Source organism: Hetaerina americana, unplaced genomic scaffold (genome assembly GCF_022747635.1).
Source record: "Hetaerina americana unplaced genomic scaffold, ioHetAmer1.1.p SCAF_6, whole genome shotgun sequence".
NCBI lineage: Eukaryota > Metazoa > Arthropoda > Insecta > Odonata > Calopterygidae > Hetaerina > Hetaerina americana.
In genome coordinates this window covers 72,554,849-72,615,796 of record NW_027287205.1, presented here as the reverse complement: position 1 = coordinate 72,615,796, position 60,948 = coordinate 72,554,849, and the positions used below count along the sequence as shown (strand labels likewise).

The 60,948-nt window shown below is 37.1% G+C and overlaps 1 protein-coding gene across 1 annotated transcript; it reads left to right on the top strand.

The window, feature by feature from the left end:
* The first annotated feature begins 4,928 nt into the window (after window positions 1-4,928).
* On the top strand, window positions 4,929-24,227 carry LOC139695352 (collagen and calcium-binding EGF domain-containing protein 1-like). The gene is made up of 8 exons (XM_071594068.1): window positions 4,929-5,163; window positions 7,150-7,335; window positions 11,094-11,219; window positions 12,786-12,934; window positions 17,685-17,968; window positions 19,637-19,963; window positions 23,073-23,239; window positions 23,988-24,227. Exons 1-8 carry the CDS (start codon window positions 5,150-5,152, stop codon window positions 24,076-24,078), a joined length of 1,344 nt encoding a protein of 447 aa, XP_071450169.1. The 5' UTR covers window positions 4,929-5,149; the 3' UTR covers window positions 24,079-24,227.
* The last annotated feature ends 36,721 nt before the right edge of the window (window positions 24,228-60,948 follow it).

The following is a 60,948-nucleotide window of genomic DNA, read 5'->3' as shown; positions in this document are numbered from 1 at the left end:
AAAACTCGCAAATCTGACCCAAAAATTCAGTTTATTTATTTCACAACGATCCCTTTCCACCGGATTCCTCAGGTAAAAACTTTGAAAATTACTTTATCTGGTTAAAAACTAGGGTGAGAAATAAAAAGTGATGTGGGCTAAAACAAGTTCGTGCATTTGGAGGCTATGATATTCTTACGGAGCAGGAAAAGAAATTAAGTATGAAAGTAAGGCCAAAATTAAATTAGGGGGGGAATTCAGTAATTTTGGCGGTAATTTGAACGATAATCGCCCTTAGGCCTTAAGAAAGCGTAAGGGAGGTAAATAAATGCTCACAACAGAAGATAACTGACGACCAATGCGGGGAAAAGAGGTCAGCAAAGAACTAAAGTATAAATAGCGGTACCCTGCAAATCTTATATCACCACCAAGGTATTACGTATATCACCAGCATTAGAATAGCTGTTGAATATTTATTAGGCATTCAGCAATAACTGAGAGGGAGGCACGGTATGAGTCGGTACGCTCGGTTTTCATGAAGGAGGATGACAGTTCTTTGAACTTCTTTAAGATGTGAGTTTGGAACAGGGTAAAATAAGTTAGCTGGAAGGATATATTGGCACATGAAGTGTTTGTTGGTGAGGAGAGAAAGTCGGCAGATGGTATTCAAATAAGACGGAAAAAGTGGATCGATGAGGCACTCAAAGGCAGCGGAATGTTGAAGTATGTACTAGAAGGGAAAATTTTAGCTAAACAAGGAAGGGAAGTGTACGAGAATAACGCGGAGCACTTGGTGTATGGTGGTATTTACCAGATACAAGTATGTATATTCTTACAGCCGGATAGTAAAATTGCACGTACTTCATATATTCAATTATTCCCGGCTCAACTTAGTGGAAATACATGTTAATTAAATGAAGAATGCATTGTATCTTTCCACTGTCCTTTTTATCTTTTTTTTGCCTTTGTCCGCTTTTTCAACGATACATTGTATTCTTCATTTAATCAATTTTGCACCTACTACCTTGATCAAAAAGTTCCCGGAATAACCACCGTGTGGCGCTCCCATCGTTCCGATTTGAGTTCTGTTTTTTTTGTTAAATTGGTACATCTGTTGTTGATATTCCCTTTAAATCTTAGTGTCATAACTTGACATTTGCAAAAGTTACGTAGCCAAGAGTACATCTATCTCTGTGTGTGTTGGCGATTTTTTACAATTTCAAAAATGGATTTAAATTTGCAACAACGAACTTGTATTAAATTTTGCGTAAAAAACGGATTTAGTGGCGCACGGACGTTGGAAATGTTGGAAAAGTGTTTCGGCAACGATTCTCTAAAAAAAACGGTCGTTTACCAGTGGCACGAGCGGTTCAGAAGTGGTCGTGAGTCAATCGAAGATGATGAACGCAGTGGCAGACCATCGACATCGAAAGTCGGTGAAAAAATTGATAAAGTAAAAGAAATGTTGGTCAATAACCGCAAATTAACCATCAGAGAAATAGCGGAGGACTTGAACATTGCCTATGGATCCGCCCAAGACATTGTGGTTAATGATTTGGGTTTCCGACGTGTAGCAGCAAAGTTGGTGCCAAAATACCTCAATTTCATGCAAAAAAGAGACCGTGTTGACGTCGCAAAAGACATGATTTGCGAGGCTGAATCCGATCCCACATTCATCAAAAGGATCATTACTGGAGACGAGACGTGGGTTTATGAGTACGACACGCAATCCAGACATCAGGCAAGTGAATGGCGTTCACCAAATGAGCCGAGACCAAAAAAACCACGTCGTTTTCAGTCAAAAAAGAAGGCAATGCTGACGGTTTTCATGGATTACAACGGTGTAGTGCATCATGAATTTTTGCCAGAAGGCCAGACAGTAAACAAAGAGTATTATTTGGGCGTTATGAGACGTTTGCGTGAAGCAATTCGCCGAAAGAGACCAGAAATGTGGGCAGAAAACTCGTGGATTTTGCACCATGATAACGCACCGTCGCACAGTGCTATCATTATTCGTAATTTTTTGACGAAAAATGCAACAAATACCATCCAACAGCCACCGAATTCACCTGATTTGGCTCCCTGTGACTTCTTTCTGTTCAATCGAGTTAAAAAACCATTACGGGGAACGCGTTTTAGCAGCCGAGAGGAAGTAATGGAAAAATCGCAGGAAGCACTGATGGACATACCGAAAACCGAATATAAAAAATGTTTCGAGGATTGGATCAAGCGCTGGCATAAGTGTGTTGCAGTCGATGGGGATTACTTTGAAGGGGACAATATAGATTTAGATGAATAAACTTGTATTTTTAATTTTCTGAATAAATTCCGGGAAATTTTTGATCAAGGTAGTACTTTGAAAAAATTAGACATTGCATCAGTTTAAAAGGGCTGTCCAAGTACTCAGTACTCAGGTACGGCAATGATATAACCATTTTAACTATTTCTTTCCCCTTAGTAAAATTCTTGTGACTTAATATCCTGTTTTGCCATGTTTGATTCACATAGTCATCGGTGACCCAAGGGATAGGGAAGGTTAACGACAAACTTTACAATCACACATCCTTCCAAATATTCCACCATGTGCTTGACCAATGCACTCTAATACTTGTATGACGGACATGATAATTTTTGCGCTAGGTGAATATGATGAAGTAGTGCTTAATATTTCATGAAAAAAACATTTAGTGAATTCATTAAGCTGATCTACTTTCAAAATTCAAAGTAATTAAATCAAAAACTTGGGTATTAAAAATGCACATGATTTAGATACAGTACAAGTACACATTTTTATGGTACAAAGGCATTCATCATAGTAGGAAGTATACGTCAAGGGTATTTAATTATTGCTCCGAATATTAGGAGCCATGAAAAAAGAGACAAAACGAGATATTAAGAATGAAAAACCATATGGTGTCGCATTAAATCCGTGAAGACGAATAAACTGAACGCCCTTACGATATTGTTTTTCTGATGAAAGCTAATGGTTCCGGGGAGCCATATGAAGTATGGGGTAGTAGACTAAATGTTAGTCCACCATTAACAAAAATTTGTGAATCTCCACCTAGGCCTGTCTCGCCACTGGGGGAGTGGTTCCGGAATTGTTTCTCCTCACTCTATCAGAATAATTTTCACGTCTACACCTCCTATGCCCCAAATGAACTGCCCAGCCTGCCGATCGAGACATAATAGCATCGCGCTTCCAAGGCGATCACTCTGCATATCCCGCGGGGAGAGGAGCAACACAGTTACACGAATCCTCGCCCGCGCAGGCTGATAAGGCGTCCAATTCCGAGGGTCACTTGAGAGCCAATGATATTTAGATCACCAGCTGAGTCTGCTGAAGAACTGCTGTCAAGGGGGGAGTGAGCGAAGTTTGTTAATACCGATCCGCAGTGCGAGCGTCTCGTCGCCACGTGTATGGTGCCTCGGCGCGCCTCAACCCTTTGAGCTGGAGCTACGGACTAGGGTAGTCGGACTGATGGTACCGCAAAGAAATGTCTGGCACCGGCCCCGATATCCATCACTTCGACCCAGCTGATGTCCTTCCACCTTCACCTTGAATTTCGGAGCAAGTGGGTTGAAGTCAAACCGCCCAATAAAACAGGTGAAAGGAAGCAGTGAGGGCCATCAGGGACAGCATCCCATCTACAAAGACCAATGCACAGAGGATCGGGCGCGCTGTCCATAAATGGAGGGAAGCGAATTCGTTCGGTGTCGCTCTCGTTTGACTTTCTCTCTGATAATGATTCCGTTTTGCAAAATGTGCATTTTCTTTTGCCTTTCCCTGTTTTCACGAGCATACCTTGGTGGTTTGGATGTGCACCCTACTAAGATGTTTTACTTCGCCACAGATGAATGGCCACCCCATTATTTGGCCCACCTAGTTGATTAAATACCTCATTCATGGGCAATTTTCGTTCAGTTGGATGCAACGACAACACTTTCAACTTGTAAGAGTACTGCGGTTACTGCATAGCAACTCTACTCTTATCTGAACCTTACTTCCTCCCCCTTCGAACCGTTATTCCAGTCTTTTCATGACCCTACCATCGGTTTTTTGTTTAGGTTCGAGAGAACTTTGGCGATCGCTATCTCTGCTACGTCCTTCACCCCAAAAATTAGCCAGATCACCCAAAAAGATGGCCAAAAATTCAATTTTCATTTAATTTGCACAAAGATCCATTTATATCATCTGGACCGAAGCTACCCACCCATATGCTGATAATGCAATTCTCCAACAAATATTAATTTCCACTATACTGGAATGATCCCGATTCCTTTCTCAACCCTGTCTTATAAAGTATTCATTCTTAATGTTCTTAACATCCGCGTGCATTATTCCAGACGTAAAAAACGAATACAACTTCTCCCCACACGGCGGGGAAAAGGCTTGTCTGAGAACTCATGAAGCCCCAAGGAGTCAAGAAGAACCTCATTCATGAGAGAACCTTCTTTTTATCTCCCCATCTATCTCCAGCATCGTCGTAGTTTCAGTTAACTGTGATTCAAAGCTGGAACTAAATTAATTAAATCCAATCACGGTTTATGCACTCTTACCCTTCCCCCACCCTCGTCTTTTTTTCAGCTGATTGCTTTTTGTGCCCCTCGGTTTATCCCATCCAATCATCAGAATCCCAATTATAAAAAAAAATCTCCTCTTAACTTTTTTCCACGTCCACCGACTTCTTGGAACCTCTTGTTATTTTTTTTGAGCGACAATTTTTTTCTCTTCGCTGAGTAGCAGACTGGCGCCTTGGGTTTAAGTCTCCCCGTGGCGTCACGGGGCATAAAAGGATCCCCCCTCTTCTCGCTCCCTTACTCCCCCACCCTTTGGGTGGGTGAGGAGAAGGGACAGGAAAAAGTGGAGATCATCTCTCAATGAATGGTTCGAGTGTTTTCCCCCGGAGATGCACGGGAGAAGAGGAGAGAGATGGCCTCTATGGCAGCTGTTGCAACTGATGACTATAGGGTTGTCCGGCTTCAGTGCTGGGAGTCGCGAGCTATGCGTCCAGAGGAAATCTTAACGTCGGGTGGAGTGGGGAGTCCGCCCTACGATCCGAGACACAGGCAGGCTCTCTGTGCTCACACGGGAACGTGCTTCCATCTTTACCATAGAATGATGTAATTAGGAGTACCTAGTATAATATCGTCGAAACATCGTGAACCCATGTTGCTGAAATCGTGAGTATCATGAAAATATTTTTGTGGTTTGAGAATTGTTTTCCACCGTTGAGTTATCTTAGCAACATAAACAAAGGCGTTACTTTATGTACACGGGGCTCTGAACTTCTGCGAAAAAGTTTTGGAAGGGATCAGACAATGTAACTATAAGGTTTTTAAGTTTTAATGCGCTGTTCTCCAACCGATAGTTTAACTCGTTAATAAGGTTATCGCTATGGATTTTCATACGAACACATCCAGTTTTCAAATGAAACCACCTACCCAATTACTGTTTCACACTGATTCTTTACCTACCCACCGTAGCACCTAGTAAGTATAGTAATTCAAAGTGACTGAATTCCGCCGATAAAATTTCCTAAAATCTATGGATATATTGCTGAAAGTGAGGATTATCAGCGCGTTCCTGGCGCGTATCGAACGGTAGAATCCAAAAAGCACTCGTACGACCACCCTCGTCTACGCAATTTTACTGTTTCTGTCGCCGCTTATTTTGAATATTGGATAACTTCAAAGACCGGTATATCCCTGTTATCTGCTCTACACTTAACCGTGTGCCCAATTTTGTTTTCAACGGAGAAGTAAGTTGAAAAGAAAGGAGATAAAAATACGACGCAGGAAAACGTTTTAACTAATTACGTTTTGCGTCGTAAATAGAAGATTATTTTTTGGAATGGAAGCAAAACGTGTTTCTTCATCGGAGGAAGTGGAAAATGAAAGGGCTTGAATTCATGAAATAAAACATGACATTACTCAATTTTGTCCATTGTAAAAGCAAAGGTGCAATGATGCATAATATTCACCAAATGAAGTTGTTTTAAAAATAATGATGATCAAAATTCAAAGAATTTACATACTCTTGAAATACATCGCTAAAAATATATAAAAGTAAAAGCGTTTTTGAAAAGGGACAAGTGATTCTTTGACAGGCTTGTGGACCGAAATTGATTGTAACTAAATCATTAGCTAAAGAAATACTATTGTCTGTGTTTTCTGAACACGAACTCTCACACTGTTAGTCTCGAAACAATTACTTCAACAAATAATAGCCCTGTAAAATTAAGCGATAGTATTGACCTATATATGATGCCCGCCTCTTGGTATGCAACATTTATTTTTACAACGCCATTACAAACTTTTTCCAAATAATATATTGTTGTAATATTGATAAATTTGAGCTCTTACGGCTAATAGTATAGAATGAATGTAAAACTCCAATAGCCGTAAACAGTAAAAAGTTAAAAACTCTTAACGGCTATTGGAGTTTTACATTCATTCTATTCTATTATATTCTACAATTTATTGTTGGTTTGAATTATTAATGTTTATATAAATTCTCATTAAAAATATAATCGTAGGTAATACGTGCCAGCAAAATAATATAGTCTCAATTGAACATTTCCACAGGGTTCGTGAAATTGTCGAATGCAAACTATAACAGCACCAGATTAAGTCAAGAAGAAGGCAATATTTGGCGCCATATTAAAAAACTAACCCCTTCGTGCTTCGTTGAACAATAATATTTAGTATTTTTTACTTCTGAACGAATTAATCCCAGAAAAGGCTGTTTATTTAATTTAAATATATTTATGAAAAAATTAGTTTTCGATCCACAGCCATGCTTGAAAGAGATTTCGCTGGAAAATGATATACATATTTGGAGTCCTGTAAATATTATGTTCATCATAAGGTATTCAGGATGCTCCTTTTTCCAAGCACCTCTAGCGAGAAAACAAAACCAGAAGGAAAGAGATATTATATGGTTAATTTAGAATATTTGCTATTATATGACTACTTTTTGCAAAAAAAGCCCTTGTACGAATTCCCACATTTTTTACATCTTCCTGCCATTGTTAAATGTGTCCTGAATGAGACAGGGGCTCCAGAAGAGTGTTTCAAAATACTTTTCAAGATCGTCCTTGGTCATTTTTCTAATACTTGCTTTTATTTCACATTGTGACATTATTTAAATCATTTTATCCAATTTAGCACTACTTGGGTTTTGGCACTTATATTTCTGCTACATGATATTGTGCACTGCAAGTCTAAAGAAAAGGGAACGAGCCTATCATCCAAGGAAATACGCACAACAAAAGTATCAGACTATCAACTGTGGGTTGAAGAAGAGGGATATGTTTACAAGGATTCTCTGGGTGCAGCACGGCCTGTGACAAGGTACAATTAGTAAATCTTAGTTTGAAAGATTTTCTCTTTAGATAATATTTGTGGGCAATGGTTCATAGTTTTTATTTTACATAAATACTTTTTTGAAGCGCTCAACTTGAAACTGCTACATATAGCAGGTTAAACTTGATCATCTGGGCTAAACATACCACATTCTTCTGTTCACGGCAAAAAGGGTTTGGGTTGGAATTTTTTTAATGTTAACCTAAATATTTTTCATGAAGATTTTGGTATTAATCATGCCAGTCTACACACAATATGATCGCAGTATATCTCAGTGGTTTTCATAGGTATTACATTAGTAATGAGCAAATGTAATTTGCAATTAAAGAAGTGAACATTTTTTGAAGAATTTCATGGTTTTTCACTTACATTTTACTTAGCACTCGAGAAGTAGTATAAGATAGAATTATGCACTCTTTTGAATGTTTCCTTTGAAAATGAAAGTTCCTGCTATGACTATGGTGAATTTTTTTTGTAATTGTAAAAATGAAGCCCTTAAAATATAATATCTGCATATACAAAATCGACATTTTGTTGTGTCATTCCAAATTAACTCTCGAGATGCATGCATATAAGCAGTGGTCCTTGGTGATGAAGGTATTAAAAAAAATAAGACCGCAAGATAATTTCTTTATGACCTTTTTCATTCGAATTTTGCATTACTTAATTTTATGGCTGAATGATGCTGAAAGCCTAAAACTTGAAAGAAGAATAATGGATTTATATATCTAGGGATTTAATAAAATGCAGAGATTATGGATAGCAGAAACAACAGAATCATTCAGATCAGACCCAAAGACCCAATTGCTGAGTGCATTTTTGTTTGCAATATAAATTGAGTAGTGGACAATACCCTCATTAAATATAAATTCCATTCAATAAGGTAGTCCTGGTATATAACTATTTTTGAGAAATAAGGGAAATCAATTAAAAGACAAGCCAAAGATATTCTAGGAAATCAGATAGAGAAACCAGGTACTACATGATGGCAAAGCTACAAGGGCGAAATGTTGAATGGCGAATTAAGAGGCAAACACAGAACAAAACAATAAAAGAAATAGATGGGAAGTCATTCTGACCGGAGGTTGATTTGGAAAACGTTGATGTATGATGGCTCAAGGAAGGAAAGATGTCAAAATGTGAACAGTGGACAACTGAAAGCTGCCAAGAAAAGCTCTCAAGAGGGAAATTTGGACCACATTGGAAGTCCTGGGACTAACTGGAGATGATATTTGAGCCCTTTAAGTTATAACTTTAAACTGTAAAATAATATTATTATTATTAGGTAATCTACCGGTTAAGGTAGGTTTTTGGATGGACGTAATTACTAATTAAATAATTTGTGGCCCCTAGCAAAACACAACATCCTACTCTACATCAGGTCCCTCTTCAGCTCTGAGTACTTTCTTCCTCCCTTCATCCCGTCCAACATCCCTATCCTGTTCCTTCCGTTTCCTCGTTTGCCTAACATTCTCCCCTCAATAATAGTCTTCAACATCCCGCTGCCGGTCAATACCCCCTTCAGCCACTTTTCCTGCCTCCATAGGATTGCTCCCAGCAAACCCCTCTCTTCGCCCACCATACCAAGTACTTCCTCGTTTGTTTTCTTCTCTGTCCATTTCACCTTCTCCATTCTTCTCCACACCCACATTTCAAAAGCCTCCAGTCTACATCTATTCTCCTGCTTCAATGACCATGTTTCCGTGCCGTAGATAGCTATGCTCCATATCAAAATTTTTACCAGTCTTTTCTTAACATCCTTACTCAACGTCCCCGTCATCAACTCCCTCCTCCTTGTGAAAGCCTCTTTGCCTAGCGCAATTCTTCTCCTTATGTCCCTACTACTTTGACCGTGTTGGTCCAAAACACTACCGAGATATGTAAACTGTTCTACCTGCTCTAGTTTTTCCCCTCCTATTTTAATGTTAAGCTTAGCCTTTTTCTTTCGAGAAAATCGCATAACCTTTGTTTTATTAATATTGATTCTCATCCCATACCTGTCGCACTGAATTTCTAATTCACTCAGCAATGCTTGCAGCCCCTTGGCTGACTGACAAACTAGAGCTTGGTCATCAGCAAACCTAACTGATTTTACGAATTCCCCGCCTACCTTCATCCCTATCTCGAGTTCTTCCCATGCCTCTTTAATCATTTCCTCTGCATACAGGTTGAACAGCAACGGTGATAATGGGCAATGTTAAATTATAGCTGAAGGGGAAATGATTTTCCTGAAGAAACAAAGACAAATTATACTTTCTAAATGCAGAATTTAATATCACATTCTAGGACTTCATCTAAAAAAAAGGTTTCAATAATAGATGATTATCGAACTAGTTCATTCTTGGAGTTAATAAAAAATTCTGCAGAGAAGATTTCAACCAATCAGCTGAATAAACTAGTCGGCCATATATACTGAACACGTGAAATAGAAATAGTTTTCTAGAGAAGGAAAAAATGTCAACAGGCATCCAAGTATTCATGGAATTGAATTAACAATTTAAAATGCATACTGAAAGAGAATTCTATCCACTGTCGGTGAAGGAAGTGCATATACTTTTATTCATTAAATATATTCATCAAAAACAAATAACAAAAAGCCGATGGCCAGTACATTGTAATCACAGATAAAAAATATCAGCATTCTCTGTATTGATAATAGCAGGGCTATAGTGACAGAGAAAATTGTAAAGAGCACATTTGCTAACCTAATGCATTTAATGAAAAGTACATATTTGAGGCTAAAAAGAAGAAAGCCATGATTATAGCCTTTGGCATTTTACAAGTTTAATGCATAAGTAGAAGGGATTTGTCATTCTGAAAATTGGATCACAGCCAAAGGATGGCAAAATATAGGATTTCAACAAAAAAAAAGTATGGTCATATAATCAAACACAAGCCTCAGCTAGAAAACTCATCAAAATGTAGGTATTTATTGAGTACACTACTCTGATGTATATGAGGCAAGGATGGTGACTGTCCCAGAGGAAAAAGGATTGGAAACAGCAGAAATGTTAGGAAAATGTCTTTAGGAAAATGATGAAGTTAAAATTGACCACCATTATAGCTTCCTTAAGGCAAAAAAAACAAAAAGTGAACTCAAAGAATCAGGAAGTTTTGAGCTTCCATTACACAATGAGAGGCATAAAAGCAAAGAATAAGATTACCTACATGAAGTTTACGAAGTACAGAAATTGAGTTGAGGGTAGAGTCAGTCCCCAGCCAATCCTAGAATTTTCGACGATCAATGAGTGCTTTCAATTTTATTGGTACTGTTATTCAGACAGGTTTTCCTTTAAGTTGGCAAGTGAAACTGATATTTTTAGGGCGCCATCAAGTACAGAAAGTAGTAATTGAATTGATTTTCGTAAAATCACTTAAAATGACTGAACCAATCCCATGTTAATTTATTTTCACGTCTAAATATATTACTGGACTATGTAAAATGCAGAATTGGAGATAAATTACCTCAAATTGAATCAGTAAGAAAATCAGATATTTTTCTCTGTGTCATCATTAAAAATATGAAAATTTTTCTCCATAGCAATTGAATATGCCTCTAGGATGATAACATTATGACCAGTAATAAACTAGAACCATGTTTTTAATTTAATTTGCTAGCTAACAAATCATTAAAACTCTGATTTTGAAATCTTACAACAAAGAGATTTTGGATATAAAAATATTTCGCAGTGGCAATTGAGTGTGTGCCAAACAACTGACTCTCACTCATTATTATTCTCTCTCAGGCCAGAAACACTTCAGTGCCCATCCGACAACATTATCACCACCCGTTACAAGTGTCATGTGGATGGAGAATGGGTGGATTGCTTCAAGAGACACTGTTGTCCAGATTACACATTCATTGCGGGAAGGTAAGCATTTCAATATACATAAAGTCAGGGTTGGAATTTAGGGAGGAGTGAAAGCAAACGAACAAGAAAACTTCCTCACTATTCGTCACCCCTAGATCAATCAAAGAGAATTTCCTATACTTCCAGAACATGTTGTAGTAAATTTAAACAAATGCGCAAACTGAATATATCATTTTATATACACATAAAATGCATGGTACCACTGAAACTTTAGTGCAGAGTCACAGCTCTCTTCTACAATCCAAAGGCATAATTTTCCCTTTCTTAGCTATTCATTAAGGACAGCAACTTTTTTCTCTTTAACAAATAGTAAGAGGAGAATATGGGCACATGATGTTTTATAGCACTTGACACTGCAGAAGGCTAAAATTTTATATGCTCACTTTATCCTGTAGATACAATTTCACCGTTTGTGGCTGTCGCTCAAGACATTTGAGTCTTCTCGTCCAGAGTAGCATCCCTTGGAAGTGCCCTCTCTGCTCAACTTAAAATTAAGCTCTGCACCCACTCTACACTTTTTTTAACCACCACTTTTATCGCAATGACATTATTACAGAGACAAACCAACAAATATCAGTCATAATTAGTTCTTCAGAGAGTGGGAGAGAAAGTCTTGGGGCAAGGAAGGAAAGAGAGGAAAAGTAAAAAGTGGCATTGCAAATTGTCAATATTTTCTTTAGTTGGTACCTACACTGACCAAATCATTTGCCAATTGCTGGTTAAAAGGCACAGCAAAAAAATTCCCAAGACATAATTTTTATCATTTTAAAGATTATTTTGCAAACTTCTGAAGCAAGAGATGAAACCGCATAAAGCAATATGAAATAATTAGGTACACTTAATTACTGGACCAAGGAAGTATTTAGGAATCCCTTAAGTTTTAAGTAAAAAAAAATATTAGCTTACATTATTCATACTGCTGAAGTGGAAGAGCAATAGACACTTTTGTTATTGATTACAAAAATTTGATGATACTTAAGTGGCTATTTAGTTAGGCAGTGTACAGAGTATTTTGTGGTTCAATGTTTCCCTACTGTTGCAGTGCCTTAAGGAGCTTTACTTATTTCATCACTAATACATGAATATGTCAGTATAGTGCAAGAGACGTTAAGCCAACATTAGTGTTCTATTGCTCAAAAGCCTTTTATAAATTTTGCTGAACAATTATATATATCTCTGAGGGAATAAAACATTGTGCACCCATTACTACAATGAGAATAAAATTGATTTTTATAAGAAATGCGATTAATTACATTTTGGATGCAGTCAAGATTTTAGATACCTTGAGTTTTTTGGAATGATATCCAAGTCAAAATTAGGTGAATAGAAAACTTGAATGAATGGGATCTGCATTCATATTTTTAATTTCATTTGACATGAATGTGAATTCTTAAGGTTTACGGACTGATTGGTATTTACCTATTTATCCATCCCACTAAATTGTACTGTACATGTCGCCTACAGCATCCACCATCAATAATTTCATGCATATAGTCATTCAGAATTGATTACTTATAATGGAAATATTAACAGCAAATCTTATGTATTTTAATTTATTTTTTGTAGGTGTCTTTCAAAAGATCAAGATCCATGCTCACTTAACCTTTGTGAGCAACTGTGCACCGTGTACCTACAACGAATAATTTGCACATGCCGTGCAGGGTACAAGTTCAGTGCTGAAAACCAAAAGAAAGGCATAAGGCCAGCTTGTATAGGTAGGATGACTAGAATATCTTAAAGAAAACATTATATATGGCATATGTTTTAAGTGTCCTTTCTATTTAAGTGCATGCTTACGCTGCTTGTTGTTTTTGGTGTCATAATGATACAATAAACTTGTCATGATACATTTTCATCACAGTTGCATGTTGCTGGAACATTAATGACAAATCATGCCTGTAGCAGTTATGCAATGCTGTGCCCTGGTAGTTCAGATTCTCTAGCTTTAAACCAAGTTTTATGTTGTGTATGTATCCATATGCAATACCCATTTGCCTATTGGATTCTGCTGATAACCCAAAAAAACCACATGAGCCAATTAAATCTATATGTGCATGAGCCTTATTCAGACTAAATTCAAGATTCATGAGAAAAGGTAACTCTGTTAAAATTAAATCTAGAAACAGTTCATAAAACTAATTCAGCCTCATTATCATCAATTATGGTCTATTTCCGCGGCCAGAGAATGTCAAAGTCATTATTCTCTCGCAATTTACACTAAATCAATTTATCGGCTACACATATTTACACATATTTACATTATACACATATTTACTTTCTGTGGTTAAAGAAATATTACAGCACACCATGGAGACTGAATCTTCAATGAACTTCAGAGTATGACCTATCATTGAAACTAGCACTACTTGAGCATACTTCAAGAAAAAATTCACTAAATAACCAAGCTCAGTGAAGATAGATCAAGTGATGTCAGGCCTTTCACCCTATATTTTTTCTAATTTTGGCATTGCAATAAACAATGGCTACTTACTGCATTGCAACTTACTTATTGTAACTTACTAGCTACCCTTTACATATTATCACTTAAAGGCAAATGAGTCACCTAGTGAGCCTGAGAGGAAATTTGGGCATGGTGAAATAATAATATGGATACATAGAGAATGAAATTAAAGTCGAATTCCATAACTATTCACCAAATATAAATATACTGGCACTCTGAAATTTCCCTGCTGAATAAAATAATACATTGATGAGATCAAAGATCATGATACTATGCAAAATTATGTAATATTACAATCAAAAAATTTTTTTAATGATTACAAAAAATTTCCCTGAGCATTTATGAGAAGTTATATTATACCTGTAATAGTAATGTAACAGTAATGTCTTCTAGAGAAACGAAAATAAAATGAGTTGCACTTACGCTCAGGACTTAGGACGAGTTGTTTTTACGATGACGGTGATGATTTAAAATGTCATCTCTGGCCAAGTGGAAGAAGGTGGGATTAAATGCTGCTCTGCCTACAAACAGAAAGAGTTAATAAATAAATTATTGCCTTTCTTTTTTCAAAGTTAGTACAGAGGAGAGACAAGTTCATGAGTATTTATATGTCTCCATTGATGCAAAGCATTCAATACCAGATGTGAGCAATGAGCTGGTACAACAAAAAATGAAGTTTGGGAAGAAGATAGCTCAGCAGGAAGGGGAGTGCTGCATGTACATATGAAGGAAGACGTATGGGCAGGATCATCATTTGTAGTATATGGGTGGTCTTGACCTGAAAACTAATGAGGGGTAAAACTAGTACTATCATGCAATAGACAAGGTGCCAAAATTAAAGAGGTTAAAGTGAATGGGGCAATTTGTAACAGAAGGAGCAAACAACTTGTAGTATGGAACAAAGTAGTGCTGGTTTTGTGCCAGTTCTGTCAAAGTGATATGGGCATCGAAGCTGTATTTAAGCGGTAAAAAGTAATGTTGCCAACAAATAATGAGGACCAAAATATGTATAAAATACCAGTTTGCAACATCACTTTTTACTGCTTAAAGTACAGTTTTACATTATTATTTGTTTTCTCTAACCTGAATACCTATAATTTAAAGGTTTATGAGAAAATCATTGACCAAGCATTGAGAAAATTATATAAACATCAAATTTAATATTTTTTCCTACAAAAATGGTAACACATTCTTTGCAAATGGCACATTATTTGAGTTGACATTTTTATCAATTACAGATAAATATCTATAAGCACTTGCCTCATCAATCAATTCAATATATCAGACTCTTAAATATTTCTGATGTGGTTAGCTCTTCCGGGACAAGGCTTGCTGTAACACATGCTGCAAATGGGAGTTCTTTCTATACAACGAACCAAAAACTGAACTAGTACACTAACAAAAAAGAAGTTTCTCAGATAGACATAATTAAAGTAGTGAAAAAGTTCAAGAATTCTAATTGTAAAGATATGTTTGGGCTTTCAAATAATTCAATCAAATCTGTAATTGACTGGTTAGCATACCCTCTTGCTATTGTCATCAACTCTTGTCTCCAGTCTGGTTATTTTCCTGATCAGTTGAAGTTTTCCAAGGTCATTCCTATTCACAAACATGGTAATATCAGTTCTCCAAACAATTATCGTCCTATTACAATTATTTCTCCACTTGCAAAAATCATTGAATCAGTTGTATTTACCCAAATCCTGGACTATTTTGAATCCTTAAATCTATTTACACCGACTCAGTTTGGTTTCAGACCCAACAAATGTACAACCCAAGCTGTTGAATATGTTATAAAGCAAATCATTAAGGCTTTTGAAGGTAATCAATGTTTGGCTCTCTCATTATGTGATCTCTCTTCGGCTTTTGACTGTGTTAATCACACAATTCTCATAAATAAGTTGAAATATTATGGTTTTAAGGATACTGAACTAAAATTTATTTCTTCCTATGCAACAATTTCAGAGTGTAAAAATCATTCGCCTTGACTAGGATTCTAACCCAGATCCCTCAATATCCGGTCGAGTGCTTTAGCCACTTAAGCCACCGAGGCGTCCTCTTAAACTCTGAAATTTTGGGGCTTTTAAAGGAACAAGATGTTGTGACAAAATACCATACATACAATGTCACCGATTGTAGTGGCTAAAGATTGAAGTGGCTAAAGCACTCGACCGGATATTGAGGGATCTGGGTTCGAATCCCAGTCAAGGCGAATGATTTTTACACTGAAATTGTTGCATTGAAATGCATATTAGCAGATGACTCCATTAAAAGTTACTGTTGCGGCATCTCCCGCAGTTTCTTTGGAATTTATTTCTTCCTACTTATCTGATCGTAAGCAGTCAGTTTATGTAAATGGTAAACAGTCAAAACCATTAAATATTAAATATGGTGTGCCTCAGGGCTCTGTGCTTGGACCTCTTTTATTTCTGGTCATGATTAATGACTTGTGCCCAAATATGATTACTGACTGTGTCCTCTATGCGGATGATACTACTTTCCTACATAGTTCCCCCCATCATTCTGATGTGATGAATAGAGTTCCTATTATACTTAAAAAGGCAGTGGACTGGTTTTCTGCCAACAATCTCCATATGAATCCCAATAAAACTCAGCATCTTATATGTACTCTAAAATGTGCTACACCGGATACTGTCCCTGTGAAACTGCTGGGATTTTATATAGACTCCCAAGTTAACATGGAGTACTCATATTCTATACATTAGGAAGAAACTTGCCCGAGCCTTATTTCTGCTCAGGAAATTGAAATTATATGTTAGTAAGGACTACTTAATTAATGCCTACTATGCATTCTTTCACTCACATATTACTTATGGCATTAGACTTTGGGGGCATGCATCTGATATTAAGCCAATCTTTGGGATGCAGAAAAAGGCAGCCCGTACCTTATCTAATTCATGTCCACTTGAACACTGTAGACCTCTCTTTTTAAATTTAAAAATTATGACTGTCTACAGTTTATATATATTCTATTCATTAGTTCATATAAAAGAAAATACGAGTATGCACTCCACTAGGGCTGACGTTCACAGCCATAACACCAGAGCAAAGTCTAATATGGATTTTCCATACTGTAGGCTAGATAGGACTTACAAAGTTGAAGGTCTACCTATCAAATTGTTTAATATGCTTCCAAAATCTGTAAAATCAGCCCGCAATTTAGTGTTCCGCAGGGTGCTGCGTGATTGGCTTACCTCCATTCCTTTATACTCAATACAGGAGTATTATGAGCTCGACTTTACTAGCCTAAAATTATAAGGTCTAGCGTGAGTAGAATACTAGGTGTATGTATGCAAATATTTTCAAATAAGTAATTTATGTGATTGTATATTGTGCTGTATACTATATTATCTAGGAACAACTGTATGTTCCTAAATGACGACATCTACCATATGTGAATATGATTATAAGATGAATAAAGTATATTATTATTATTATTATTAACATAAACATATCTTTTTAAAAAATAAGTAGACAAGTCCAAAATATTTGGAGGAACAGCATACTTTTTCTGAGAATTGAGTATTTGGTACAATGAATTTCAAAGTGATACGGCATCATCGGGCGCAAATAACTTAAGGGTCAGGCTCAGATAATTCAGGAATGTGAACAGCAGTGATTCCAGCACAATGCCCTTTTGGTATAGTTGGTCAATGAGGATAAGATAGGTAATGTAGAGAAAGAGTAGCAGTGGTAAAATATAACTTGGTGAAATGTATTGTACCCAATAATCAAATTCTGTGGAAAAGTGCATTGCTCTTTCTATTTTATGAATGCATAGAATGCTGACAAAGCAATGCCTGAAACATTAAATTAAACATATGCCTTATTCTGTCATTGCATAACTATGAAATGTGCTCATCAATAAATTTAACATGATATGCATTTTCTGTAAGTGGTATATATTCATATCTTGGTCATATATTTTACAGTGGATGTCTCTTTAATCCATTCTGATTCTAACACATTTTTTTCAAATTCAGATGTCAATGAATGCATGGATAACAATGGGGACTGTAGCCATCGCTGCATCAATGAACAGGGTGGCTATAAATGTGAGTGTAGGGATGGATGGAAGCTTCAAGGAGACAATCGCACATGTGAACATATTCAGTCAGTTCCTCAGCCTTCAAGCACACCACATCCAATTTCTGGGAGGACTGATAAAGCAAGAGTGAAAGGTGAAGTGTCTGCTCTGCAGCATTGCTCAGCAAACTGTGATACAGTATCCCGCTTGCGAGATGGTGTTCAGGAGTTGCAAGTGAAAGTATGTTGATGAAATTTCCTGGTATGCAATGATTAATATCAAATTTTTAATTATTGGTTTTCAATATATTTTCTTTAACTCTTGTGGTGCTCAACCTTCAAGAATCACTCTATGAAGGTTATTTTAGAATGAAATATGCTGTTAGATAGGTCCAGCCATAAGTATCAATGCATTATTATCACTGCTACTTCTTTGAATGAATACTTTGTATTCCACTCTCTACATGATTTCTCGTAGTACTGATGTTAGTTAAGGGTTGGAGGAAGAACAATTAAACATTAATAATTGCCTATTTTTGTGACATGTTTCCCCATTTCATTGTGGCTATTAAATAAAACTGTTTCTGGTGTGATTTGGTGGAAAATCTTATTGAAATCATATTGAAATTGAAAAATAACAGACTTTCCATAGTGAAACCTAGATCGTAAATAAAATTTTCAACGTGGAAAAGCCAAGTTGGCTATTTTTCAATTTTGTTGTCATTAGTTTATGCTAAGCACGTTTCATTTAACATTTACAGGGTTAGACTAAAAAGCTGTGCAGACCTTTGGTTTTTTTGCTCTGAGACAAATAAATGCTAGAAATTTAACAGCAGAAAATTCGTTTACCTAGACTGGGATTTGAACTTGGATCCTTTTTGTGTTCTTTAGTCAGTGTGCCTGCCTCAGTGCCTCAGTGACTCAACTGCCCAAAGCACTCAGCTAGACTTGAAGGGATCTGAGATTAAATCCTGGTCTTCAAGAGTGATATTTCCACAGTGATTGCTCTCATTTTTGTGTTCATCTTAGCAGGTGACTCCATTTACAGCATAATAGCAGCATTTTCTCTAGTTCCTTTGAAATGGAGCTGATAAGAAATAAAAGCTCAAATTTTATCATGATATTTTTGTCAAAGTAGTCCAAATATTTGTGAAATTGATACCATGTAATAACTCTTCATGTAACTGATAACACTTGAATTGAATTATTAATTATGAAATGTTTCTCAAATTAAAATAACACGTAGCAAGCATAGCTAAACTTCAACATTTTTTTAAATTAAGAACTTCATATTTCAAAAGCAGGGCATGATTGACCAGTAAATAGAGCATTTTGATACAAACTGGATCCAGGTTTGATTCCCAGTGATGCCACTGGATACCCATAGCTTCACCTAAGCTGCATGATATTTAGGTATCACATGTTTCTTGTGACCCACCACAGGTGGCTCAGGGAAAGGAACTGGTTCCTCTACCATGGTGTGTCAATTTTACATGAAATAGGCCTTAGTTCAAGATGGGCTCCATCCTCACCTTTCAAACAAACCTTCAATTTGATTACTGTGGTTATTTTCATTTCAATAATAAAAATTGGTTTATTTAATAGCACCACTTCATGGTATATGCAAATCTTCGATGATAGATCTAATGGCAAGACATTTGTTCCAGATGCTTTTAATAGGTTTAAAGATGAATATGTTTAACTGTTGATACTTCTAAGTGCGTTTTCTACTTGTGTGAAAAACTGCTACTTGACACAATTTCTTCTACCGAGCTAGAAGGAATATAAAATTATTCTATTCAAATGCCAACATGTAAGCTGATATGATTACTAATTATAGTGATTATCTAATATTATTCAAGCAATGAAAAATAACACTGTATTTTCTGTGAATGTGCATTTCTTCAAGGTTCGTGCACTGAGCACTGCAATCAGATTATACAGTATTGAATCAGGGCCACCAGGTCAAAAAGGAAATCCAGGCCCCCAGGGTCCACCAGGCCCCAGAGGATTTCCTGGCCCAGAAGGACCTCCAGGTGAGAGAGGACCTATCGGGCCACCAGGAGAACCTGGTGCCAAAATTATGGTACCACATATGTGGCAAGACGGTGATGAGGGACGGAGTGATGACAAGAGTGTAAGCCCAGCAGAAATTTCAATGGACTCCTTTGTGATGCTAAAAGGGAACAGCAAGACTGACAATCTAAGATTTTGTAGGTGCAAAAGGGGACCAGCGGTGAGTATGAAGGATAATTTCCATTTTTAAACTAACTCATAACTATTGGCCATAAAAATGTAATGCCACCAACTTTATTGATACACAGATATGCATTAATTATAATTTAAAAACTGTCCCTTCCTGTTGAGAAAGGAAAGGTGGATGAAGAGCATATTGATAAATAATGGAATGCTGAAAACTGTGATAGAGAGGGGGATGGAGGGCAAGCAAGGAAGGGTGAGGAAATAATAGGCATGTGGGACAGAATGAAGAGATGAAGGAAGAATGTGGAATTAAAGATGGGCTTACTGTGGATTGAGATCAGGTTGATTTTTGGGCAAGGCTAAGACATGTACGAGTGATGTTTGTGATTATTGTCTTTGTGGTATAAAGTTTATGTCCATCCAAATCATAAGCTAAATGATTAACTACCAAATAATAATAAAACAGTTGTACTTGAGGCATCATAATGACCATTTTTATCTAACAGTCAATCAGTCCTATTTTGCCATCAATGTCTGGTCGGTCAATGTAGTGCAAAATTTTTATTATTTCCTAAATACTGGAATTAAACTGACCCAAGTGATGTCATGGTAGTAAGTTTATCAAGCACTGAAATTTCATCTTCCCAAAGGATTTTTAAATAATTATGAGATACTTTGTTATTCATAGCAGTTTTTCTCATAATTAGCATCCTGTACATTGTATTTGGGACTATTGCTGAATAAATTATTTCTGAAATAGATTTTCCATAACTATTTGAGGCAAGATTCCCATGGAATAGAAATGGCAGTGTTTTCTTTTCTATATCAATACATTTTTCACAATAAGGACAGGGAAACCATGGATCACGGATGAGATGATTACAAAGTTTCATGAGAGAAAGAAATGGAAGAATGTAAACCCAGAGTTAGGCAGAAGGAAGTTCAAAGAGGTAAATAATAAATTGAGACAGGCAACAAATAAAGCAAAAGAAGCATGGTAGAAGAAGTAATGCGAGGGTATGGAAAGTTTGCCAAGGAAGAGTGAAATTGGTGTGCTATACAAGAAGGTTAAAACAATATCAGGAAGTAAGAATGGAAGATCTGAATGGAAGAAAAGATCCAAGAGAAATGGAGGGAATATTAGAGGAACTGTATGGTAAAGAGCTTAGGCCAACATGGTTAGACATAGAAAGAGAGCATGACAAAGAGGAAGATAGCTTAGGTCCGGGCATACCCGGCAATGAGATAGAAAGGGCATTAAGGGAGATGAAATCAAATAAGGCCATGGGGATAGACAACATTCCTGTGGAACTACCAAAAGGTTTAGGAAAATTTAGGAGGAAGAGTCAATTTGGACTAATTCGTAGCATCTATGAGGAAGAAATCTGGCTGGAATACTTTGTGAGATCAGTTTTAGTTCCTGTTCCAAAACATTTAAAGGCAACATCATGTGAGGACTACAGAGCATATAGTTTGATTTGCTATGCAGCTTAAGTGGTATTCAGGATCATCAACTAAAGGATGGAGAGCAAGGAAAATGATTACTTAGTAGATGATAAGTTTGGGTGTAGGAAGGGGAGAGGCAAGCACAATGCCATTGCAGTAATGAGATCACTAATCGAGAGGAATATAGATTACAATCAGGACTTATTTGCCTGTTTCGTAGATTTTGAAAGGGCTTTGGATAGAGTGAATTGGGAAAAACTAATGAGTATATTGCAGAAAATAGGAATAGATTGGAGGGAAAGGAGGCTAATCCGCAACCTGTACATGTCTCAGACTGCTCAGGTGCGGGTGGGGAACTGGGAGTCCGGATGGGCAGTGTTAGGAAGAGGTGTAAGGCAGGGTTGTCCTTTATCACCGGTGCTGTTCAACGTATAGGTATATGTGGAGAAAATGATTAAAGAGGCATGGGAAGGGCTGGAGATAGGAAGGCAAGTTGACAGGGAATCTGTAATAAGGGTTAGGTTCACTTATCATCAACCTCTAGTTTGTCAGTCAGGCATTGCTAGGAAAGGGAATAGAATTGTCATTGTAGTGTTGTGTAGCCTTGTCCACCCAAGACCTATTTTAAGCAATAGAATACCTATAGTAATATTACACATTATTTTGCTCTCTTAAGTCACCATGCAATCGTTCTTCCTAAACTCCTCATCCTGCACAACTATTTGTGTTCTGATGAAATGTATCCTCCATTTAATTTCCTCTACCATCTAATATTCTGAAGCTATCCAGGGTTTCATGTTGATGTTTTTAGCTCTCAACTGCCAATAATCAATTATGGACATATAGAAGGATGTGTAAATTTATATTTCAAATCATTACACTTGCCTCATTCATGTATCCATCTCTCCCTCATTATCCATAAAAGCAAATTAATGCCAAGGTGGCATTATTATATATTTATTTCCAATGAGGGGTAAGGTATCATTTACTCACTACCCCTTACTTGTCTCATCATTTCCATTGATTACTTTTAAACCATCCATTACTACTGATGCATTTTATATTCTATTTATGTTTCCACAGCATCCCTATATTTATCCTAATATGCAAATTCTCCTGAGGGCACTTTGAGTGAGTACGCCGTCCGTCGGATGGGACGTTAAACTGCGGACCCCTTGGTGCCTTTCGTAAAGAGTAGGCTAATGCCGACGCCGGGTTTCTCTCCACCCTTCATCCTTTCCTAACCATCCCCTATGGCGCAAATGACCTCAGTTGTCGGTCGCCTCCCCTAAAAACTACTACTACTCCTGATTGATTAGCACATAATACACTGTCTTTTACACATCCATGGTTTTCTGAGGTAAATACTTGCTGGAGTAATAAAATGATATTTGTACCCCTTACCTGGCATAAAAGCATATGGCACTGGGCATTGATACCTTCCAAACTCATTCAACAAATATTTTATTGAACATCTAAACTAGTAAATTCATGCAACTAATTCTTTCATAATGCTTCACTTTCCAATGAGGATCCTTTTTATTCCTCCACAAGCAAAAATTACAGGTTTTAAAACACATATTTTGTTTGTACTTCTACTTGAGTGTTTATAAAATGACCAACAATACAGTGATATAAATTAGGTGGGTGTATGGTCAAATTAATGTTTGACTTTCCTGTGGCTTGCTCCTACAAAGGGCCCCCCTGGTGCCACTGGCAAGCAGGGGCCTAAAGGAGAAGAAGGTGAGAGGGGCTGGCCTGGAGAGAAAGGTGAATCTGCCTCAATGGATTTCCTTCTCCTTCTCCTTGCTGATATAAGGCATGACATCAGTGAACTGCAAGCTAGGGTATTTGTGGATGAAAGGTGTGTATTAAATATCAGTTAATGTATGCATGTATGAAAATTCACTGTTTCTGACCTTAAATGTAGTTCTGTCATTTTATCATGTTCCATTTATTCAAAAGAAAAAAGGATGGTTATATACATATGAATTGATAAGATGTTGAGGAAAGAAAGATACAAAAATTCATTCCAGCAAAGATTCATAATCATATCCTAATGAGTTATTAACAGCATAATGAAAGAACCACATGATTTAGCTTTCTGCAGCTAATTTAAAGTATGTTGAACACATTCCCTGAAAACTATTACATATCATAATGGGTTTATAAAGCATATCCCCACAACTGGCCATCTTTTGCTTGAAAATTATTGCTTCTTCATCTCTCCTTACTAGTTACTGTAAACGCATATTTTTTTATTTCCTCTTCCCTTAATGTGTTTCTTTGGATTTCCTCCACCAGCCTCCTCCTTTCCCCTGATATTACTATCAATTTTTCGTTTGTATTCCTATGAAGATGGCTTATTTATTTTGGCCTTCAAAACACGCCTCTCAAAAACGGTCAAACATTTTAACGGTCATGACACTACCTAACTATCACATATGATACCATTTTGAAATAAATGTTCTTCAAAAGTCCTTAGAGAAAATTGAAACCTTTACCACTCCTCCATTATTTTTCATCCTATGGCCACACTGATAACTATTTTTTTAAATAAGAAATGAAAAAAGTCATTCATTCACTAAACAAGAGAATTCATTCTATCTTAGGCCTGCAAGATTTGAACTCCAAGGTGCCCTGGAGAAATACCTGGATCAAAGAAAAGGGCATATTTTGGAGAGGAAAGGTTCCAATGTTTGATGATTGTGCGACTATTACCTGCTCGTTGAATGGACCTGATATTTATAAATATATAACTTAAATATTGATAATAAATAAAAAAGCAGTGAAAACATGAGAAAAACTCTTTACAAAGTTCTGTCCACTAATTTATTTGTTTAAGCTATGTCTACAGGCTGACAAGAATATTTTCCAAATAACACATTGTAATATCCATCAGCATGGGAAGCAAAGCTTCTGCAGTGATTATCACATAAAATCCTTGCAAAGCAGAATCAACGGCAGCAGCAAAAAAGAAGAAACAAAATAGAACCAAAATGGTCAAAATAGGTCGTTGGAATGTTAGGATGAAGTTGAGGAAAGAGAAATTAAAAATTTTGAGCAGGAGATAGAGAGAGAATAAAGATAGGTATTTTAGAGCTGGGCGAGGTGAGATGAAAGAAAAGCAGTTGTTACAGGAACGATAGTTATAAAGTAATATGCATAAGAGGGAAGACATCCAGCAGGGTGACAATTGTATTGAAAAAAATGTATGAATAAGCATATGTAGTAATCAATGAACTGGGACTTTACAGAATAACTTATTAAATATTATTAGGAGAGGTAAAAGCTGTATTCTGAAGGTTCAAATGTTCAGGATTTTACAGTTTTCTAAGATTTTAGTTCATAATGATAATCATTTTGGACTATATTTATAAAAAATAACAAAAAGTAGCATAAAAGTAAAAGAATAAAAGACAAAATGACATAAAAATATTATATATGTTATCCAAAATATTGGGCTGACTAAGTAAAATTTTCCCTTATGCATAGTATATTATTTGCAATCAATACACTTGGTGTAGAAGTGCTAAGGTCATGCCATGCATCTTTCTCACCCTTTGAGGCTAATTTGTTGTGGCATGAGACTAAAAACATAGGGGTTCACTTTATAAAGTGTATATGTTTTTGATTAGCACAAGATTTGTAATTAGCAACACTTATGGTAGAAAGTAGTGAATTTTATTGAAATGTAGCCTTAACGTATGTGGATGCAGAATAATCTGCAACTAATGTATATGATAGCATTGGAAATATGTGGCTGTTTCAGGTTGAGTCAATGGAACATCATAATAGATTTTCACTTTTATGACAATTTAATTTTTATTTTAAATTCTCATTTTAAAATTCTGTGTATTCATTTTAAAACAAAAAATGCTTCAATTCCATGGATTTAAATTGAAAGCTATAAAGAAAATTCTAAGAAAATACAAGCAAATTAACTTAATGCGTTTCATTAAGAGATGATATTTTAGGAAAGACTGTAGCTGAAAGTTTCTGTACAAAATCCTAAAATGTCAATCACCTTCATATTAAGGCTTTGACCTAATTGATCATACCTATTCAATGGATATCATGCAGACCTTTCTTCATCCATACTGACACTTCCGTGGCATAAATGTCCTTATTCTTTTCAGAGAAGAAATATATCTATCCACTTCAGGGTTTGTCATTGAAATTGTGGTAGTGAACTTCAATAGTTTTATTGCTTCACCAAAAGATTAATTATGATTGTTTTCCATTAAGAAACCTTAGAGGTTAGCCATACTCATCACTGCCTTAAAATTATCCTTAGTATACAATATTTGTATTCATGCCACATAATTTTGAGTGAGTGGGTCGCGGTAGTACAGGGGTGGAGCGTTTGACTACTGACTGGAGGGTCCCAGATTCGATTCCCGGGCACCTGAAGCTCCACCCAAGCTATGTGATTTTTCGGGTACCAGATCTTCCTGGAAAACCATAACCAGCACAGGGAAAGAAACTAGCCCCCCTACCCTGATGTCTGAATTTCACACGCCGTCGGGCTTAGTACTGGGTGAACTCTACAATCACCTACCAAACCAACCTTCGGGTTGATTACTGTGTTTATGTTTTTTTTTAAATTTTGAATGAGGAACATTATTAACATTCAAAAATATTCAGAGCTAGAAAATATTTAAAAAAATCAATTCTTCCTTTAATCTGGCTTATAATAATAATCACCCACTCCTTTGGCTGCTACATTCCTTGGCACATGCAGACCATTGCTCATGCCACTACTTGCCATTCATCATACTGTTAAATTCTGCCAAATTTTCAAACTCACAAACAAGGAAAAAATTTCAGAGATATATGAGCCAATGAAATAAAGTAAAATAATGCCTTCATGCGTCAAAATGTACAGGTTTTGAAGCCCTGCAGCTCGTTTTAACACCTGACTTGTTATTATTACTAAAGCATGACACAGAAAATCCTATAGGTCACCCACTTGCTTCAATTTTAGGTACACTATCCTCAATATCCAGGTCACACTCCTCAGCATTACTTGTTAATTAGGCACAATTATTTTTATGAATTCTCTAAGGTACTTGTTGAAGTGGTTAACCGGACTTTAAATCACTTCCTTTATTTATTCCTTGAAGCTTGTTTTCATACTTGAAAGTATGATCTTGAATCTAAAACATTTTAGCTTCTTCTTATATGTGAAGGAGGTTATGGCCGTTGTTTGATAGACTTTCAAATGCATAAAGAAACCCTAAATTATTATTCATATAATAGATCAAGATAAATCAATTGGCATAGTCTAGGTCATCATGAAATTCCTATGGCTAAGAATTATTATGGCAAAATAAAGGCAAAGGAAATGCAAATATTTACCATCAAAATCTACCCTATTCAAAACATTGGGACCGATATGCAACAATAAGAATCAAAACTCTGTGGATATCCGCTCAATCAAAGAAAAATAATCGAAGCTCCGTGAATTTAAATAAATGATATTCTCAACTAAAATCATAGGACATTAAATCATATGCCACTATTTCCTGTAGTCTAGAATTTCAAACATTGAGTTTTAATGCCTACAACTTGACTGTAAAATTTCCATTTCAAGATGTTGGACAAATATTTCATATTACATCCAAATGAATAAGATTCATTGTCAAAAAAAAGGTGATACTTATTTTTTCTTGGAATAAATACATATATGCACACTTGTACACATATCACCAAGAATTATCCTATTTCAAAATTAATTTCTTGGGGGTAGATATTTTTGTTACATTTCAGTGTCAAGGATGAGTAACAGTGTCCCATTATACTCAACTCACATATCTAAAATCAAACGCTTAGAACTGGAAAACAGATATAACTACAATCACATCATTCATATGTGGTCTAGTGCATATACATTTACTATAGCAATTATGATACTGAGTCTAAGTTTATAGACCAAAACTGCCAATGCTTTCTTTACAAGTTTAGGAGGTGGCCTTGTCCCCTCTTGGCTATGACCATGTAAATATGCATTCCCTTTTCCTTAAAATACATGCATATCCTCTCAATATGATACGATGGGTTGAGGCTATAGATTAAATTCAAACTCAGCTCATTATTTTAGACAATACAAACTGACTTTTTCTTACAGCATCACTTTATCTTCCAATTTTTCACAATTTCCGTTTATCTATCCATTGTGTATCTGCAATTATTTTTAAAGAAAAGCAAGCAAAGGAAAAATGGTAAAGTCATAGCCACAATGCCACACAAAAATGTAATGGTACAGGTGAAAGTGTAATGATATATATAAGTGTAATGGTAGAGTCATAGCCACAATTTGTACTGTTTCCTCCATATACCTGTGGCTTAAAAACTCGGCAGTGCTGTCTACCCCGAGTATTTTGTTTTGAGATAAGTTGAGTACAGGAGCAGGCCTTCATAATATCTTTATTGCCCATGTACCCAGGATAGCAAGAAATGAAAAAAATATTTCCACATCGAAAAGGGACACAACTTGGCAAAGTGGGTGAAAACTATTCGCACATTCAGCCTAAGCAGTAGCTGTACCTGAGCAAGTAACAAGTAACCACAAAACTGGTCCCAACATATGTATACTGGACTTAAACTGCAATTTCATAAATACAAAATAATACTAAGTACCTAATTAAGGTTACTATAAATGACCTCTAGTCCCTGTAAAAACTTTCATCGTGGTTAACAGTATTCTAACTCAGATTAATTATGTACACTTTTTCCATTTGATAATAATGGTTGACTTAAGGTCAATACCTGATTAATCCGTCTATCACTGCCAATCATTGGCCTAAATAGGAATATTTTTTTTCAAACGAAGCCAATCTCGTGGAAATGGACCATATTCGACTGTTGCTGTATCGAACACCAACGATCGGCCCATGCTTACAGGCCTTTGGGGAGTGAACTCACGTGCAAAATCGAGCAAACTGAGATCAAAATTGGTCTCAACTTTCTGTTACGAATCGTCACGATTCAGTGAATTCGCCGACGCCCCAGGACGTAACTGCACACTTGAGGGGCGACCCTAAATAGTATAGTGGAGGTGTTGTCAAGAAACTGGAGATTAATCTAAGCCTCGGTTGAAATGTTCAGAAAAAGCTAACACCTCTATTTTGCATATTCGCTCAACTTTCTCTCTATTATGACTCCCTCTCAAAGATGTTAGTTTAGCTTCTTTTAAATACCGTGTCCTTGATATTTTTTGCAACAACAAAGTTAATAGCTAGGTAGTACCACAAAACTGTCTTCGACAACTTGCATACGCCGAGTAAGGGTAGAATGAAAACGGCGCAGACAGATCGGGCAAGAGAGAAGCTCGAACCCTTGCAGGTAAGGCAGCTTAGGGGTCAAGCGGCCGAATGGTTATCACTAGAATTAACACCACGGGCCTATTTAGAAAAAAGGCGTTTGCCAGCGAGATTACCTCAGGGAAATCTACATCTCCCATATTCGGAGATCGGAAATAGTTTCGGAATTGAGCCCTGGTTCCGCTAATGGTTTCATTGACTGAGTTTCCTCAAATATATACTGCTCAGCAATTTAATTTTATGAGTGTTTACCCTCTGTCTCTACCCAAACATATCAGCGAGAGATGTACGGCATTAATCAAAAAAGTTATTTCCTCCGAGCGCACTCTCATCTCGGGGGAAAGGGGGAATGAGGGGGGGGGGCGAGATTTCTCTCGGCCGCATCTGTTTCCACATGCACGCACTCTCTGCATTCTGCGCACCAGCTCGAGTAAACATCCCGTGACGTCAGAGGAAGCCTCTCACAGGGAAACCGATCCCTTTTTATTCCGAATGACTGACGTGGGCAGTGAATGAAAGGATTTGTAAAATAGAACCTTGCTTGCTTATCCACACGGACTCCGTGAAAAATAAGAACCGTAGGGACTCTTTCAGGAGGCCATTCTGCCTCAACTTCGGCATTTGAGTTGGGGTCGAGCATGATGTACGCCTCACTCATCACCGCGGATCTCGATCGACGACAGATTCACGCTCTACCTCTGACCAGGGGAAAGTCCCAAACGAAAATATACCCGTGCTTCCTCTCTCACACATTTATTATTCCTCGCCGTTCCCTCCTAAAAGAGCATCGCCCCTTCCAACGCAATCGTTTTTTTTTCACCTTCGAATGAGGCAAGAATTCACAGAGCTGCCGCTGTCTTCATGTGCAACGCCACTGGAATTTTCCGGTCCAGACCAGACGCAGTCTATGCGGTGATCTGGAGACCTAATAAATCTACCTCAAGGGACTGTTTTTATTTACTAGACAACATGCTGGTAGATGGGAAGGAAACAATAAAATTCCAAGCAATACTCAATTTATTTTAAGGAAATACTAAAAATCATATTCCATTGCATGAAAACACACACTACTATGAGCCAAGTTTGGAGGTAAACTGTTCACAGCATTAACTCATTGACTAATATTTCATGCGCTTATCGCATTTTTGTTAACAGGGGAAGGGGGGGAACGGAACGAGTAATTCATTGGAAACCACCGCATAATGTTATTTGTTTTTTAATCATTACTTTTTTTGGTGATAATTATGCTTTTATTTAAACCTTTTTCAGCTGTAATCATATTACTAAGTATAATGAATATTTATTTTTTTCTTCTAAGGGTAAAAATAAATATAGGCCTAAGTCTTCCACTTGTCTAGTAATTGTTCCTGAAGCCACTTCCCTAGAGTCTATTCTCGAAGATAATTTATGCCAGTAATATACGGTGTGCACAATTCGCATGCACGAATTGTGCATTATTCCGCCATTTATCCCTGCCGGCGGTCGTAGGGGGAAGAGGTAGAAAGTGTGCACGATGAGTTATACGGGAAAAACTTGATAGTGATAAGGGATTGGAATGCGATGGTAGGTGAAGAGAGAGTGAGGTTTGGACGGGACGGGAATGTGGCTTGAGAGTATGATCTAAGAGAAAGGAATGACCGTGGGGAAAAAACTGAGTATAGTTTTGAAGTAGAAACAGCTTAATCCCAACTATCACCAGGTCAAGCACCACAGTACACATACCTATGCATGCACAGAAAATGTCGGGATATGTAGAAAGATATCCGCAAGACTTTATAATATTCAGGCATATTTTTATAAAAAAGTGATCAATGCACAGGTTTCCGTGAGCAAATGCCGATATGGGTCACAGTTGAGTGCACATTAATTGTAGCTCTGAACTTAAGAGACTGAAAAAGCGAAGGATCATTATAATATGGAATGAAGAAGATTTAATTGGGACGAAAATAGAAGAGAGCCAGGAGACATTTTCTGGATTTCTGGGAGGATAATGATACGGGTAAACAAAAAGAAAGATGGGATAATCTCAAACAAAGGGTAAAGAGGGCAGAAAACAAAACAATGCGAACGGTACATAGAAAAAATGACAGGGATCCATGGATTACAAATGATATGATTATGGAGATTTGATGAAGGTAGGAAATGGAAGAATGTGGATACAAAATAAGAGAGAGCAATGTATGAAGAGCTGCAGAGTAAACGGAGACAATGAAATGATAGGACTAAAGAAACACGATCTACGATCTGAAGAAATAACAGAGGTAGGGCGAAATGGGTGTGCCATACAGAAAGGTACTGTGTGTGAAGATATAAGAGAGGAAATTACGTACACATTATTAGAGATGCAAGGGGTCCAATATTAATCGAAAAATAGGTGGCGACAAGATAAATAGAATATATTGAGGAACTACATGGTAAAGTTCCAAAGAAACTGCGGGAGATGCCGCAACAGTAACTTTTAACGGAGTCATCCGCTAATGTGCATTTCAATGCAACAATTTCAGAGTGTAAAAATCATTCGCCTTGACTGGGATTCGAACCCAGATCCCTCAATATAGCTTAGGTAGCTTAAGTGGCTAAAGCACTCGACCGGATATTGAGGGATCTGGGTTCGAATCCCAGTCAAGGCGAATGATTTTTACACTCTGAAATTGTTACATGGTGAAGATTAAAGACAGGGATTTCAGATATAGGAAGTAAATATGGTGTCGATAAGGATAGTTTAGGACCAGGAATACTTGACTGCGATAGAGAAAAGACAAAAGAATATGAAATCGAAAAAGATTGTGGGTAGAGGGATGTCCCCGTAGTTTAGAAAAAAAAGGAAGGGAAAACCAGCAGTATGTGAGGATTGTAGGAATTTAAATTTGATTTCATATGCGGAAAATATATCACTTAGAATTCTCATTAAAGAATGGAGAAGAGCGCAAATGTGTACTTGGAAGAAGATCAGTTTGGATTTGTGAAAGGGGTTGGGTAGGCAAGATGCAATAGCAATTATGAGGTTACAAGTAGAGGAAAACATTGATCATAAACAAGATGTATTTGTATGCTTCATGAATTTTGCTGAGAAGTTAACCGGGCACAATTAATGAACTTTTGCAAAAGATAGAGGTAGGTCATAAAGGTAGACTTCTCAGGAACCTGTTCATGCTACAGATAGCACAGGTGAGGATGAAGAATGGAAAGTCTCAATGCGTAGTGCTAGGCATGGGAGCAAGACAAGGATGTCAATTATCAAATATTCTCATACCTTTCGATATACGTGCATGCGAAGGAAATGATAAGAGTGGCATAGGGATGGCTGGTGTGAAAGTAATTGGGAAACTTTTCAAATCAGTAAATTTTGCAGACGATCAAGCATTCGTAAGCCAGTCAGCTGGGATGACAACTATTACTTGGGATCTTGCAGAATCATTGATATTGGTATGGGATACGAATTCAGTACATGAAAACGAAGGCAACGGGGTCATCAAGAAAAAGGAAGTTTACGATATACATTTAAAAACATTTAAACTTGGTCGTTTAATGAAAATTAGCTTATATTATAGGCTTTTGAAATTATGGAGAAGAATGGCGGAAACAAAATGGACGGAAAGGAAAGCCAACAATGAAATTCTAGGCATGGTGAGCGACGAGATACGGCAGTTGGGAGAAATAAAGCAGGACAAGTGGATGCTGGAGATGCTAAGAGGTAATGGAATGCTGAAATCGATAATAGAGGAAATAATGCTGGGATATGAAGTAAAGGGAGGGAAATAATGGATATTTGAAATGAATTAAGCTAAATAATTAGTTATCGATGTTATAATATACATGCTGTTGATATATATGTTATTGACGTTATGATATAACTAGTTAGCAGGATGAGATTTAAGGATATTTTGTGTTTGCATTTGATATCATGAGTTAAGTGTTTACGAGCACAGTAATGTGTATTACCGAGGCTCATCAAGGACCAAGCTGCTGCTAATAATTTTACAATATCTAATATCATATCACTGTAATTTGATTTGTTATCTATGTACACCTGTATAGTGGGATCATAATACAAGTAAGCCGAACCCAATAGGGATTAAGAACAAGTAGACCACGGAGAAAACATTTGGCTCATTTTTTTCAACTTATGCCAAATCAAGGCAATGAAATATTCTCGTCTAAGGAGAATTCGTAGGTTTCAAGAAAGCCATTCGCTAAGTCCCTCACTACAAAACGATACGCATATCAAACTAGGTTAAGTGCCAAATAGGACGACCTTATTGTACTTAACATTCCCTCAATAATGATATATATTAATTCAGCATTATAGTTAAAGCCTGATGCCTTAACCACCCTACCCTGCTCATAATGACTGGTAGAGTATGAGGTCGATTTAGGTGTAGAACTAGAATGTCATTACGTAATATTTAGACTTCTACGATCCCCCGTCCCGAAAACTCAATTTACCAATCTTGACCGTTCATCTGCGCCATTTAAGCTTTGTGTTGTCGATTTTTGCACGTGAAATTTGAATCTCTGAAATTGTTGCATGGAAGGTTTACGTTATTTTCAATTCATACATCCCTCCCAAAGCCCTTGTGCCGAACAGTATACTTAATAAAAAAAAGTGCATGCGTATTCCTAGTCTTTCTTTTTTACTTTATCAAGGCCAATTCCCACTGAAAGACGAAAAGTGCATAGAAAAGGAATGTAATATGAATTTTCTCATGAGCGTCTCATTAAGTAGCGTTGTCACAAAAGATGGATACAGGGTAAACAATCACATAATTCTAGAGAGCCTTTATGAGTGGGATGGATAGAGAGGGGCGTAAAAATCAAAGCACAGACAGCCTTTGTTATTCCTTGAGTGCTTTAGGGCGAGAGGGGCTATAAAGTTGTCCACGAGGGCCTCGTGGTGACGGGGCTGACAATGGACGACCTTCTCGGACGCACCAGTGGCGCCGATGGAACAAGAGCATTATCACCAGCATGGCAAGGGAAGCGAGGCGGAGAAAGGCCAGCCATACGAATGGGTGGAATGCACCGAGGGAGGACATGAGAAATTGTCAGGCTCAAGTAATGGCGTCAATGGCTTTCTCGACTGTTTATTTACTGTTTACGCGTATTGCCGTCGGTTTGCACCGTAGCCATTTGTCACAGGGTTTAATGTTTTTCTGGGCGTGGTGTGGGTGAAATCTGAAACGAACAAAGAAACCATATGGGACCACATGCCATTCACAACCACTCTCAAACCGCATAGGCGCCCAGATTACATTTCCGGTATTTTTTTTACTTTTCCCGATAGTTAGCATGCCCGCCCAGTTATTGATAATCTTCTATTACATGATAACCCTTTAAAATGCCATTTAGAGTTCTCTCTTGATAAGCTCGATTCACACAGTCAATGGCAAACAGCACTTTGGCAGTGATAAGGAAAATTCAAACGGTGCTTACCCTTCCAAATTATTAAGAGGAGAGAATTTATGGCGAGCACGTGGCTATATAGAATTGCTATTTCATAATGGAAAAGAGATTTATGATGGATAAGGAAATCATACGATTCTTTTATCATATCTTGTTAAGGATTAGTGATATTTAAATTTACAATATCTATATCTAATCTCAACCACTTGAGACTACGTTTCTTTAAGGAGAAGTCTTCAAATACCATAACTTCTTATATCAAAGAATAATGATATTTATCTTAATAACAAGAACGTCTAATTGATAAGAATTTCAGCATTTTGATAATTTAGAAATTCTTATATTAAGTTGGAGTGACTAACACATCGATATCACAACACTCACCTGCTATCCTTTCGGCCAACATTGAATTCAGTAAATATTTGTGGACAGTTGATTTGTCACGAGAACAGTGAGGAGAGGGAGAAGAACTTGAGCCCAAGTTAACATATTTATTTCATCCCGGCCTCAAGTGAAAGAAATGTTAAATTCCAAGTTCTTACACAGTTCTATTGCCTGCTTCATTTCTTTCTACGTTAGTTCTTCGACGATGGATGTGATTTATTGCATCGTCCTTAATCCTTTACGAGACCGAGAACAACGTGCTTCATGACGATCTAAGGGCGTCAACTTACTGACGACATCCCAGTACCCTCGGATCCTAGCAATATACTCTGGATAAGTAGAACGACTTGGAAATGAGGGAGGCTGAGAAGCACAGTGGTTCTTACAGTAGTAAGACGAAGGTAGACCTGGGAGCAAATATTGAAAAATTAGATATCGGTATAGAAAATCATAGTCCATGAGAAAAAGTAATGTGACGCATTTATCTGATAACCACTCGGGATTTAAAGTCAAAAAAGACATTATAATATGAAATCATTCAATTATCCAGGATCTGAACTCCCTATATTGAAGTAAAGCAGACATGAAATCTATCCTTACATCACCAATTTTTCAAGTTTACGAGCATGTTAGCGTAAATGGTTTCAACTCCCTATATAACTGTTTTAGGACTATCATTGGTGTCATTAATTTTCCATGAATAATGAATTTGATCTAAAATTCTCTCTTGTAGCTCCAAATTTCGATTTCATTTTATGTTCTTTCACTTTGTTGTGCTATCATTTCTGTTTTCTGACTGCAGAAAATGGAATAATAAACTTCAACATGATTAGAGATAAGAGATGTTAACAGTTTTACTGGAAACAACGATTTTTCCGTTGAAAAACCGATGCTCTATTTTCATTGTCCTTAAGGATTTTAGCATTGCTTCGAATTTTAGTTTTGATATTAAAAACGCCATCACACATGTCTTCCTACGCTGGTACTTCTGCGTCTTAGACATAGAAAATCATCCACTTTCTCTGCTATTTTAAAATTTTTCTGGTCTTCGATTCGTCTTCTATAGACGTGGCCTGGAATATATTTTTGCCTACGTACTCGTATATACACTTAAAATCTAGCAACAGTGAGACAGACAGTCAAGATTATCTGGCAGTAGTGAGTCAGACAGCCAAAGAATTTCTTCTAAAAACCAACCTAAAAAACTTCTCTCTTACACTTAAATGGGTTTGCACTTCAATGCTCGCCTTTTTAAAGAATTTGAGTGCATGATTTTACCCTTTTCCTTACCCGCTTGTCTCAATTACCCTCAACCCTGTTCTCGTAATAAAAGAGAGCGAGAAAAAAACAAATATTAATATGATCATACTCCATTAAATGCCCTATGATATGTTAGCAGCCTCTAAGAGTAATTCAACGTCATTCCAGGCCATGAAAACGTACTTATAATTATACGATACATGAAATAATTATTATTAACATTTAATTGATCTTAACTATTCCAAAATTGTTATGTCTGCGACGGTGGAATGGCAATAGTATGTTTTCTGTAGGAATGAATTCCATTGAATGTTATTGATTACAAGTCATTTTAAAGAACTGAAATAATATTTTTGGGTGGAGGAAATAGTCGTGGACTTTTTTTTATCACTTGAAGGTTCTGACAGAAAACATTTGAACTCATCACATAAATGGTTGGCGTCACGGAAAAAACATCCAATTCCTTACCTGGAAATGAGTTTTGTCGGGGAAATTCAGATCTATGGAGGTGATCTTTCATCTACTGTCATCCGAAATCCACTCGGTGACAGACTTGAAAAGTGCACGTAGGCGTCAAAGGGATTAACTGGCAGGTGAGGAGAAGTCTGCGCCCTTTGCTCGCTTGGTATAGCTGGCAGCCGAAGGTGTACGCGATCCGAGTTCACGAGCCATTAACCGTTTGAACGAATTACGGTGCTAGAGCATTGGTAGATGTTACGAACGGTTCGACTGCTTTCCTGTCAGAGATAACAAATGATGCCGGGGAGAAGTGGTTGGAACAATTATTCCATGGCAAAATAGAGGGATCGCATTTCTCTCTATGTACATACGAGTACATCTCCATAATAACTCCTAGCGAGCCGCCGCAAGGGCGTTCAGTGGGGGATGTTTGGGCCCCAGTCATACAAAACTCATATTCACACATGCATATGCCGAATATGAGGTCACTCATGCATATGAATATATATTTGCACATACAGGTATGCATAAACACAGATGAGTTTACACGACGTAGGAGTATGCATGCCCATCTCTTATCCAATGATGGCTATGCTCTATCGAAGCTTTATCTTTTTGAATAAAAATGTTGGTTTTATTACGATTATGTACAGTGCGAGGGAATAACGAGTGCCTCAATCTTTCGGCGTTAATTTTTACCTCTCACATTTTTTCTTGTTGATCCACTCCGCCAAAGTGATGCAGGGACATCATCAATTCCCTAACTTAACAGGTAGATAACCAAAAACGTAATTTAAATAAATTCCCTAGGGGTCATCAGCAAGCTTGAGTGTTCCGTATCTTTCTAAAGTCTTAGTCAAGCTCGACTCAAGTTGCTTCTATTTTAATTCATCTAGCAAACCTGGCACGCTCTCTCTCTCTCTCCTCGAAGCAATTTTTAACAAATCGGGTGGTTTTCCACTGACCTGTTTCCAATTTATCAATCCACATTTCTCCCATGGATCCCAAATACTTGCCGTGAATTCCAAATATGGTTAACTAGAGTTAATTAGTATTTCTATTTACATTTTCATTGTATTTTCCAGCAACCCGTTCATGACACCTGTCTTTTTAAGGCTGATCCATATGTTTTTTGATGTGCCGGGTGAATAGTACACTTATTTTTAGATTTTTATAAACTTTAGCAAAATAATATTTGGGAGCACGAGAAACGGATAGCGAAGCGTGGGCAGTTGACACCATGACGTTTTCCGAAGGATACATGAGTAGCATTCGACTTTGCTTTAATTGGCGTTCTGTCGGGCTTTATCCCACCCTCTGTGAACAAATACTTCTCGCATCGGTCAAACTCCCTTTTACGATTTAAAACTTTGGCCTCATAGATATGTTTTTCTAAGCACATGAGGGCAATGGTTTTCACCCGACTAAATAGAAATGACGTCACTCAAGATGTGAGAAGCTCATTTTTCTCATCTTAGGCATATTTTTCACGGACCCTAGCGACTATTACACATTAAAAATCCTATGGAATTCCGGCAGACTGCAATCTTCTCTTTTGATTTTCTTCCAGGATCAACATAATAATTCTTATGCTTGTTGTAACAGGGCGAATCTGTTGGCTTCAACTACAACCGAGATGAACGCGTGGCCTAAAATAGTATAAGTCATGTGGATTGGATTGGTGCAATGGCTAGTGTAATAGATTCCTTATGAAAAGCCAGTTCCTATCGACTTTTTTTACTCATATTTTCCTCCCTGAATGGATGTTTTGAGAAGACATTAAAAATTCAGTTAGCACCCATCCATTAGAGAGTTGGAGAGATATGAGCAAGCTAATATCTACGTCAGATTTATCGACTCTCACTCTTAATAAAAGGATTTCACATTTAGCCAAAAAATTAACCCTCTATGCCTAATGACACAAATTATCGTAGACGAAGTTGTTCTGTGCCATAATCGATAGATCAAATACCTTAATGTGCCACTACTAATAGTAATCCCTATAGCGACTAATTTATGTTACTTTACCCTTAATTAATATATATTAATATATTGTGTACATTCTTAATTATGTATGTAGGTGTAATTTTATTTTATTTTTATTTTCTCTGGCTAGTAATCCAGTTACTGTACTTCTTGACGTACCCTATACGATTACATAATTGTATGATATTATGTACCATACTATGTACTTGTCAATTGGGGAAATAAAATTATTATTATTAATTATTAAATGAATTCCTTCAGGGCAGGGTCCCAAAACTATACACTTATTCCTGGAGAGGTCTAACCTACGTGAAATAGCAAATCTCCTTAGCTTAACAATCCAATATTTCCCAATTATCTATAGTTTAAAAAATTTTTATGCGTCTCTTAAGCTGGCTGAAAACATCCAGTTGTTCCTCATGAAAATGAAGAGGCCGATCGCGAAGAGGTAAAGCAAATTGAAAGTGGGTGTGCATCCGGTAACATCATCCAAAACCCGAAACTAGAAAAAAAGTTTACAAAAATAGGAAAAGGGCGGAGAAGAGGGGATTCAGTCTTCTAAAGGGGGTAGAGGAAAGTGTGGGTGTAACAGTTGGGGCGGTCGACGAGGGCGGGGCGTGGGAGAAATACGGAGGGCCCGAGGGGCTAAGAAGAGAGGAGGGGAGGCTGGGGGTGGAAGGAAGGAATGAGAGGAGGATGGTGAATGGACCGTGGAATGCGTAATGCAAACAGTTGGAGTGTCTGCTTGCTCTTGTGGGGGTTGGGGGAGGAGGAGGAGGAGAGGCAGGGGAGAGAGGGGGCGAGAGGAGGGAGCTGGGGCGTGGGCCGTGGCAGCACGAGGAGGGATGGAATCTTTCGAGTCGGGGGACGGGGCGAGGAATGTGAATCACGGGGCGTGGGATGCTGAGTCGGGAGATTGTTTGGGGCGCTTGCCCCAAGGGAGGGGAGGCTCCTTAGGGGAGCGGAGGGGTGCGCTCGCTTATTTTAGCGGGGCGCGGCCGGGAACTGCCGCTACCGCCGCGGGGGAAGATTCGCATTCGGGGCCGCCGTGGATGTTTTTATGCAAGCTGCAAATTTCCGGTGGGGCGAGGTTGAGTGACAGGTGTGAGAGAAGAATGCTTAAACTAACGCGGAACGGATCTGAAACTATGAATGAAAGCGAATCTATATTTACAAATTAACCGGGCAACCCCAACAAAGGCGTAAGGCAGAGCCTAGCTAGGCCAGCAGCTATTAGGGGAAATGTTTTTTACATATAGAAATTTGAGCGATGAAAAATTCTGAAACCCAAGCAATGGCTTTTGAAGTTTTTCATTAATAATATATCCAGAAAATAACTCATCGATTTTCAATTTCAAGAAATTTAAAAAATTCAGAAATAGGCTTTCAGTTTTAATATGTCCGTCCAATAGTGCTGCGATAGCGAATTGCCTGGGGAAAAAAAGCACCTATTGAATGAGTTGAGAATGGAACTTATTTTTCTTAGCATGTCGGTTAATTAAGAGTTATTGGCAAGAGTCTAACGGCTATGGCAAGTTTTTGATGGAGCCAAGAACAACATATTGCTGCTGACATCACCGAGAATTCCCAGAACAATTACAATATAATATTACCGGTAAAATTGTATTGTCTTTATTCATTTGGATATATCATCATTTCATATGGTTCACTGAGATAATTATTACAATGACGATTATCCGAAAGGGATTTTGAACAATGTCAGAAGAATAATTTGGAGTTGGCGTTAATTAAATTAGGCTGCTGCGCTGGAAAAAAACCAGAGTACAGGAAGAAGCACAACAGGATATGATTTCGACCGCGCATTTCAGTATTTATATTGCAACGACAATAAGAGAAATCAAGAAAAATTACTAACTGGTATTAGCGAACATGGTGAAACGATAAAAAATAATACGATTGGTCGATTGTGTAAAAATTTCGGACAAGGAGAAAGATCTGCAGAGGATGTTGATCTCCATTGTAAAGGTGGCAAAATAATATTTATAAGAGCATGATAAGAAGGGAGTGGAGCTGGGCTAAAGCAGAATCTGAATTAATAATATATTGTGGCAAAAAAAATGGACAGTGATGGGAAGCAACAGCGTGGACGTCAATAGAGAAAAGCAACATTCACAAACCTGCAATGGGTCATCCACGCTCCGACCCGCGTCTGAGTATCAACTCACAACGGCGAGCGCCGCCGGCGTCACTCAGCCACCCTCACTGACCCTTTGAAATCGAAATAAATAGGCCGAAAAATAAATATATTTACGGGCTACATAAAGGAAATTAAATCAATAGTGCCCATGAACTTTAAACGCCGGGATTTAAATTCGCACTGACTATCCTGCTGACCGGAATTTTGTCGAACATTTAATTTTGACTATTCAGGCACATACGTACTTTGGAAGCTCTATCTCAGTCAAATTCAGAGATATTTTTATTTATTTAACCTTCGTCCGAAAACAGCACTTTTTGGCCTTTTACGTCGGACTAACAGTTCGGACTACATTGGATTAACAGCGATTACAATGGACACAATTATGAATACCCAAGCTCTAAGTGGAGAAAAACCCAAGCAATCGAACCCACTACCCTTGGGTTGGCAGACGAGGACGTTACCCCGCCGCCTTCGGGGCCGGCAATTTTGAAACAACAAAAGGATTAATAGTTTAAAATACATACGTCATTTGAAAATTTTAGTTTTTATATTACACAAAATTTTAACAGTTAAAAAAAATTAGTAAAACTATACTAAAATTACTGAAATATACAATATTTCGATTTTAAAATAACCATTTACCTTAGCCTTTGACCTGCAAGCCATTAATATACAAATACGCATTTCTTCTACACTTGTTTTCGAGTGATTACTCCAGAAACAAGAACCAACACAGAGGCATGCGTCGCACTTAGCGTTCATCAACCTTGTTCGGTTTGTTATCATTGTTCGTAAAATGTAAAAATCGAAATATACGTAAGTATCCATCACGCGTCATGGTATTGCCATAAAAAGATGTGAAAAACTGTACCGCACGCGTCTAGTTAGCATTGAGTGAGTCTTGGGTGTCGTGCCCCATTTGAATAGTAATAGCTTAGAATGTACACATTTCAGATTGATATACATCAAGTTCCGGAGATGAAACTCTTGTTTGCGAAATAACTGAGCGTAGTACCCTCATTTTTTTATTCAACCAGTGGATGCATAACTGCTTCAAAATAGAGTAAAAACACAACCATTGATGAGGGGGTTTCCGTAATTTTTGGAGATTCTGTAGGGTTCAAACCTCTTTCACTCCAAGGGAAACATAATCCACGATGGAAAGTGTAGTTCCTGGCTTTTTCACCCATTCTTTTGCCTGATTCCGCGCTGTTATAATTGTCAATGTTGCCGTCCTCTTCCTCGGAGAAGTCACTCTCGTCAGTGACATGTGCATCGGGATCACTGTCTGCTGGACGTTCTTCTGCGATTTCCCCCCTTAACAGTTATTGCTTGGGATCCATTGCAGAGGGAGTAGTGCTTTTTTCCACTAAATTGCAAGCACGGAAAACAATATCAAAAATCCATTCCCGAAAGTTTTTTAAATTAAAAAAAACTACCAACTAACTTGATCAATACATATCAGAATCACCAAGAGGGGTCAATAAATTCCGCACACTTGAAAAATACCTGATCAAACTCTTATACCACTGAAACCACTCACAGTAATAGTAAACTACTCACACTGAGAGTAGATCTACGCTAGGGAGACCGAGGAAACTTATGAGCAAGCAGAGACGACGCCTAGAAAGAGGGGAGCACAGCAATGCTAATAAGATACGATGCCTTCGAGACAAGGAATGGACACTCATCACCTCGATGATGCCAAGCGATGATAAGGAAACAGCCTAGACTACATAGGGCAATCCACGCACCCTCGTTGAAAAAGCATTTCATAAGCAAAACCAAGCGGTTCCTTAAGTTCCCATTCGGCCAACGGGACCCGCTTTATGGTGGGAACAAAATTTCCCTTTTGACCGATAAGTTAAAGGTAATTCTGAAAAAATTAAGTGTGTTAGTCTAACAGCACAGGGGTATGAGGATATCATGGACGAGTTAAGGAATCTTAAGTTCCAGGATGCAATGTTTACGAATGCCAAAAGATCTGCATGTTGCAGTAAAAGAACAGTAGAATTTTGTAAAAGAATACTCAAATGCTCATTGATCATAAAAAGACTACGGGATAAACCCTTTGAATGTACATTTAGAGCACTCCGATTTATTGAATTTATCCTCTAGCTAATGGACAGAAGTTGTTTTGGAATCAAGTATGGTTCTTTATTATTTATATATGATTGAGATTAGGGACCAGTTTTACTGCTAATCTCCAGCATGGTTTCAGTTTCTGAAATGTTTCCATAAATGCTATTCCAGGAGAGCAAACTGTTTTAGAAATCTATTTACACGCTTATTAAAGATAACATTAAATGGTAGTGGAATATTTTATTGCTTTCAAGTACACCATAAAATAGGCATCATCAATCCTCACTAATCCATCGAAGGAAACGTACTCCAGATTGTAATTAAGTAACCATCGCCGATAAGAGATATTACGTGCACTGAGAAGACCTAACTCCATTACAACCGCTTTTAGGTTAATTATCCCATATATTTTTTCTTTCATCAAGTTAAAAAGTTAGTATACTGCGCTAATATCCATTTCGTGGCAACAGATGCCATTAAATGCGCAAAAAATTCTACTACCAGATGTTTCCACTTCATGAAGAACTCAAAATGGCGCATCATGCATTTACTTGAACGTGCATCCATATCACTTTTTCTGTATTATATAATTGCAACCTGTTAAAGGGGAGATCGGGCAATACATATCCTAAGAGTATTTTATCTCGATAAAACCAAAAGACGTTTTATACTTCCAACTCAGCATCCATTCCAATCTCGTGCGGAAGAATCCTCTCAAGGAATATTCATACGGAACCGACTTGAAAAGACAGTCAAATTAACTAAAAGGATTTCTGTACACAAAAGAATGGAGACGCCTGCCGAATGGCATAAAAATTTAGTTTAAGAGTTATTTTAATGCCTTAGTTCCAGAGATACAAGAACTTTTCGCTGCATGTTTTTCACGCCTTCCATTCGCTCTATGCTTGTACTGATATCAGTATGATTTGATAATCATGGAATAAATAAAGTATTTTATCCCGTAAAATGAGTAAATAATAATATTTCGGCCTCTATTCTTGAAAAGAGAACATGCAAAATTCATTCGCATACATTTTCATATTAGAGAATAAAGAATCATTAGAAAACTACCAAAATATTTTTCCACACATGCTACATTGAACTCTCCGCTACGAATCAAGGTGCGGGATGAATGGAGAATGTTGGGTCGACAACTAGATTTTCACTTTCACCCCAGTAATGGTGAAAAATCACTTCAAGGTGAAGGAATTCTCCTCACAATATTTGCACCGCGTAAATTGGCTCTTAACCTCATTGGTTGACCTTAGACATGAAGGCGTCTGTGGGGTGAATGGTGAAACTGTTATTTCCAAAGTCAGCCTTTCATCATGGGTTATTAATCGGAGGGCTGGCATATAGAATCTCTCCAATCTATCCTGTTACTCACTCATCTCTTCATTGATTCATTACAGCCTTGCCTGACGTCTTCCATCGACTCGTAATTCATTCTGATGCAATTCTTCTCCAATATAATTTGTTGAGTTAAGGTTTTACATCTGGATGTATCCAATGCATTTTCCTCGCTTCCTTCTAAGCCCTCTCTACTTCTTCCATTGCTTTCACAAATTCAATTGAGTCAATCTCACTGAGAATTTTCTCCTCCAACTTCACAGGTCTTCATTATCTTGGATTTTACTTTGTTAACCACTCATTCATTTTGACTGGCCACTTGGCCGCAGAATCTTACCTCACAACAATTAAGGAAACGTCATCTGCAAATTACGGCATACTTTGGGACTTGGTGTCCTGTGGATTAGATTTGTATTTTCAGACTTCATGGGCTTCAAGAACAGCAGCCTATCACCAAATTTCTCTATCACAGAATTAGGAATATAGGAAATTCATTTTAGGAACTAGAGAAGATTTGAGGAACCATTTGCTGTAGGTTAAAATATTCCATTGGCGAACCAGGCCCAATTTGGATCTCTGGGCGAAGAATACTTGGGTGGGCACAAAAGTCAACGGAGGTGAAGCCATGAGTGCCCGAGAAATTTTGAAAAGTCATTGCCAAATAAGACACAGCTGGGGCCAGCGGAGAAATAATGGTGGAAAGGATAATTGTAGAAGTGTGGAATGCAATCATCTGAAAGGTCCAAAATGTATAAATAATTACATTCATTCTATAAAATAAAGTAAAAGTGGATAACTAAAATCCTACACAACACCCTGCAATCCACCGGCGTTGTGTGTGGTAGAGGGTGCATCTGCATCAAGAGGCATTCATAGTACGCAGAGTTGCGTCTACGCAACGTGAATGAAAGTAGCAGCAAAAAACTTCTGTCATATCTCTTAATGGTAACATTCTTGTAGAAACGATCACCATCATTAGTAGAGAGACCATGCGGACAAAAAACTTATTTTCGATCCTTAACAAATATTTCTATTATATTAGGAAAGAATGAAAAAATATGAAGTACGTACGGAAAAGAGATAAATATCGACACCTAGGGAAAAAAGGTACGTCTATACTTATACTGTGTACAATAAAAATTATCTCTGATAATACTTTAAAAATAGTTTAAATAACTATATTCTCGTGGAGTAGGGATTCAAACGAAGGACAAGAATGTAAAAGCTAACTAATAGATGCAAATATTGAAAAGGCAATAACATACTGTTAAAATGCTAACCAAAATTCAGAATCTACAACAGGTTGGAAATAAAAAATGCCTACCTAAAATAGTAATTAAGGGAGAATACACTATTGATGGAGATATGAAGACCTTATACTGGGATTAAAATTAGATACCAAATTGATGGACTTGCGCGTAAAAAATACGAAAAAATAATATTACCCCGGAATTGATTTGAAATTCAAGAGACATGAAGTAGATAAGAGTTAAGAAAAGACTATTAGACGCGGATATAAGTGTACCAAAGTTTCCAGGATTTTCATAGCGTCAGAGGGTACAATGACCATTTAAAAAGGAATATTCGAAAAATTTCCTGTCACAATGCGGAAACGATTCACGCGAATCATTAATGGAAAGGTTACAGGTATATTAATAAGCCTTGAAATGTAATAAATTTAAATTTATGAAATGGAGGTAAAATATATAAGAAATTCCAGCAATGCAACTACACATATTAGATTCGGTGGAAATAGTTTTTCAGAGCATTAGCAGGCTTAAGAAAAATCAATCAAAGTTGTCGACATGAAGAGAATACCGCGTTCTCAGAAGGAAATTGAGGTTTCGTTTTACTGCAGAAGAGTAATACAGGCCTGAGTATAAGGACTAATTAATTCTTAAATGAAGACTATAAAAGTAAATATACAAAATCAATAAGGCATGAATCTGTAATACAAGGTGCGGCGACATACTATATAAATCGAGACGCTTTAAATTAAAATCACCATGCTGAAATCTGAAGACGCTGAAGCTTCTCGACAAAAAAAAGATGGGACTTACGAAGGAAGATTATTAATTTGGTGAAGGTGATATCGAAGTACAATTTGAAGGAGTATTAAAATAAAATTAAGCTTTCAGTCTGCGCCAGGAAAATAAAAGGAAGTACAAATATAAAATCGGGCAATGAATATTAAGAGAAGTGGACAAGCTTTATAATTTGGGAAGAGGAAACGCCAGAGATTCAAGATGCAAGAAGTATACCAGCTAGGGACATCCACAATTCTGAGTGAAATGAGATATGTGGCTTGGCAAATAAATAAGAACTGAATACTGCGTAAGAACAAGACAAATCGATTTCAAACCTTGGGTAAATGTGTTTATGTCAGCAGCAAATTGATCTTGAGGGAGAGAAATGGAAGAGCAGTTATTTTCCACGGATAACCCGCAAAAAATCTTTATCGATATGAACATACAGAAAAAGATAAATACATTTTGTTGAGAAATGGAAAAATAAGCAGATGTTATTAGAGGAATGTTTAGGAAAAGTTTTAAACAAAACTTTTAGCTTTTACATCACAAGCGATAAGAGTGCATAAATAAATCAATAAATCAAACACAAATATTCAATTAACCTAAAATAAGCAAATTTTACGAATAACTCATTAATTTGACGGTAAAACTTTATACAAAACACTTTTTGTTGGCGATTTTCGAATTTCTACGCAACACTGGACTGATTTGCAACGCTTTGCGCACAACTATTCTTTTATACAATCCCCGACGGTGCTAAAGGTTGAAAAAAATACACGGTACCATATAAGAAAGACACTTGTAATTATTATAAAAGGCATTTAATACAATGGTAAGAAATTTAATGTAATTTAACTAAAAATGTAAGGTAAGCACTAAAATACAATTGATACTTCTCACTGGTGGACACTTCAAACTGTAATGCGAACAAAATTAACCAATCTGGTTCTTTCCGTCAGATAATCTTCTAACACGCACACCCAAGGATGCACTTTAGAAGTTGATTTGATATCCACCCAAGAGTAAAAGGTTTCTTTTGCGAAGAGCTATTTATTATCCCTTGTACTACCTGGCGAAATGCCTTGCAGATATTTTTTTTTCTAATTTTGCAAATACATCATTATTAATTAAATATCGCTTTTCGCACTTTATCCCTAGGAATATCCCTAATAATTTTGCAAATACATCATTATTAATTAAATATCGCTTTTCGCACTTTATCCCTAGGAATGATGTAATTCAAATAGTAGCTTGACATTCAAGTAGATACTTGGAAAATGCAATGAAAACATGCTTTGGTTAAATATATACTCATGAAGGTGCGCATGAAGAGTGGCATAAATCTATACAAACACAAATCAAATACGTCACGCAAGAGTGTATTCGTTATAGGAGGTTCGTTTGCGTGTCCCTACTGGGCATGGTATTGGAAGGGATGAAGCATAAAAAATTATGCGAGAAAATAACGGACAATCATTTTCTCATTGATACCTCAATTATACTCTTTGATCTGATGATTTAATTAGCCCTACAGCGCGCAATCAAGTTTGCATGCTTCGTCAGGCATGAATTTTATGTTGCCATAAAAAGAATTTTGCACCATTGAGTTTAAGGTGTTAGTGATGTGTGATCAACTGTCAGAGCAATTTAAGAGATCAATTGAATTTTCTGACCGATGGTCAATTTAATTTAAACGAGTCGACGACATCGAGAACTGAATAGAGAATGCGTAAATATTCACATTGCCTGTATAACTAAATAGAGCATGCATATTTAAGAGCTAACTTAACAATTTGTTAAACAAAAAATGATACATTTTCCTACCACAGGTTGTCTAAGCTGATTAATTTCATATCATCCCATTCTATCTTTCACTGAGTGAATTTGAGTGGATTGCAGTGGACGTATCTTGATTAACATTTTTCCACATTTATTAACCACACAGGGTGATTGAAAAGATTTTCCAGAAGCCAAGCTTAGGAATTGTGCCATGGAAATGGAAATGAGGTCTAATGTAGTCTGCTCTCTAAGCGGTAATTAGTATTCTTGTCGATACTTCGAATTGCAGACTTGACTAACAACGAATCTAAAACTGATCGTAGATCTGTGATTACAAAATAAAATATGCACTGCTAAAGAAACAATGTATGGTAAAGTGAGAGTCATTATAACAATGAATCTGAAGCATTAATCTTTAATCCTTTCGTGGCGAATCCATGAATAGTCACGGTATTTCGCTGGGCAAGCCGTAGAAAAAAATCAGAAAATGAAGCAAAAACCTAAAATTTTATACATTTCTATGTTGCATTCTAAATTCTACGAAACTTTTCAGAATTGAATGATACTGAGTGAGCGTATTTCTTTGGATATTTTTTCTAACATGTCAATCAATTTCAGTTTGTAAGAACTACTTAGTCAGTAGAATTCATCAGTGTAATATCCTACAAGAAAGGAAGGCTACCATGGAATGCTAATGATAAACTACATGCCTCAAGTGAACAGTGATGAAGTCTTTAGAAGGATGGGGAAAATCACCTTTCTTGTTAGAAATAATGAAACTGGGGAGAAATAACTGGATCAGGGACGTTTTCAGGCGCGAGTGTGTTCAGAGGAGCATCGTTGAAGATTCTGTGGAGTGAAGGAATTAAAGGGGATTGTACCAGGCTATACATACACTGTATAATGGGCGACGTAGAAAGTCTGAAGAGGTTGGCGCCGAAGTTTGCGATCACCGTATAACCGTTAGCAATCAAATTTCAAGTTGAAAAGAATAAAGTCACAGTTTAGTTGAGATTTTAAGTGCTATAACTCCAACCGAATATTTATTGGGTTTATGTCCAAAACAATTACATTAACTTCCATGCTCATATTCTTTACATCTTATGATACGTTTCTTTTGCCCATAAATTAACATACATGCATAAAAGAATATGAATAAAAGAATGCACCGAGTACACATGCTTTGTATAAAACTTCATCGCTGTGGTCGGTCAACAATAATTGGCAACGTCCAATCAGGACAACTCGAACGATTCCTCACACTCACTCTTCAAGTGAAGGATTAGAATCCTGTCTCAGGCATTTCCATCATTATTTTGGTTGAGTTGTGGGATGTGATCCTTGATCACAGCCAACACCAGTAATCAAAATTATAATATCTATTGCATAAAATTTTGTTGCAGCATTCACAAACCCGAAAGCCCGGGTTCAAGTCTCGAAGGTGGCAGAGTTTTTCCGTGGTATCCCGATCCCTCTTCGGGGTGCTATGTGATGATCACTTCAAGTGAAATATACCTTCCGTCGTATGGGACATTAAGATGTGTACCCCTTGGCATTTACTGTTAATGAAAGGCTAATTAATACGCCGAGATTCTCTCCATCCTTCTATTTCCTGAGTATCCTTCTCCTACCAAATCACCATCCAATCCCTAATATTACAAATACCCTCACCTGTCGGCCACCACTCCTAATAAATACTACTATTACATTTCCAAATGTTCTGACGATTGCTCAAGTCCTAATTATTCTTAGTAGTGTAGGTCGCACCAGAAAACTAGAAGAGTTAAACAAAGATGAGATGTAGGTCAGGTAATAATTGCTACTCAGAGAGGAGATTGAAAAAGGGTCCAATTCAATGTGGCAGATGTATAATACCGAAATCGTTCGCCGAAAATGTATGCTGAAATCACTACCATTAAGGCAATAAGATCCTATTTTGACCATACCACGACACTATAATGAACTCATGATACAGTAATGAACCCTCAATTCTGCGAGACTCAGCCCCGTAAGTTAGTAGTTTATCCGGAAGTGGAGGCAAGGTATCTGTTTTCTGAAATCCTTAAACAGCTCAGTCGAAAATACAGCAGAAGGCAATTGAAGGGACCATACTATTTAAACCGTCAAGGATTAAGTTAAGACAGTTGCTGAGAACAGCGATGATAAAATATATTCAGCAAAGCATGAGTAAAAATGCTGCGATAGTTGCATAATGTATCCGTGGAAAAAAGGTCTAAACGATTTAACCGCAATTGATATTGACGAAGAGTTGGGGATGATTTTTATACAGATGGAACATATGAGCGCTACAGTCTTAATATTTTAGACATAATGTCCAACAATTAAAATACTTGTCATCCAGGTGTGTGTGTGTGTCGACAAAATTCCTCGGGCAGGAAGAATCACATCGAGTCACAGGTTTAAAGAATAAGGAAATGGAAAAAAATAAGACGAGATAGGTATAAACAATAAGACCCCTGCTAATAATTGATTGAGCATGGGCAAACAAGGAGGACGAAGGAGGAGATTGAAATGAGGAAGTGGAGTATGGGTTAGGTACAAGGAACGACAGCGAGGAGAGAATGATTGAGTTTTGCACGATAAAGGATTTAACAATGAATAGTATACTGTTCAAATTCAAGGCGCTGGGACTCAATATAATGTCAGGCAATACAGGAAGAGCCATTTAAATAAATATTAGATGGACTCTAGAAAAATGGTTGCCAATTCAAAGTTTCGGATGGTATTCATATTTTAGCGGTTAAGAATTGTTACTTAATATTCAAGCTAGGAAGAATGGTGAGCCAAGGAGATCCTACCATTGCAATCCAATAAGAAAGAAGTTCTGCGGATGATCCGATAAAAAGAAAATACGACATACGGCGAGTAAGATGGAGAGAAACTAAGGTGATGGAGGGATTAAAAAAGGGTTATGAAAAGCTGTAGAGAGAGTAACTGAATGGTGTTATTTTAAATGAGTATGCTAAATATATTCATGAAACCATGGCGTGGCGTGCCAGTTATGGCGCAATGGTATGCCATTACACTGTTTCCCAGTGGCTGAGAGGGAGCAACGGTATGTTATCGAGGTAGTCTCTTCAGAAGGGATGGTAGCTTGTTTAGAAAAGAGAAAGTGGGCATTCAGTGAGTAGACTTCGATTTTGCTTGTGACGTGCGGGCGAAAGTGCCAAAACTGACCGAGAGTGTGTCGCAACCATCAGCAAGGAATTCCGCACGAATACTACAAAGGCTGGTAACTTTGCCTACATCATCCTTCCTCGTGCATAACAGTCACGTAAAAGATTAGGAAGACAGAATGTAGGATAATGACCATAATGACCTGCTGAGCCATTCCCATATGACCGAATGTCTAATGGTAATGGCCCATTCTGAGACAGAGAAATGTTGCATGTGCTATTGGTATCTGGAATATGAGAAAGGAGGATAGAAAAAAATATTTGGTGAATGAATTGACTGCGAGACTGATGGAAATATTTTTTGTGATCAGGCGTTGATGATAATGTACACGGAAGTCAGGGTTATTGATTCAGCGGATGGATTCTGAGTAAGGGGGCTAGGATTGAGAAATAATTAAATGTAATAAAACTGAAGTCGGAAGAAATTAAAAGGTGAAAATAGATCCTGAGATAATTTAATTACAGGCATTTCAAATAATGGAACAATTTCATGGAAAGGAAGTACGAATGAGCTATAGAGGGTGAAAATTATTAAGCGTAGAAAACTCAAAACTAAGTTAACTCTAAAGGGGAAAGTCAAAATGATTTTAAACGACCCAAAGATATTTAAGAACGTTGAGCTGATGTCGTGGAATTAGTTAATTGGAAAACAATAAGCCAGTACCAATAAACTGGTAGAGAAAAGAGAGGCCTTGATTCATGAAAACGAAAGAGCATGACACAAAAAAATCTGAAAATTAGGCGGATTTTTGTTGATGAAATAAATTATAATCACGTCAAGAACTAATTTTTAAGGTAAAAATGGGAGAGATAGTCAAAATTCTAGCGTTAATAAAGATGAGTAAGTAGCCAGAAAGCTTATTCAGTGCAACTACAATACTCATACGTACTCAAATGCAGTAAAATATTTAATAGCGCAGAATATAAGTACTGAGCACAAATAATTATCAATGAGTGACAGAGGGAAGGGGTGAATAAGGGATCAGATCAGATTGAAAAATAATAATAATGGCAAAGAGTGAAGCCACAGAGGTTTTTAGAATATTAATAAACAGGAGAAGACTAGGCAATTCTCAGGATGCCAGAAATCAAAATGTAAACGTTCAAGCAGAAGCGGAAAAAATAACATTGTGAGACAAAGTCCATGCATTTCGGTGGCATTACTGTAGAAAAAAATGTCATTAACTGTTAAGGACTTTATTAGAAGAATAAACAATGGAAAAGGAATAAAATCTCAGGGCAATAAGCAATGAGGCAAAGAAAAGGTTGACGCCGGCTTTCACAAGGAATGTTGCTTTGAACTGTCGATGAACTTGGCTGGAGGAAAGAAGTTAGAAGGCAGTTTAGAGCGGGCCTTTTCAGATGTGGAATGGCGAAGGATGGAAAAATAAATCAATGAGAAAGGGAGAGAAGACCAACGAAAGATATGTATGGGAAGAGAAGAATTAGTTGGCTAAAATTCGAAGAAGGCGAAAAGAGTTGATGGATGAGAAATTGAGAGATGGTAGGACGTTGAAGGCGACGATTGAAGGAGGAAAGTTTGGTTAGCAGGCGAAAGGGAACAAAAAAATAGACACATGGAAAGGCATGATAGGGGCAGGAAGTTTGAGGAGGTGAAGAATAAAATGGTATCGGGAAAAACTTGTATATGTTGTGCAGATGTTTTTCAAACGTCAACGACAACGTGAAATAGTTTTCAGGGACCGTGAAAAACCTGCCTCTAATCGGTAGCCTCTAAGAAGGTGTATGAAATAGATTTACATACGATGAACCTGTGTGAACTGAATTGATTGGCAATTGAGTTGACTACATTACACTTTATTTTAAATTAACCCTTGAATATGGGTCTTGTTTATCAAAGCAAAAAGGAATAGGAGTAATCTCAGCCAACCAAGAAGATAATCAAAGTATTGTCATGGCAGTAATTAATAAAATCAAATAATTAATAGCTCTAGTATAAAATGAATTATTTAAACTAATACTTCTGAATGATACAGGCAAATATAATGATAAAATATAAATAAAAACTTGGATATGAAATGAAATGTAACTATTCTATACACATGGTAATAACAGTCAATATTAAATAGTATTTCCTGCGGAAGGTCGCTGGCAGCTGTGTGAATTACTTCGACGCAATACATTCCTATCATCGAGTATAATATTCTAGCTGGGTTGATTTATCTTTGCGTTAGTAAGATATTCAAAAATCAACCGGCTCAAGCAAAACAAATTGGCGATGCTGATTGGCGGATAATATAAAGTTAGCGCTTAATGCTAAGCTGATCTGAACAAAATAAAATTCGAAGCCTTTGCCGGTGTTAGCATCCGTCTTTAACACAGGGATGTATGCGTTTTGTAAGATTAGTCAGACTATCCGAAAGAACCTCTTCATCAAAATGATATTCGTGAAACTCATTACGTCTGGGGTTTAGTTTTCTGGAAAGCCTTTTCCTGAAATTAACTTTCTGAAATCCCTTGAAGCTATGAAGGTGCCATCGTGCGGTGGTACTAAAGGGGAAAAAAACGAAAATCAGAAAGTCAAGTCTCACAAAGACATTTGATGTGCAGTCACATTGTGTGAAATGATCGACCAAGGGCCGTCGTTTGAAATGGGTATTACTGATGAATGGTTCTTTGTGTTATTATATTTAAATGCGCCACGATGAATTGTCTCACACAAATCATGTTTTTATATCATACGTTACTCATGCTATTACTGGTGAAATGTTTTTGTTATTCCCGGTTTTCCTTTTAGAAAACTCATAAAATTTATGACTTGCAATTAAAATTTTCAATCATTAATATCTAGATCACTGCTTTTATGTGATATCTCTGAATGGAATATTAACACCTAGCGAAGTAATGGTTTCGGTAACAACTTGGTTATATTTTAATTAAAGTATGCCTTTTATGAAGAAAAATGAACTTATATGCGTGCTATAAAAATACAGGGAAATTCGCCCTTTCTACTTCCTAATGGAGAGCTGATATTCAGTCTGTGCAGCACGTACGCTCTCGACTTCCGAATTTTCCTCCTAATGCGGTCGTATACCTGAGGCTCCTTCTCTTGACCATTTAGTTAATTCATAATATCATTTGGTTAGTTACTAGATTATTCATTTATGAAAATGATTATTATATTCATTATTTATCCGTAGATGTTAGGTTTATTTTATCCTATTTTACTTTTTCGGCATTGTAGTTCGACGCTCCACTGCATGCCTGGGGCAAATACCTTTTTCTTCGTATTACATATAGAGATCGATCCATATTACCAATTTATTATTATTTTTTAATTTCTCCATCGCATTACCAAGAGATTATTTGTTATCGAAAAATATTGAGATACCTAATTCTCGTCAAGATTCTTGGCGGAAATGTGGCAAGGCGACTCCCGTCATTGAGATCAATATTCATTTTTTTGATATAGAGTCAATCATTGGAGATTAACTTCTAAACGGACCTTTATATCTATATGAAATCGTTCTACAGCATCTGCAAGATAGTACATATGCTCAGCATGCAAACATTTTCCCGATATACCATTCCATTCTTCATGCCAACTTTCTTCTTCCTGCTCTTATTCATTGCCCAAATTACCCACTCATTTTCTTCCAATTCCCCGTTTACATGACTCTCTACCTTCAATCAGCAATTTCAATGTCCTAATTATTTCTTTCTCTCTCTCTCAAAGAGTCTCCTTAATCCACTTTTTCTACCTTCTTCGAATTTCCCAAACAAATTGATCCTTACTAAGCCGCAGCCAGTCTTATTGGAATATCCTGTCGCTTGCGAACTCGTATGCCTATATATTTCATCCCTGCATTCCCCGTTTTTCTTACATTTTTTTGTTCCGACTTAGAGCGGAAACTCGGTCATTACTGGAATGACCGTCATATACTTTGATCCCAATAAAAATGCCTCTTCCAGCCATTCGCGATTCTCTTCTCAGAAATATCATTCGTTGTCTAAGGGGCCAGACGATATTCCCAGACGCAATTAAATTAGGACAGCAGTTTCATAATTCTGCATTTCTTCGAAGAGAACAATACTTAAAACTTAACACAACTTTTAATTAATTCATATGAATTTAAATGAAGTTCGACACCGTGGTGATGAAAGGCATCACTGAATTCCTCTTAAGTCAGTCGGAGTCGCTTTAGGAGTGAGGATTGACTTGTAGTTGCTAATGCCAAGAGGTTGATGCGATTTCAAAGAATACACACGTGGATGTAGCTAGAGACGCAGGAAACACATGACCATTGAGTGGTGCAACTACTCTGTCATAGGAAAGCTATTACAAACAGTTATTGAATCAGAAATCCCATATCAATGGGTAACAATCCTTGAGAGGTCCACCTTCTTTAAAGAGGCTAAATAATGGATGCAGTAATTTACAATTATTATGCATCAATTTCGAGTAATGTTCTTACTTATATTTTTATGCTGTTCTTAAACAGTGTACCTGCTACAAAGTAAATACATGACATCAATGACATCCCCGGACATCTTCATGCACAAAGCATAAAAATATACAATGGATAACTCTGCGTGATCCCTGTTTATTCGTTTTAACATTTTCACGTAAATTACCTTGGAAATCAATAATAATAAATTATATTCAACACTAAGCAAAAGTTAACCATGCTATATATCTTTTTAGGAAACTATATTAACTGAAATTGCCACGAAATATGAGACAAAACCTTGGTTGGCACTCATATTTTTTCAATATCCTTCAGACTTAGAGACAAAGCCCTAATCATAACCCCATGTAATACAAATAGTTGGAAAGAGGCAATTCATCGTCCTATAATCTCATTCATAAAATATTTGCCAAGTTTAGAAGGCAGTTGGCATGTAAGTCCGCGCCATTGATCAAATTTCGGAAGGTTACAGCTAAGTACTGTGACTCTACCTGCAGGCGTTGGTTGGAACTCAATGAGTGGATACTTTTCCCGCGCGTTCATTTTAAATACTTCAATTCTTGGCTCACTTGGCTTCACACTTGGCTCCAATGCTCCAATAAATAGGGTTAATGCGGATATTCCAACTAATATATGTGCAAGGAAGAAATTCGTAAAAAATAAAATACATATAAATTTATATTTACTAATAAATATTCGTAAAAATAATAATATTGATTATACATCTCTACAAATCTGAGACTTCAACCAAGAGAAAAGAATTAAGCGTAAAAAAGGAGACCAACTATGGATGCTGTTTCTATACAAGATGGATGCTGTTTATATGCTAATTCTTGTACCATGGCTTAAAGGTGTACATCTGGTACCTTCATCGCAATGCTATCAATGCGTATTTTTGCGGATAATATGAAGGAAAAAGTCAATTTTACCTGAAGAAATTTTCTTATTCTTTATTCGTTTCACATACATCCTTAAAAATATTCCGCAGTGGAAGGAAAAGCAGAAATCTCCGTTTCAGATGTTGTAGAGTGAAAAAATACTGCTTAAGATTGTTAAAACAATTATTTGGTAAACTTAGTAGAATTTATAGATAGGAGAAATGAGTTGGGATAATTCAAGGAACGCATATTAAATATGAGATGAAATATCTTAATAAAATTACGTTCATATGTACAATATATTTAAGTATTTTTGCAATGATGTAAAAACATGTTACCAACCGAGCGGACTACGGTAGGAAAGACCATGGTTATAATATTCGACAATCAAACAGTAAAACCGATGGTTTTAAAATGTCTTTTTTCCCTTGAACCATAAAGGATCTGTATAATTGTAACAGAAGTTGTCCTGGTAAACGTTTTTGGTAAGTAGTATAGTTAGTACCTAGCTCTTCTTGAAATGTAACCCTTGCTAGTAGTTTGTTTCACATGAGTTGAATAGTAGTTGAACCTTTTGAATTGTGGTTCATGTAAAGCTGTTTGTACAGGTATTTCTATCATGTGAGTCAAAAGCATCGAAAGTAGACCATAATCTTTTTACTAAGGTATTCAAGCAGCACATTTCGGGTATGGAAATGTGCAAGCCCCCTGCCATACTCCCTGCTCATAGGTGGCAGGAAACTGTGTGGACTTTATTGAGATAAGAAGGTTTAGAAGCTGTGTAACAATTACTTCGTCCTTTTATTTTACCCTCCTTAAAGATAGAGCTAGCAGGGATAGCCACCATATTATATATTTACATCAGTATTGAATCAAATGCTTGGTCATTGGCTAGTAACTAACCACGATGGTAAAACAGTGAGGTGAGAAGGGTCCTAAAACAACAAAGTAAGTTGCACTTGAAATTTAAAAAAAAATTGAAAAACTGCCAAGGAACTATACCTGTGAGTGAAAAAAACGTGACGAATAAAATACCCAACACATTGTAGGGAAACAAAGAAAGCAATGCAAAGCGACTTAATTAATTTCAAAATAAAAATTCTGTGCGATTAATTGGGGAATGACCATAAGATATTCTGGTCGTGCGTTAGCGAATTGCAGGAAAAACGTCCAACCATAGAGTCCCTCAAAAGTAACAATGTTAATATACTCGTACATTCAGACAGAATCCAAAAAGCGAATATTTTAAATAATTTCTTTCAAAGCGTGTACACTAATGACAGAGAGGTACCCAGTGAAGGCCACCTCACACCTGGCCTCACCTCATGGCATTAGAATTACGCGCGAAGGAATCACGAAATAACTCCTGCACATAAAAAGCAATAAATCACCAGGGCCAGAAGATATCCCCGCAAGGGTACTGAAAGAGCTCACGACCAAAATACCACCTTTTTTTGAATACATATTTAACAAATCGACTTCAGAAGGCATCGTTCCCCTGGACAGGAAACTAGCCAGCGTCACATCTATTTTTAAAAGCGGAAATAAACAAGACCCCGGTAATTACCGACCAATATCGTTAACCTCTCTCTCCTGTAAATTCTTGGAACACATTATTGTTAGTAACGTGATGACAATCCTCGACACTCACGACCTATTACCCAACAGACAACACGGATTCAGAAAGGAGAGATCATGTGAAACGCAGTTGGGACTTTTTACTCACGACATTCTACCATCGGGGGGAAAGAAACAAACAAGTAGATGCGATATTCTTGGGATTTCAGATAGGCCTTTGATAAAGTCCCACACGCTAAATTGATTCACAAGTTGGAATAGTATGGAAAAACGACAAAGTAATAAACTGGATTCGGAACTTCCTTACTAACCACAAATGAAGGGTGGTGATAGATGGCTAAAACACTAATTATGTGCCAGTAACATCCGGCGTCCCACAGGGCCACTACTCTTTCTTATATACATTATTGATATCACCAGTAAAATAAAAAGCAGCATAAGACTCTTCGCCCACGAAACTGTAATCTGCAGGGAAACAGCGAATACGCAGAGCGTCAATCACTACAAACTTACTTAAACTATATTAAAAAATGGTGTGAAGAATGGGGGCTGGAATTAAATGCGAAAAAATTTACTGCCATGCATTTCTAAAGAAATAGAAAGCAAAACCAAACTTTACCGACTTACGCAATCAGAGGTTTTCGGATGAGCGTCGTGGATGAAGTAAAATACTTGGGGGTCAACCATTGCATCGGATCTTTCTTGGGGAAAACATAGTATACGCACAGTGGAGGGGCTCTAAAATACTCGTAGCTGACATTCGTCAAACGTTTAGTCGGAAGGTGCAGTGACGAAAATGTCATGGAAACGTGCCATTTATCTTTAGTAAGACCTCACATTGAGAATTTGGCGACTGTTTGGAATCCTTTTCAAAAAAACTAATCACAGAATTGAATGCTGTACAGAGAAAGGCCGCTAGGTTCGTGAAAAACTCGTACCAAAGGACACAATGCGATACACATTCAATACAGAACCTGGAAAGGGAACCATTGGATTTGCGAAGACGCGGGACTAGATTAAACTGATTACAAAGATATTAAATGTATGATTTTGCATCCGACATTGGATAAATAATCAGGCCCCATATTACATTGGTAACACCGACAATTGTCACAAAATTAGAGAGATTATCGAGCTGATAGATTCAAGGATTCGTTTTTCTTCTCACTTGCGACAGCAATAAAGGGGAAAACACCTAAGAAAATAATAGGTACTCGCTGTCGACAATAGGGGTGTACAAGATAAAATTCCCACAAAACTCTATTCCACAAACACAATTCTGGCGTCCTAACGCTCCCCGCGGTGCGACCTTGTGCTAGGTGGAGTGTAGGCGAATGCATATAAAGTCTATTGTATTTGTGAATCATTCGTGTACGAGTACTCACCGGTAATAAGTGTCTGAATTGCATGTGTGCGTGTCCTCTTTTAACGTGTTTTCTTGTCCTCTTTGTGTATGCATAGGAATGGCTGCTAACCCTTTAGTACTCGTAATATATAGTACGTAGGCATGTTGCATGATTAGTGTTCGTTCGCCCCCTTTCCCCGCAATTTTTGGTGAATCGCCGTGTGCCAGAAGGATGAGGAATGGAAGGGAATTTATGCAGAATAGCTGGTCACCTACCAACCCCTGTCACACGTCCTTGCGAGGTATTATGTAGATGTCATGGATTTTTTCCAGAGTTTCAGTTAACATAGCAGATAATTCGATCTAAGTATTGGTGTTTAAATTGTAATCGCAAATTTAAAGAAGAAAAGAAGCATTTGCATTTGCCATTTTAGCCCTTCTATAATATTTTCTTAAAATCTCTATATATTAAAATAGGATTTGAACATTTTTCGCATTGTTAGTTCCCAAGCAATTTTCAGAACCCACAGCGATTTCTATCACTGCTCAAATCTCGCGGCTCGTCTAATGCGGCTAGGGGTCGACTACTGATGGGAAAACTTCAGGTGGTGGTTGGATGGATGAATGGTTGGTTGGGGAGAGTTCGTGAGAAGGTTGAAGAGCTATCAAGCGTTAGCATTAGCCTAATCATAGACAAATATATCAATGGAAACACAATCACCACACCATTCCATCATCGGTGTGCTGGTCTTGACATATTTTACACCCGAAACTCAAAAAATACCGCATGCCTCTGAACATTATTTTGTCCAAAGATAATTTCAACATATTAGGTAAGTACTAAAGAAAATAATATGAAATCATTGGCCAATTAATCAAACGTCCTATTCATATCACAGTGAAATATTATTTCATCTAGTATTTTTTCCATTTTTTTCAAACTTAAACAATTTTTCAATTGTATCTATTGAAAAAATTTTCACCCACTCTCTTGGATAAAAATTCTACTTTAAATTTTCTCGTTCATCTTGATGATTGTGCGGTATAAAACTTCGGATTTTGGAGACAAAAAGCAATTGCAACTAAAATTTACTCATGTTAACTTTTGGCAAATTAAACTTTTCAGAATAAATACTTATATATACTAAAGGAAACGTAAAGGATTTTAGGATCTGATTTGAACTACGTAAGGATTAATATAATATACAATATATAGTACATACCATCCACAATATACAATGTGAAGTGGCCGAAAAATTGAATTTGAAAGTTCACTTTGTATTACTCCGTTACTTCTATTGTGGGATTTTTCCCGAAATGATGCTAGAGGGTCGATTTACATTGTCTTCTATTGTTTAACATTGATATATCTGGTGCTTAGGTAGTCATATTGTCTCAGGTCCTAAGGCAACGCTAGAAATTCAACCCAATTCTGAAAAAACCGAGTTTCCTAAAGCCGTCCTTGTGTCTACACAGGCACGATAAATACGTAAGTACGGCTATTCAATTTCAAATGCATATCATAAGAATATAACGGCCTAAATGAATCTAAATTTTGTCCCCTATAGTCTAAAATAAAAATTATCATAGCTCCTCCCTGTTAAATCCTTTATGGAATCATTTTTTTTAATCATTCTCCGGTGTTGCTATTAAATGGCCAAGAAATTTCAGTTGATGTATTTAAGTAGTTTAAAGCTATCTAGTAGTTTGGCCACAATTATGTATAATTCACGAACTTTGCCATTGGCACCACTCTCACTGCTGATTCCGTTGATAATTTCTTTATTTGTTGAGTGCATGAATTAATTTTCATTAAGAAGCATACTTCCTCTGCTACCCTTCTACTCAGAGCCAGCGTTGAGAAGGAGATGATCTCTAAGAAGTATAAGTTATAATAGTTAGTTAGTAGGTTATAATAGTTATATA

Coding starts and splice junctions, on each gene's coding strand:
- LOC139695352 (XM_071594068.1), top strand. Junction 17,969..19,636: donor TTCAGGAGTTGCAAGTGAAA/GTATGTTGATGA, acceptor CATTTCTTCAAG/GTTCGTGCACTGAGCACTGC. Junction 23,240..23,987: donor AGGGTATTTGTGGATGAAAG/GTGTGTATTAAA, acceptor ATTCTATCTTAG/GCCTGCAAGATTTGAACTCC.